The sequence below is a fragment of the Aptenodytes forsteri genome, unplaced genomic scaffold (assembly GCF_000699145.1).
Source record: "Aptenodytes forsteri isolate BGI_AS27 unplaced genomic scaffold, ASM69914v1 Scaffold172, whole genome shotgun sequence".
NCBI lineage: Eukaryota > Metazoa > Chordata > Aves > Sphenisciformes > Spheniscidae > Aptenodytes > Aptenodytes forsteri.
The window spans coordinates 13,840,126-13,908,868 of NW_008795018.1; the positions used below are offsets into that span (position 1 = coordinate 13,840,126).

Here is a 68,743-nt window from a genome sequence, read left to right on the forward strand (position 1 = left end):
AGCTGAATAGACTGTGGTAATTTTAAATCACTGACATTTTTTATTACAGCACTCTGGCATTAATTCATTGTCAAAGATGCTTTCTATATTGAAATTCTACACAAATTACATGCAAAATGTAGTTCTTTCATATGTCAATATGGTGCCTATGGCTGTAATTATAGCAATGTGCACACATCACATTAATAACATGGAGGAAATCTGCAGTACCACAGGATTCTCTTCTATTTGCCATAATTGCTGCGATTAGTAAAAGGGCAAAAACCACATTTGCTTAGTTTGTCAAACAAGTTATACAGTATTTAAGGAATAAAAGTTATATAGCTGCATTTCTCAGTAAGCTGTGAAGTTCAGCAGGGTTCTTGCTAAAATGATGCCTACATCCTCTCTCATTCTGCTGTACAAATAAAATTAAGCCATTTGTCAGGTTGGTAGAGCTCATAGGAATGTCCTTGTCATCTCAGAGCGAGTTCTCTAAAGAATTTTCCTATTCCTACATAATTTATTCACCGATCCTTTGAAAACCAGTAAATTGCAGAGTGCAGTTATTCATGGCATTTGTGAATGGGCAACTTGCTTTTGTTCTCGCAGCAGGTGCAGAGGTGGGAGAAACAACAAGATAAGCTGCAGTAAGTCTTACTGGTTCACTTAAAATTAAAACCAAGTAAATAAATAAAAATCCTGTAACCAAAGAGGGCTTGCTGCACGTGCTTATCATGTTCCGTGTCTGGTTATGCCAGACACAGAACACTGTTCACTCCTATTCACTAAGAATGGAAGTTAGGTTATTACTATATGAACTTTCTAGGTCATAAAAGATTGCATTTGAAATTTGAGAAAATTTGATATGCAAATTTTTTTTTCATATTCTATGATCATTAATCCAATCACGAAATGAAAATAAAAGTATTGAGAAGTTCCCATTTTTATCGCTCTTCTTTTTATCTTATTTCTACTTATTTTCCTGGGACATGTACCTATGCCTGTCAGCAATCAGTTACTCTCTTGCAAGTATCCCTCCATGGTAACTGTTCAAACTGATTAAAAATGATTGATTAGCTTGGCAAATTCTTGAGCTCAGATCCTTGCTTGATCATGCCAAGGTCCTTAACTAAGGAATAAAAAAAAAATTCATTTGCTTATTTAATCAGGAAGTTTATCATGCCTCTGGTTTTGCTATATACAGTCTGTCGTTATGTTAGAATGGTAAGTTACTTCAATTTGAGTTACCCCAGTTCTCCAATTCCTCTGAGGGCTCTTTCTTCCATGCATATTATCATTCTACAGTAAGCAGAGAGTCACTGGATTACGACCATTGTGCATGGGCATTTTTTCCCCTTTATCAAAAGACATACAATCAAATTTGAGCCAAATTGGCAGAGACTTGTAACACATGAGAGAACAATAATAGTGATAGGTGCTTCGAGAAGTTTTAAGACATTAAACTGTACCAGTGATTTCTTTCTGTCTGTGTATCTCAGCAAACTTCTAATAGGCATCTAACTACACAGCTCTCTTATTATCACTGTCCCATTTTATCGGTTGGCACAGCATCAGGATGGGTAGGTAGTAGGGGAATCATGCTACTGCAGAAGGGTTTGACAAAAGGACTTAGCAATTGATGCTAGCAATTACTTCAAAAGTAGTAACCCAAGTGCTGTGTAGACAGAAAAATTCTTTGATGACAGCAGCATGACTGAAAGCACAGGTAGTGCTCCGGTGGCAGGGGTAAAAGCAGAGGTTGAGGCTTGAGTCCCCATCAGTGATTTTGCCACCGAGAAACTCATTTACAAGCCAGAGAAGGTTTGCAACACTTAGTCTTAAGAAGGGAAGTGAATTCTCCTTTGAAATCAGCTGTAGTACCTTGTACCAATTATTATCTGTTGCTTGTTAATACACTGAATGTTTCCTTTTGTTGCCATCACTCTGTAATATAAACGTTAATGTAAGATATAGCCAGTAGTATGTAAATCTCTCAGCAGCTTTCAATAGTTATAAATCATCAAATGTGTTTTTAAATGTTAGCTTCTCTCAACAATTTGAAACAATTCACCCTCTGTTTGTACACATTAATTGGATAGAATGAATTCTTAGTTTCAATTTGTAATTATATACAAAACACCAAATTATATACAGATAAACCTATTCTGTGTTTGGAGATTGAGCAATCCCCAGAATTAAGTGCTGGAAGCTATTCCCTCATTATCTGAGGAATTATTTTTATTAGTGGAACAAATCTGGACGTAGTTAGCTTTGTTTCACAGAGCAAATTATATAAAAGCTAGAGGAGATGTGTATTATCATGTGTTTCTGCTTTTCAGTCATAAATATAAAAATAAATTTTTGAGATGAAAATTCCTGTAATTCTTGTTTGCTTAAAGTTGCGTATTTGGCAATGTTAGTTTGATAAATATCTTTTGTAATTTATGAAGTAAAATAAAAGGTATTTTGGTACAAATCTGAGGGGGGGGTTTTGTACTTGAGTATCTAATAATAGGACTGATTTTTAAAATGCTCAGCCTTGATCACACAAGAGTTTGTACATACTTCCATGTACTTGTACTTTGTATTTTTGAGAACATTTGTTTACATTTTGCACTTCACTCAAGCTGGTGTAGTCAGTTTAAATTTTTTTTATATTCAGTATCAGTTGCCAGTTCTCAGCCTTACTAAGGCAAGGCTGTTCCCTTTGAGCTCACCACCTTGTAGGAAACATTACCGGCATTTTAGAACCCAGGATTTTGTCAATCTAGCTTTAAAGAGAATTATGACGTTTCTATTACTACAGGCTTACTGCTTCACAGGATTTGTTGAGCCAACTGAGATGCTAATTCTTCATTACCACGCTGAAGGTTTGGGAGGTGGGAGAATGATATGACTGGTGTACCTGTCGCTGTGGAAATCTGTCAGTCATGACTGTTTTCACTAACTTCCAGTGCAATAATATTGTAATAGCATGGTGACGTAAATGTCGACTTTGTAACAGCATCCCTCTGGAAAATCTGAGTAGAAGAAATTTTTTTCACCGCAGTCTGCGCTATCCCAGCTTTTTTAATTGATGCGAATGCGGCACAGAGTAAGTGGGGATGAAAGAGCCTGTTCTCTATGGACAGTGTTTCCCAAAGAAAAATACCATTTTTCTATGGAGGTGCTTGAAAAGATTTTGATTTCTATTCTGTTCTCATATTTGCAAAAAGAAGTAATGTTTCAATGAAAAAAAGAAATTCAGGTTTGTTGTAAAATTGCTCAGAAAATGTAGTAATGTAGAGAACAGTTAGAGTGCTTGCATGTATTATCCATTGTAATTAAATACATTCTTTAGTAGATTTTATACATCTTGCACTGCTAAAATGGAGACTGTTTACATAAAACTACTAAAATATGTGAAATACATTCAATAACGTGATGCTTAGAACTTGCCAAGAAGAACGTGTACTAATTCCTATCCACCTCCATTGTTACCTTAAGAGCAGCTCTCTCCATAGCAACTGAAAACTTTGCAAGGCAGCAATAAACTAATCCTCTCCAGCTTCCAGAGCACCATCAAGGAATTTTAAAAACATTGGACTTCCAGCAGCTAAATACTTCTGAGGATTCAGAAGGCCACAAAGCTAGATACACAAACATTCTTTTTCTCTTCAGAAGGTAAGAAAATAATGTTTAGAAGTAAGTGCATCCTCGTAACAATGATACATATTCCTAACTGCTAACAGTAAAATATATCTAAACACCAAAAGATTTCCTAACATCTAAAACCATATTAACATTTATCTGAGTGAATGCCAATTTGAATTCAGCAGTTCTTTTTTCATTTTTAGTACTTTGTTAGCAGACTTTCCTTTAAAATAAGACACACACGTATCATATTGCAGTTAAAAGAAGCTGAACTTATGTATGGCTGATTAACACATGTGCATTATCATCTGAAAATGTATGTCACTGCAGCATCTGCCCACCAATAAAATGAAAAACTCTTTGTGGAAAACAGAAGTGAAACTCTTTTATGTTTCTTGTGCTTTGATATTGAGATAGATTATTGTTAAAGCAGAGGCGATGGTATATTAGGAAGTATAGTGACAAGGCAGATTTACAGTACAAAATGTCTTTTGTATCTAGAGTTAACAAGTTAAACTTGTTGCTTCTGGTGTTTGTCTTGTTTATTCACGGAGTTCTAGGAATGAAATTATGACCTTAGTTTTGTAACTCTTTCGAATGATCCTAAAGTATCACTAATGTTTAAGTACATCCTGTTCATTCTTGTTTTGTGTTGTATAGCTGGAGTTTGGTAATGTTGATAAAGTGTTTTGAAAATAAAACCTGCTCTATATCATTGCCATGTAACATAATTACTGCACATTCATATCAGAATTAGACTAGTAATCTTTATTTACAACTATTTTTGCTACTAAAAACCTGTTTCATAATGGAATGAAAGTGAAAGCTATGGTATTTTCCTGTTCTTACTGAAGAGGATTATTAGTGAATGCAATAACATAACACTGAAATGAAAACCATACACTTTATTTTTATGAGGAGGGAAGGGCACTTTGCGTCAACCTCTTGTTGGTAATTCTACAGAAGTTTTAAGGCCATGGTTGTCTTAGTTTCCTGCTGTTCTGGGCTGTAAAGCCGTTACAGGCTCCCTGTTGTTCTAAAACAGCTTGTCACTGCAAATCAGCTTAGCCGAGCAATTAATAAATCCTTTCAAACATATTGCATTCACACTAATTAAAGGGTTGGGGTTTTTTTCCCCTTTACCATTCAGATTCCTCAGGTTTCGAGTTCAGGCTGTGAAGTGCAAACAACAATCCAACATTCAGTGCAGATCACGCACTGCAGGAAGAGGAGATGTGTTTTCTGACCAAGCATCCAGCTCTTGGGGTGGTATGTTCTGCTTTCATATTCAGCGTGCTCATTGCTGAAGGACAGCCTGGGGAAGAGCATGGGCAGGATGGCAGCTATGCTCCCAGCCGAGGCTATCTGATGGAAGTTTTACGCGTTCTTGCAGCTGACAACACTGAGCTCCACATGAACCACTCACGAGAACTGGTCAAAATGTTACTGGAGAGAGCTGAGTGCCCACAGCGGATTTATGGCATGCAAGAGGATTGTAATCTGGTTAGTGCTTCAATTAATGAGGGATATCTTTACAGGATCGTCAGTGAGTCATAAAATTATTTATTAGAGAGATACTCTCCTGAATACAAAACCTAAACATGTAAAGGGCTTGTTGTTGCAGCAAAAATTTGTCCCTGCTTGAATCGTTTCATTCTGAATTATTAATATTTATTGTTTGAGCTCATAAAGAGATATTCCAAACATGAAAGGCATTCCATTTATTGTTGAGCTCATGAAGAGATATTCCAAACATGAAAGGCATTCCTTAAAAACTCCATGCTTCAGTCGCATAACACTAATAATTTTCCTTTAAAAGCTGTCAAGTATTTATTTTCCAACAGAGATTTTTCTACTTTACCCTGATCTAACTATAAAAGCATGAGCTTGAATTTGGGACACAGGGGATTTCCACTGTGGAAAGACAGGTAAAAATTGGGCACCGGTTCTGCCATTTTTTTTTTGTTCTGGATTTTAGTTCATAAAAATAAAACCCAGACAGGATTGTCTCAGATTTATGTGCCACTTCACTGAAATATTCAAGATTTAGGGGAGGGTTTTGGTAAGCAGTTCAGGTCAAGGAAAATCAAAGGCAGAACAATGAATCTACAAATCCAAATTGAAACTGGAAATAGTCCAGGGTACAGCTTCACAGAAGGTTTGGTTGTCTAGCTGAGTGCAGAATATTTTCAGAAATTATTCCCAATTTGACAAAGGAACGAGTGTAGTAAGATCGTAGGTTCTGGTAGGATGGAGACAGTGGTAAGCAAGCAACTTAGCTGAAAGGGACTACAAAGGGCTTGGTCAGTCTTGGTTTTGATTAACGTTGCTCTAGCTCTGGCATTGTTCAGTGACCTCCATACAACAGAGTGTCACTTTATATCAGAATTACAAAGATGATCATAAAGGTGAATGCTTTCAGAATATACTATTCTTGGCAATCTGCCAAGCCAATGAAATGGAGATCTTTCTCTCCCATGCAGTAGACAACTGCTCACTTAATTGGCCCATTCTGCAAATGCTCCCATTTTTCATATGAGCCACAATGTGAAATTTCATACATAAATAATGTAGGTGCCTGTTACTCCCTAAATAGGTAATTTTTATGAAGAAGATTGTGCAGTTTTTCTCTTTGCACATATGGGCAATGGATATGTACCAGATATGGACCCAGATCAAAAGCTCAGAATGTATTAAACAGTAATGGGTATAGAGTCCTCCTAAGCTTCACAAAACAGGGGTCTAGGCCTTCTTGTTCTCCCTCTTTGTTTTGCTTCTCTGGATTGCCATATTTTTTCTTGTATTTGTGATGTATTTGTGGAGAGCATGCCCACTGTGTCCCTGGGTGGAAGAAATCTAAGTGAAACTTAGCTAGGGCTTACTTTGGTCAGGACTTCCACTCTGTTTAGGCTTCATCTTGGAAATTTTCTGTGGGAAGAATTTGAGGACTTTCACCATTTCCAGTAATTCTCAGTGTTGGCTGTGTCACACTTTGTGTAACACTGCACACATCCTGTACTGCCAGTGCCACATGAACATAGTTCCCTGTGGAAAATCCATGAGAGAGAGATGGCGTCTTCAGTCACACGCAGGCCACGTGGCACTGTGCTGAAATCTTCCAAGATGATTTAACAAGATTTGGTAAACCAAGGTAGCAAAAACTGTGCAAGAAGCACTATCCTTCAAGATCATCAAAATTTGAAACAGAATGCCCCACCTTAGCTTGGCATTTTCTTTCCCATACTTGTTGGGAATAACTAATTGATTTCAGACTCAACTTTCCCTTCTAAATCCAGGATTCCAGTCATACCACATGACTTTGTTTTCAGATTTTTTTTTTTTTCATTTTTAATGATGTCTCCAATGGATATTTAAAAGCAGTGAAGTTTAACACTTTTTTAGACCCTTTTTTGGTTTGTTGTTACGTATTGGCCCCAAGACTCTTTGGGCAGGGGCTGGCAGCTATTGAATGGCATCTGACACTTCTTTATCTTCTAAGCACGCAAAAGTCATATATTTCTTGCAGTGGTAAGAGAATTTTTTTAATTTCTTGTCTCTTAAACAAAAGAAACTCAGAGTTCAGTGCCCAGGTTCAAAGTTGGCCTCTTTTTTATAGCAAATAAGCATTTCTAAACGAAGGCCATGCAGATGGTTATGCCTGTAAAATATTAGTAACAGCAAAAAAAACAGTGATTAACCAGTTTATATCCTCTTGATATCTCCTCAAAGGTCACTGTCTAGGGGCTACCCATATACTATGGAGTAGCTGCATCTTTTACAATGCACCTGCTTCCTTCCACTTAGCAATTTCCTTTTCAGTCATCTTCCTTGCAAGAGCAAACAACAGCCTCACTGATTACAATTTATCCTCACTGGGTTTTGAAATGTTATAGAAGTCTTTGAAAATCTTCCACTACATGCAGTATGTTTATTGTATTACTATTGAGTGTTTGAAAAGGCTGGTTGACTAACTTGAGGTCTTTTGGGACAGAAAACAGAATATCTATATTCCTCCTAGCCCAAATACTAATGCTCAGAGACATGCATTAGAAAAAGTTAGAATTATAGATCTTGATAGACAATGTAAGCAGAGCATAGTGGATCATACTGTCATCTAGTTTATTTACGAGTATAAATATTTATTTTGGCAATTACCATCCACAGTTCTTTTTTTTATTTTGGCAATTACCATCCACAGTTCTCTTTATTTTAGATTGAGTATTTGTGAGAATTTTCATTAGAATTATTTCTATTAAAAAGTAGCAGCTCTCTCAATTCCTTCAAGGAATATTGGCTTCTGAACACAACAATGTGTGTTTGATTCTACTCAGCTTCTGTGTAGGAAAATGAACTAACATACAAGGTGATCCACACCGACCAACACATCATGCTTGTAGCCACAAACAATTTAGTCTGACAAACTAGGTTCTGTCTGGATTCACGAAGTTATTAGAGTGCAGTTTTGATCCTCCCATGGTACCTTCATGTGTTGCAGTTTCTTTTCTGAAATGTACAGTCTGGCTGCTCCACCATAATAGTTGAGATTAGCTGACACACCTATAACATGCTTGGAAAGGAGCCAGTTGGAAAAAAACAGCTACACAATGAATGACAATAATTACAGGATCTCTTCAAGAAAGATTCTTTATTCTGGAATTCAGTATCTTATTTCCTATAGCCTGACACAGAACTCTATTAGTCTTCTGGTCTAATTTTAAAGACTAACTTCTGCTTGATCTGGCAAAAGTTTCTGGAAAGTGTCTTTGTATCAAGAAAAATGGAGGGGTGTTTATATATATATATATATGCATGTATGTATGTATTAAAAAATCTGTTATTAGATAGAAAGCCTGCACAGGGTGAGTATATAATTTCAGTCCCTCTTGAAATGCATTTTGAGGACTAAATGGTCTTGAGACCTTGTGCTGGCTCTCTGCACTGAATTGTTCCAGTTAACAGAATTCATTGAGAAAAAATAAAAATAGCTGTATGATTGCAGGGTCAGTTAAGTCTCTTAACAGTGCATTGAATATGATATAACTTCTGTTTACATACCCTGAATTAACTACAGTCCAGATACGGTCTTTGTCTTACAATATAAACATATACAGAATGCACAGGTGAAAATATGAATAGCCCTAGCTCTTATCTAATATATTTATAACCAGAAATATAATCTGTTGAAGAACTGACTTTCAATTCTCGACCTTGGATACTTAAAACCGGAAGGGGCTCTGGAAAAAACCACGGTGTGATCTTGCAGCCATAGAACTGCAATGAATTACCTGCACCCTCCTCCTGCCATTCTATCAGCCTGCATCTATGTAGGCTTACGTTCGATCCCTTAAATATGAGTTGAATTCTCCTGTTCTCCTTTCTAATTGTAGTTGCAGATGACTGGCAATGTGTTACTTGAGTTGAATTTCCGTTTATTTTTGTTTTTTCACAGTGCCTTGAACCAGATGCTTTGTTACTAGTAGCTGGTGGAGATTTAGACGACCATCTCAGTGAAGAAGTATTTGAGAGAATTTCTCTTATTCTTCTCTACTACATTCTTCATCACAGAGATGTGTGTTCTTCAGAACTCAGCTTGAATAATAAGGATTATAAATTTTACCTACAGAGTATGCTTAGTTTAAGACATGATGAAGACTGTTATTATTTTTCACGGAATGAAACTGAAGATATTTTGGCTGCAGTAAGGCAACATTTTAAAACTTCTGAAACCCAGGTAAAGAAAACATAAGTAAAAATAAATTCATATTTTTTACTAATATAATGCCTTTAAAGCTAGTTCAGACATTGTGTCAGTATCATGGTCCTCCAGAAAACTGGTAAATAACAGTGTGAGAGCACAGGCTGAACGTTGGTCTTTTGTTGTACATGCTGTTTAATACTAGCCTTCTCCTTCACTTGCTTTTGGCATGTGCTACCTAGCACTTCCACAGAGTCCACTGAGACATGGTTGGGGAGATATTGCATATTAGGGACCATTACCAATAGGTAATTTAGATGCAGTTGCCCTGCTTAGGGCAGATGGAAAAGAGCATAGCTGTGTAGATGCAAAATCTTGCACTTGGCTTCAAGGACAGAAAATACTTTCTCATCTCTTGTATTTATTAGTATAGATATACTAGCAGTGATTGTATTTAAATGGTATAAAGCAGAACAGCTCCAAAACTGATCTGGCTGTATAGCAGAAATGATGAATCATTTTGCTGTGATGAGATCCTTGCCAGGCCCTGCACTCCCATGTCCATCCAAAGCAGGGTGGAATAAGGAATCTGTCCAAAGATATGATGGTTTCCTTCAGTTGGGACACATACATTTGTGACTAATTATCTACCAGCACGAATATGCCTTGTAGAAAGAGTGATACAGATAAGCTTAAATTTAAAGTTAAAAAAAAAAAGCATATTAAGTATATTCAGCTAAAAACATCCTTTTCAAGTCAGAAAACATGCAGCAAGTTTTCTCACCACTGTTTATTATTCCTTATCTCAAGTAAGGTCTATAAAATAATAGAATAATATGCTAGAGTTCACAATCTAAAGAAAAACTGCTTTCCTTGTAATGGGCAATAAAATAAGTTTTTGCCAGATTAAATAACTCCTAAAGTACAGGTTGACCTGCTGTGAGAAGCCCCTAGATCTGTTCATAATATACAATTAAATTTGGTTTATTGCAAAGTTTGAATTTGCCCTTTTTCATTTCATTAGATTTTAATTTACACCATACTGTAGTAGAATTTTGTACGCAAACAGAAGATGGCTAGGAGTCCTTGCTGTGCAGCAGAATGCTGAGGGCCTCCAGTTCCTCTTTCTGTGTTCTTTGTGTAATTGTTTCCCATCATAAATTATTCATTGACCAGCACTTTTGGTTCTGAGTCTTGGTGAACGTGCCGATTTCCAAGAACTCCAATGGTATCTGGGCAACTGTAAAGAGACATCGGTGGGTATTTGGCATGTCAAGATAGAATAACAATCCATAAAGTGCTTTACTGTCTGGTCTGTTTGTTTATGCTGGCAGTATAATCAGTCGTCGAGCCTGTTCAGTAACTGAGACTTCACCACTCACTGACACGAGGGAAAACAGGTTTTTTTTATGAAAAGTACTAAAAACATTATAGACTATCTAATGCTTAGAATCACAACACTTGTGTAATGGAAAAGGGCCAATGATGCAGGGTAGTAATAGAAGAATAGCATTTTTAGTGGCTTTTTATATGTTTAAATATCCTCTTCTAAGTCATAGTATCTAATATATTATTTTAAATGAGAGATGAAATTTCGGGGTGTGGAAATATAAATGTGTAATGGATGGATGGGCAAAGAAATGCCAGCCTCCTCTCTGCAGTGTTTAAGGCATATACATAGAGTGATGAGTATGTGTAAAATAAAATATTACTGTACTTGCTCATCTAGTTGACTTTTCAATTTAGTTAATATGGGTTAGAGACAAATGAACTTAAATAATTTTCGCCAATTTTTCTTGTTTCTCTCAAACCCCAACTGTTTGCAGTGAAAATAACCAAGAAAGGCAGAAATGGAAGAAAACAGGGATAAGTTTCCAGGTAACTGAGAGAGCTGTACCCTGCTCCCTCACTTCAGACCTGCACACATCCACACACATGGATGTACACGATGGTCTACTGCTCCTGTTTTGTCACCCAGCAAGGAAGTCACCCTTTATCTGCAGAATTATATCTTTCCATATTGTCCCCAGATAACTGCCCCATAACAAATTATTGATTCCACTTAATAGATAGGGAACTAAAAACATTGAGAGAACTCTTTCTGAAGTTTGAGATAAAGAGTTAAAGTCTGTATTATTTGAGTCAATTTCTTGTGCCTTAACAAAAATTCCTCCCTTTTCTGCCACTTTCTGGAAGTAGATGTAGATGCAATTGAGGAGGACACAGGGATAATAGAAACAGCATGAAAATAACACTAAGCAAAAATAACCTGAATGAAGGACTATACTTCTTCCCCATCAGACACTGAATAAAATGTCAGGCTTTTTTATTCTATACCTGTTCTCCTGAAAATGTCCTCTCTTTCACATTTGCTGTCCTGCTGTCAATTATAGCTTTAATCTTAGTATTTTTTCTACCCTGGGTGTCTGTGACAGTGTTCTCTCCAGTTTCTCCTCCTGTCACTCTGATTATTTAAATGGAGGTGACCAGGGCTGTCTTCATGCTGTTTTCTCCTGATTTCAGTGTGTTGATGTGAGTACTCTGGAGAAAAATGCTGAAATAATGGACAGAGATGGTGCTGATGAAAACACTCTTCCACGCCTGGCTGCTTTAATCATTACTCTAGCTCTCCAAGGAGTCTGTATGGGGAAAGCAAGTTTGCCCTCCCCAGAATTCTTTATAAAATATATTTTCAATTCTCTAAACAGTACCACTGAGCTCCAAGTGACAGGTAAGCTATTTAACCGTCTCCAGTTGCCTTTTGCAACACGTTTGATGTAAACTATCTTTAAATGCCTAAAGGACTTTTTACACTTCATTTTAGATTTAAATGCCATCTCATTTTAAAGCTGTTAAGTAGTCTCTTCTAAATTGAAAAACAAGGTTGAAAAATAAACTTATTTTGATAATTCTCTGAGAGGTATAAAACAAATTGTTACTGTGATTATTAAATGTGTACCATCACATTAATTTATGACTTAATTGCTCAGCACAGTCTGAACTACCCAAGAGAGCTCTGAGAGTGGCAATCTAGCTGTGAAGGCAGAGTTCACTGGGGCCTTGCTTACATTGCTTCTTTATGCAGATCTTGATACATTGCAAGACTCATTTAGGGGTAGATGGGATAATTCATGTACGGTAGCCAGATTAGACACCTTAGTCACTCACACCTCAGTGTAGATGTACCCCCAGAAAAGATGAAATAGACACAGACCACTCTGTTTTGACCAAATGCTCTCTGATATCTGCCTACTGTACCTGAAAACTTCTTTAAGGTTTATACTTCCCTACCCACCTTCTGATCTTAGTACCCAGTCAGTGAGTCTGGAATATGCAAAGTTCATTTTGTTCAGGAGCTCTGTTGCTAGATGTATCAGAAATGCTACTTGACCATAAATAAATAGAAGTATAGGAGAGTTCAAAGTGGTCCAAAAATGAAAAAAAAATAGAAAACATAAGTGTTGAGCTCTCAGCAGCTGCTGTTAAGTTCTGTAAAAGATTCTGCACGCTTAGCCATTTAAGAAGCTAAACCATCAACTTGGGCCTAGTATGGATTTAGAAGGTTATTATAACACATCTACTTTTCCTTGTTTGTGGTAACTGCTAATAGCAACACTTGACAAACTTTTCAAAGCACTTTTTAAAAGTTACATTAAGTATGGGTTAAAACAGCTTAAAAAGTTGAATTAAGCATAAGTAAAAACATTTTTACCACTCTTGGGTTACACAGAGGTACATTGAATCACAGAAGTAAATAATAAAAAAAGAACAAAATCCTCAGCCCTAAACTTGGAATCCTAGATTGTACTTGCATAAATAGGTTTTGCAGCAAAATCCTTCCTTTAAAATTGCCAAGCCAAATCTTCTAGAATAATTGTCTCACAAGAATGGATGGAGCCATCTGGGCACAGTGCTACTAAATAGCTATATATGGCGAAATCCAGGCCCCAGTGAAGACAATAGCAAGACTTTATGGTTGGTGGAGTTCAGGTGTCGTTAAGAGAAAGAAAAAAATATTCTTAACCAGTTTGTTACAGTTTAAGTATATTTTAAGCCTAAGCTAATTAAATTGTCCCTTTAAATTTATTTAAATTCTTAATAGTAACTGCAGGAAAGAGCAAGGAACTGGCAGCATGGAAAAAAAGAAAATTAAAGTTGACTACATTTAGAAAAAAAATCTAGCTTCAGCTCCGTTCAGATCTGTTTGCTCAAGACAAAGAAAGCAGATAAACATCTTATCACAAGCCTTTTTGTAAGATTTACCGTTAAGATTATACCATTTGCTTTTTCTGAATAACAACATTAAAAAATAAAGGATTATCATGTGGAAACATTCTTAATCTCATTGATCTAAATTCTTTTGAAATTAATTTGTGGACTGCCTTTGTTTCCGATGGACAAACTCAGGTTTACAGATACTATCACTATGGCTTCATCTTGAAAATGCAGGGGTGAAGGAAGGTGATAAGTAAGATAGGATAGAGCATGCCCCCTCATATAACCAAGCATTTCATCAGCAGGCACACCCATTGCACTCAGGCTATGTCATGGGATACATCCCTGCATTGTCTCAGGTTTGGATTAGGGATCCTGGCTCCCTCCTTCCTACTTCAGCACTGTAAACAGGCACGCTTCCAGATTAACCAGAGAGAGAAAATCCGCTGCCCCGTGTTCCACTTCTGAAGTGCGAAGGGCAGCAGAGCATCCTGAAGATTCCTTTCAGGACATCCTATAAAGGATCTGTCTTCCTGGTCTTTCTGGACTATCCAAATACCTGGCTATGGCGTCTTAGCATGGTGTTCCATTTACATGGGAAAATTTGAAGAACGGTGAAGCTATTTAGCAGTAATTTGTAGATGACTTTGGCAGAGATTGATGATTAAATGGAAGATGAATTGCCTTTCAGTCACATCTGTTTTCCTCTGAGATAGTCATAGGCAAAACATCTGAGTGTGGTACTGTAAAGAAGGAAAGGCTGAGTATATAGGTGTCTTGAACTTCTAGAGGTGTTAAACAGAAACTACCTACAGTACCAAACTGAGGAGAGAAAAAAGTATTAAAACTAGGAGTTGAAATAATGTTAAAACTAACAAAATTTTAACAATTACTTTTGGTTTTATATTTTTAAATGTGTATTTTCCCATGGTAACATATCTGCTTTCTAATGAATTACTAGAACTAGAACAACTACTAAATGTGCTTACAGCCAAAAAGACCTGCACTGTAAATGGACAATTCCACAGTCACAAAAGAAGACGTTATAGTATGGCAATCAGAGATATTGGAACCAGAAATATTCCAGTCAAAGGAAACCATACAAAAGGAGACTATCTGAAAGGTTATTTTGAAGATCGTGAAGAGAACACAGATTGGGACCAGGTTAATTTATTTTTATGTTATTATATTATTGGTCACAGAATTTCAGTGATAAAAGTCCAAATTGGTTTGCAAACACTACATTATTTCTGAGGTAAAATTTATTAGTTTCAAAAAGTCATGTAGATACTGATAAAATACATTTTTATATAGTTATATTTGTTTAAATATTAATTTGGGGAAGAACTTTGTGGATGTTGAATGTGTGATTAAAGTAGCTGGGAGGGGCTAACAGAATAGTTAGTGTTAGGTGGAATCAGGTGTTTCTTCAAGACACAGAGGACTGTAGTACCATGGCTTCAACGTTTTCACACATTTATTAGAGATTTCTTGTGCTTTTATGTCGCAGAGCTTCTAGGGCCCCTTAAGTGAACTTGTAGAAAGAAGGGTTGTTCTGTACTAAGGAAAAAAAGTAAATTAAGGTTTCTGTGTAAGTTGTTTTTAAAAGGCTTCTGTAAACTGAAGATTGGGTATTTCCAAATGCTTTTAATAGCCATCTATGGAGTCCAGAAGCCTCCTTTAGAAAGTATAGAGTCTGTAAGACAGAACTTTAGCTAATACCCAGTATCCTCTTTGAGGGCTTTGAAGGACAGTGGCTCATTGCAGGTGATTTTATCCTTATCCTAAATATTTGAAAATACATAAATTTTGTTTATAACAGTGATTAAGATGGTAACTGACTTCCATCCTTTAGACTGGAAGACATTCCTTAGACAAAAAAGGAGACTTCGAAGTATATACTTTGTATATATTTTGACGTATACATTTCAAATATATACTTCAAAGAATATGTTTATATTGTTTTCAGTTCTTTACAATTTAAGATAACTCAAAGACAATGTTTCTTCTCCATTTAGGAGAATAAGCGATGTGCAATCGACTTTTGCTGTGTGGTCATTTTATGATGTGGAACTGAGACAAATGGCATCTGGTTAAATACCATTCTGATAGATATTTATCTGTGTAATTTTATTGCATTTGGAATACATACTCTGTCAATACGTTTATTTCTTTTCAGCTGACCACAAAAGAGAATCATGCTGAACAGCATGATGAGACATTTAATGGGGTCTCAATTTTAAATGGTCATTTTAAATGTGTTTTGTATTAATTTTAAATTATAAAGGACAGAAATCACTAGTGATACTATCTGTACAGGAAGTAAAATTGTTCTCCAGCAATAAACCACAGTTTTTAATTTCTTGAACTTCTGAGACTGACTGTAACTCAGAAGATAAGTGTGCAGGGGAGTTATCTGAGGCTTGGGAGTCAAACTGAGAGCCAACTATTCTGTATAGATGAAAAAAATCACAAAGAAACATCTGGAGAGAAGAGAATTTCTCATCTGTATTAATTCCTAGTTTCTTGTTTTTATTCCATTCCTCTTCTTTCTAGCTATGTCTATTTTCTTTGACATATCATTCCATTAGAAGGTTTTGTGTTTCAGTGTTGCGTTGCTAATTTTGTCTCCTGCTTTCTGCACATATCTACAATAGCCATTGTGCTCCATTAGTAACAGATGCTGCTACATATGAAGCATTGACTCATTTATGGATTGTGTTTGCTAACTACATTAAGATCTGTAATTTGATTTTTAGATAGGAATTGTATTTTGAAACATTATCACAGAAAAAAGGTCTCTGCTTTCTTTTTAAGTCATCATTGTCTCTACTGATTTAAAAAATGCATATAAAACAAGTAAGCAGATGATCTAATAAGAGCAATAATACTAAGTTCCATTAAACTATGTCGCAATATCTATGTATTCATTTATTATGCATCATTAAAGAAACACTGGTTTTGGAAACCAAAATCATCCATCCATCCATCCATCCATCCATCCATCCATCCATCCATCCAGTTTTTCGTATGAGAATATGCAAATTTGATGTACTTGTTTCTTCAGTATCATCCTCCAGGAGTACACACATAGTTGCTTTACTAATGGAGACTTAGTACTCTGCCTCCCTATGTTAAAAAGCTTAAAAGGCTAGGGCTTGCAACTGGAAAAGATGCAGGTCCTCATGCCTCAAGTCTTACAAGAACATTTTACTAAAAAAGCACTAAGAATTTTTTTTTTTTATGTGTGGGTGGACAGTTTATTTTCCAGATAAGATCTTGCTTTTTCATTTAAAATTCCTGATAATAAAATCATATTAAAATTTAGGTTCATAGTAATCCTGGACCTCATCTTGTCTATCCTACTTCTCAAAACAAGGCCAACATCAAAGTCAGATCAAGTTTCACAAGGCCGTGTCCAGTTGGATTCTGAATGTCTCCAAAGATGGAGGTTCCACAGTCTTTCTGGGAAACCTGTACCAGTGCTTTACTGCCCTCATTTTGATGGTTTTTTTTTTATTATAGCAAATTGGAATTTTCCCTGCTGCAACTAATACCTATTGCCTCTCATCCTTTTGCTGTACACATCTAAGAAGAGTCTGGCTCTATTTTCCCTATAACCCCCATTAGATAGTTGAATACTTAAGATAACCCCCAACCCTTCTCTTCTCCAAACTGAACAAACCCAGATCCCTCAGCCTCTCCCTGCACATCATGTGCTGTGGTTCCCTAGCCATCTTGGTGGCCCTCCATTGGACTTCCCCCAATTTGCCAATGTCTTTCTTGTACTGCTGGTTATTAAACTGGACATAGTCCAGATGTGGACTCATATGTCCTGAGTGGAGGGCAATAATCTTTTTCCACCACCTGTTGGCTACACTCTTGCTAATGCAGCCCAGTATGCAGTTAGCCTTCATTGCCACAAGGGCACACTGGTGACTCATCTTCAAGTTGTCTGTCAGGACCCCAAAGGCTTTTTCTGTAAAGCTACCTTCCAGTCAGTTTTTCCCAGCCTTTATTGGTGCATGGGGTTATTCCATTTGAAGCACAATAAATTTGTCTTCGCTGACCTTCATTAAGGTCTTGTCAGCCCATTTCTTTTGCTTGTCAAGATCTCTCTAAATAGCAGCCATGCCCGTCAGCATATTGACTACTTGTCCCAGTTGGATTTCATCCGTGAATGCGATATGGTGCACTCCGTTCCATCACTCAGGTCATTGGTGAAGGCATTGAATAATATCAGTCCCTGTACTGACCAGTGAGGAATGCTGCTCATAACCAGCCACGAGCTAGACTTCCAACCTGATACCACTTGTTGGTGTTCCCTACTTCTAGAGTCAAAACCACTGCCTAGAACCGGCAAACTGAAGATCTTTTCCAATATGGTAGCTCCTGAATTGTCTTCATGCTCTCCTTCTGCTTGGAGGCAGAACAGACTAGATCCAGGTGGCAAGATCACCTGTTATCCTCCAGACTTGAATGTGGTATTCAGAATAACTGTATCAGTGCTCAAGTCATTCAGTTTCTTAGTGAGCTACAAGACATATTTTACTTTACTAATGGATGAACAAAGATAGGAAGGTGTTGGGTTTTAATTGGGTTATTTAAAAGTAATGATAATTACAAGTTTTTTATTTAAATAGTAATTTTCTTTCAAAAGAAACCTAAGCTTCAGTGATGAGAAAAAGAATATTTAGGAATCCCTTGATTCTCAGATGCAGACTAATTTAAATTAAAGAAGCAAATATTTATTTCTGAATTGAGTCACAACTAATCAGGTGAGATTAAGAAATGAAGATTATTCCTTTTCCAACCTTAATGATTCTATGATTCTGTGATTCTAAGTAAGATAGCATATTTCATCTGGACTTCTTCTTTTTAAAAGTTCTTACAGAAATTGCCACTAGAACTGTTCTAATGCTAACTGCTCACGTTTTTACTAGAAGTTTCATCCTGGAGATGAAAAAACAATTCTTATGAAAATTTTTCAAAATACAAATGTTCTCAAGGAAAGTGCCTTTTTTTGACAAAGAGACGTTTCTATAAAGAACAAAAATTAGTTGTAATTCTTAAGTACCTCTGATAATACAACTATTAAGTAATCTTTAGACCAAATTTAGACTATGTAACATCTAGTTTGCTGACCTTAAAGTGACATGTCATTGTTAAAAGAATTTAAAAAAACAACTTAGTTCCATATCTTACTAAAGACAGAGCACAAGGACAAATTTCAGTACTGCCTTGATACAGGCAGTATCTTACATCAATAGCAATATTAAGGCTATTAATGCAGTCTTACATTAATAGCTAAGAATATGATTTGTGTTAGCATTAAATTATTTTTGTTAGCACATATGGCTTTAAAATATTTAGAGATATTATTGTCAGATCCTCATGATATTAACAGGCTTCAATAGAAATTGTGCTACTTCATCCCAAAGATTCTGGTCTTTCTGAAATATATAGCAGTATCAAGTTTTAATTGGAAAAACAAAAAATAATTAGAAGTCATTGAAGCAATTAAAGTAATTTAACCAGAAAAGAGTATATGGAAAACAAGTTTTTTTCTAGGCTGTATAACCCCGTGTTCTTCTAAGATTCCATATTTAACCTCAGCATTAAATGCAGGTATATGCAACATATTCAGTAACTGTATATACTTTTCTACATAGGTTTGCTTCTCTGCCAGTGAACTTGTGACTATATTTTTTAAAAATAGTTCTTCCTCCATTTCTAAGGACCACTTCAAGCAAATCAGTCCAGCTATCGTTCAGCAACTATTAAGTTGTTCATGTCAGCTTCCTGACTCCAGGCAGACAAAGCTTCCACCAACAACTTTGGAAAGTGAGTTATGTTGTTATCAGTAAAGTATTGTGAAAATTCAAATAAAGGGGTGCAGGGGCTTAACTTCTGGAGACGTTTCATTCGTTAATAAACTTAAACCAAAACATGATGAAATTTATACACTCTGTCATTTATGCACTCTATAATTTCATAGCATACATGTCAGATAATAGTTCTATATTGAAAAGTGAGGGGATTCAATGGTCTCAATTTTATATTAGACAGAATTCTATTTCAATGTGAAAGGTTTTAGGCTTTATTTTCTTCATTTCTTAGAGGACTGCTTGATGTAGGCAGCAGGTGAGCCATGACAGGTCCTTATCAGTGGGTTGCTGGGCAGTAATGACCTATTTTGTGAAATTTCCACTAGGTTTATACTGGAATCATTACGTTGCTCTTACATATAGCCTCAAGGCTATGTTAGCTGCATTTTATACCATGATGTGGCAAATACTTGACATAGATAAGTTCTGTGTGAATGTTGCTGGTTTTTCATGTTGTGGTATTTTACAGCAGAGAAGCTTTGGGGATACTACTGTGGGAAGAAAAACAACCAGAAAACCAGTCACATGGGCAGCAGGACTTGTGTGATAGAGCTGGAACAAGAACTGAGTTAGAGTATAATCAGATTGTTTCCAGTTGCAGTCGTAGCCCTCACATGCCACTGCTTACAGGGATTTCTGCCCTATCTGTTCTGCTGATTCAACTTCTCCTGTAACCAATCCCTAGTCCACCCTATCAAAAAAAAATCTGAATCTGATCTGACCTAAGGGCTTCTTAATGTATTTCCTGGTTTTGTTTTTACTTTAAACCAGTGATATCTGGGAAGTGGTTACAAACCTAGGTGTGCTGGGGCGGGGGCGTTAATTTCTGGTGGGGAATTTGGGAGCTGGGAATGAGCAAAAAGCAATGGGCATCTAACCGTAATCACCTGCATCAGGAGCAACACTTTTAGGCTACAAATCAATGCCTTCAATACCTTTATCCTAGTATCTACATGGCCAGCTCTAGATGACTAGATCTTTTAGGAGCTAGTAAGCTTTCCCTATATCCTGCTGGCCAACGATCCTTATGGAACAGCACTTTCCATCTCTAAATTCTATCTGTACTTTCAGCTTCATACATTAAGCAGCTTGTGGGAATGAGCTGAGCTATCATTCCATGGTGTACAGATTAATTGAACTATGAGTGTGAATTAAAAAAAACATTTTAGATAAGGGCATGGAAGGACACTTGTGGATATCCCAAGAATGGTTATAGGAGAAAGAAACATACAGAATAGGAAGAAAGATTATAGCTCCTCAGAAGGCAGCAGTCCTTCTTTCTTATGTTCTCTCTCTTCTCATTACCTGAACACATTGCAGTCTTTACTGCTTTTATCTTTTCCATGCTACACTGATATGCCCATTTTTCAGATGGGGAATCAAGGGACAAAGAAAGAAAGGAACTTACCCAGGTCGTAAACAAGGTTCATGGCAAATTCACAGTTGAGTGAGATTCTCCCAAGTCCAAGGCCATCAGCCCAGTCAATGACTTTTTAGTGATCTCATAAAGGAGAGAGATCTGTGTAGGGCTTTTATCTTTTCCATGCTACACGGATATGCCCATTTTTCAGATGGGGAATCAAGGGACAAAGAAAGAAAGGAACTTACCCAGGTCGTAGACAAGGTTCATGGCAAATTCACAGTTGAGTGAGATTCTCCCAAGTCCAAGGCCATCAGCCCAGTCAATGACTTTTTAGTGATCTCATAAAGGAGAGAGATCTGTGTAGGTGAGAAAAGCTGAACTATTCAAACACAGAACGGAATTAATAAGAGCCCTTTCTGCAGCCCTTTCCCTGTGCTTTTTGGCAAAGGAACGTTTCCATGACCACAGGGACCCTTCTGCTGGTTTGAGACAGACAAAGGACTTCATGTTTGACCTATGTGTGACCTAGTGACCTGACCATAGGCTTATTAATTTTATTCTCAGTTCTATTTTACTGACAGGCTGTGCTGTTTTGGCTAAGTCATCAAGGCCTGACCTTCCATAAATATCTACTATACCCTTGTATTTGGATGTGCGGTCTGTGAAATTTACTGCCTGATTTTATGAGGTGCTGAGCACTTGCAGTGCTATTAAAGTGTGAAACATTAAGTGACACTTTTGAATATTTTGGCATTAGTTCCTTTATGTCTGTTTCTCATCAGTGTTTTACCTCCACCATAAGACTTTCATACAGATTAATCAGGATTCATGTTGTGCAAAGGGTTGGAAATGTAAGCAGCGTGTAACTCTGAAGAATTATAAGAGTAACCTTCCAAAAATGCCAGTAACCTGGGAAAAATAGGTTGGTGGTCCTGATGTAGTAACTAAAGGAGTGTATGTCCACAGCACATATGTAAACATAATTTGGACCAAAAAGTTTATGCTTAGAACCTAAATTAGATGCCTACATTCATCTGAGGTTTTAAGCCTTGATTTGTTTACTGAATATGATTTGGTTAATAATATGGTGTTGACTGTAAAGATACACAGGTGTGGCATGTGAGAACATACAATAACAAGCATAAATCTGTTAAGAGAGGAAATAAATGCAGACTAGCATTCACTGTGCTGCTCTGAGTGTCTCTAATTTGCACAGTCACGGTCTATTTAGCTCTTTAAGGTCTGAAACTTGGAAGCATTAGACTGTGTTACCTGTAAAGCCTGAAAAAATGAATGCTTTTTAGGCTTCCAATTCTGTCACCTGTATCACACATGACTAGAAAAATGTATGTGGGACAATGAATCACTTCTCTCTGTGCTCGTACACAGAGGTGGCAAAACATAGTCTCAAAACCAAATACAAACACAAAACAAATAGTCAAACATAAATACAAATACTGAATGATTAAAGGTGCCCTTGTTTTGTTTCATTTGTTTTTCCCTACAGAATATGGTTACAGCACTGTTGCTGTTTTACTTATTACTATTGGATCTATGTTTGGTACAACCCTCATTTTATTTAACTCCTGTCAAGAAATCTATACACTCATTTTACAGCTGTTTGTCGGTTTGGCTGTTGGGACCCTTTCCGGAGATGCATTGCTACACCTTATTCCGCAGGTAGGTAATACACACTTTTGTGTTTTTAAAATGTTGACACATACGCACGTGCGCACACACACACACACACAGAGAAAAGTTTCATTTAAAGCTGGCTAATGCTCATCTGTTTAAAAAGCAAGCTTTCCATGAAATCTGTGAACCAACTACCCAGCATTCCAATTACATCTACACTTTGTAGTTCAGAGAGAGATTCCAAGTAGTAAGAAGCAGAAATCAATGAGCGATGAATTCAGAGAAAATAAAGTTCCTATTTTCACAAAAACTTTTCAGAAAACCCACAAGTCCTGTGCAAGCCAGGTTTCTAGATGTGTAACGCATTTTAGGAGAAATTGTTCAAAGGTTGTACGAGGCATCCACAGTCCCCTCCACACATTGTTCCAGAGAACCAGGGGCTATCAGCCTAATTAATCCTGCTGCCTAGAACTGTAATAAAATGGATGCTATGATTTTTTCCTAAATTATTAAAATAAATTTTAAGAATGGGATAGCATGTAAAACAGAACCAAATTTCCCATTGTGTATTCATTTATTTTTGTCTGAGTCTCCTCTGATATGACACAACTGTTATGAGTAGGCTTCAACTGGTCATTGAAAGAGAGCTTCACACCTTCACTTGAGATTCTGGTAAAAATGTTCTTTGTACTCAATACATCATCTCTGGAAGCAGAACTGGGAGAGTGGTTTAAGGAAGGCAATTCTCAGTGAATGTCAGACAAATGAATTTCTTTAAGAAACACTTTTTGAGTGTCAAAGTACTCTCCTTCACCAGTTTTGAGTGACGTATCCAGTAGCCTTTAAAGTGCCCACTTTCAGAGCAAAGGAGGGCTACCATGCTGTGCCACTGGGGAAAAAAATAGAAGCACACCCACCAGCAGAAAGCTTTATGGATTATTTTCAATATGAAGTTTACATCTGAAGATTGTGCAAGTCACTTTTTAGACTTTAAATATCAATATACTCCAAACAAAATATACCAAAAATATATATATAAAGGGCAATTTCATAAAACTGTCTCTAAAAATACTAATGTTACTTTCACCTTTGAGAGGTGATGAAGTGTAGCAGAGGCTCCTAATAGTTCATTTCATTCATCTACTATTCAGGTGATTAGCTCAAAAGACAATTTAAATTTAAAAGAGGGGGCAAAAGAAAATGTTGATAATAAATTGAATTAACACATTATGGATTACTCCAGCAAAAATTAAAACATTGCCATTTTAAATTTTTTTTTACTTTATCTCTTTTTTTTAGACTCTTGGTTTACATAAACATGAAGCACAGGAGGTAGAACATTTCTATGAGGGGAAAGATTATATTTGGAAACTTTTGGGAATAATTGGAGGAATTCATGGATTTTGTCTGATAGAAAAGTGTTTCTTTCTTTTGGTAACACCACGTGACCAGGTAAAGCTTTGTACAATTTATCCTTTAAAAAACCTCTTTTATTTTGAGATTTTACAGTGCACAAAATGTTAAAATGATTGTGGAAAATAATTATCATTAGTATGAGTTAAATGAGGCATTAAAAATTGCTTTCCAAAGTGCTCCTACCAGATTGACCTTCAACTTCTATTTTGCTATGGATTTTGTATGCTTCATGAATGTGTTCCATATATTTAGAACTCAAGACGGAAACAGTTAATTGAATGTGTTCTATAAGCATACTTTCATGACTAGCACTGGAGCAGGTGAAGAGTATGTATCCATATGAAAAAACAATGACAGTTGTTTACTCTAGGCTCTGTTTGAAGAGGAGGAAGACATAGATGTAAGCACAAGACATTTTCAAGAACGATATCTTAAGATTTGCAAATTGTTTTTGACCCCTATCCCAATAGATTTGAAAATCTAATATGTATTTTGCGGTCAGTAGAACCCAGTCTTATATTAATAATATCCCCTTGCTCACTGCCATGCTCATAGTAATTCTATTACTTTATTCAGTGTGGCTGGTGCCTGAAAATATGATTATGCACAAGGATATAATGTAACACAAAGTGTGATGGCTCATTAAGTTTCTCAGCATGGGAGGCTATCTTAATGTCACTGCAGAAGGCTAAGCCTTTGCTTGTTCTGTTTTACAGAGAGTGTTTAATGACTGGCCTGATTTAGATGCGTAGCAATGAGTCCCTATTCCCGCTATCTTTGAGTCAGCCATAAGAATATTATGTGAGATTAATAGAAGGAGAATATTTTGATGATGGTGATATTTTGTTTGGTTGTTAAAAAATAGTCCTTTTTGTTACTTATTTGGAGAGAAGGGCTTTATCATTATCCCACAAATTTTTAAACTTGTTCTACTGAGAACTAGATGAATTCTCAAAGTTAATTTTTATATCCATCTCAGCTTTGAATTATAATCTTCAGTTCTAAAACAAAATAAGTTTTATCAAACCATTATGGTTGTCACTGATTTATCTGATTCACTTTTCAGTGGTTTTTTAACCAAATAAGCATTAGGAAATGTTGATGCCAGCCAACAATCTTTTTCAATGGGTTTTGTTTTGAAAAAATAATTCTTATAAATGCAAAACTTTCACAAAAGGCTGAGAAAGATTGCACCTGTGTTCATTTGGTTTCAGAACTAATTGCAAAGCATCTTCATTCAGCAGGGCCTTTCTTTAGTTAATGGGCACTGGGGACATTCCCATGATCTTCCAGTGGAATCTGAATTAAATGAACATTCAGGCAGAGGCAAATCTACTTCAACCATACAGTTGGTAGGTTACCAATATGACGAACTTCCCTGATTTTATATCCTTCTTTCTCTGTTCCTCAAAAGAATGAACAAAATTAATGTAATAAATCAGTATTATTTTTTAGTCTTTATTGATTTGTCCTTTATTACATGACATGATTGTCAGGAATCTCTAGATTTTGAAGTTTATAATGAGCCTTTACAGAGATTTCAAACACAGATTTTTACAATAACTTTTCTTAAGTGTGTATCAGATTGATATAACAATACACTTCCTGTACTACCTTTTGTTGATAAAATTTTTGAAGATTTTCCTCCTCCCTTCTTTTTAAGAATTTATCATATGTAAGGACAGACTCTCCCATGGGAAAAACTTCAGGGTTTTCTGTAGTGAGAGTTAAGTGCGTAATTAGTGAACAGATGAAATCTTGGACCGTTCTTGGGCATTTTTCCAGAGATTTGAAGAGTAACATAAACAAGCTGGATGGTGCTTACCTATAAGAAGTTACATAATTTTCTATTGGTCTGTGGAGAGTATCCAGACAGATATATCTTTGCAAAGTAAATGGACTCATACCTTTTAACCTGTTTTCTCTTTTTCCAACAAATCTCTTCAGTTTGTATGTAGTATCTAGATACATAGGTTCCTGGTTATTTAAATCAGAATCTCCAGAGATCTTCTATAATTGAACTCCATTTTACTAAAGCAGTTGTGGTGGGTAAGAGCCTCATGAGCCACTGCTAATCTGTCAAACACAGTTGGGAAACTCAACTGAATGCAGAGCAAACAGATGAGTGAAGAATGTTTACTAATTTGTGAGCCACGTCATAGCTTCCTGTTTATGATAATGAACGACCTTGTCATTCCTCTCAGCTGCAAGATTGCCCTAAAGTTATGTATAGCTCACATGAACTAGCCTGCCTTAGCTAGTTTGTACGAGAACGGCCAATTTTTCAGAATCATGTGAGTAATAGTAAGACAAACACTGGTTGACTAAGAAAAGCTTATAAATCCTTCAGGTCAGTGATTAGTCCTGCAGTTTTGACTCAGAGTTCAAAGAAATGGCATGTGAATAAATATTGTAAGAGAAGTGGAACAATTACTGGAATTCATATGACTGGCTGCAATCATGGGAATTAGAGACTTTTATTTTTCCTTTAAAATGTAGAATTTAAAAACCAAATCTTTTCCTTTCCCTCCTCATGCTTCTACAGCACATATCCCACATCACAACCAAACTAATACCAGCCAAGAAACATATCCTGTTTTGCAGCCAGTACACATCTCTGCTATAGTTGTTGGAGTGGTGGCTGCTGTCCCTAACAAAACACTCTTTCGTGCTGCTCTTGACTCTTCACTAGCTGCCATAATAGCTTTAATATGCTTTTTTGGCCAAAAAAAAGAAAAGACAGTGATTATAAATTCAGTTTTTCTAGTTTCAAGCAAACAAGTTTTTTGGCTTATCTCACCCTCGCACAAATTTCTAATAATTTCTCTAGTCAGAAAGAAAAGCCCCAGGGAGGTAGAAGGGAAGAGAGATTCCTCATGTTCTCCCTTCTCTCCCCACAGTTGCAGTTTCTGTTAATTAAACATTAGGGCTGATGCATCAAATTAACTCTCTAGGATGAGGACAAAGATACTGTCTCTTTCTTCACTTGAAATAAAGGTAGATTTCACTCATTGCAGTGGAGTGTACTCATGTGCTGCTACGCCCAGCCGGTGATGCCTAATGCCAAGACAAAGCCCTAACTAAAGGCCAAAAGGCAAGGCACTGGAGACTGTACGACCCTGAAGAAAAAAACCTTGTATTTTAAAAGGGTGTGAAACCTACCTATGATCATCTTTTTGAGTCTTGTGTTTTCACAGAGTAACTGTGAAGAACATGAACTCCAAAGAGACTCTGGTGTGTAGCCATTTTTCTTTGGAAATCCTATACGCACCCTATCCAGCAAGAAACGACAATCATCCGGTCATCACAAAATCAAAAGATACAATTTGAATTATAATGTCCTTTTTAGTTCTGCATTTGGCTCAGATTTTTGTGTATTCAAGCAGAAACATGATTTTCTTGGGTTACAACAGTGCTTAGGGATGTCTTTCTTCCTACCTGAATTAGACTGTAATCTTTTCTGGGCAAGGGAGATGTCTTTTTTATGTGTTTCTGCAGTACCAATCACACTACCAGTGCTCAATAAATAATTCTAATTATATCAATGCAAATAACAGACTATCTTTAATTCCAAAAGCTTGAACTTATTTGATATTTTCCTGTATTTATAGCAGCAGCTGGAAGAGCCCCTTAACACTGATCCATTTTCTTTGCTTTTAAATAGAGAAGCCCAGAAGATTCTGAGTCTGCTGAAGTTCCTCCAGAGAGTAAGGCGATCAGCAAAAAAAGTTAGTATCAATAAAAAGACTAGACAAGTACCAGGAAAAGCCATCAGACCTAAGATGGAATTAAAAGTGTGAAGCTGGCTTAGCTCTGCGTTTGCTATGTGCTACATCACCACATCTGATGGTGCTTGGCTACATAATTTAATCTCTGCTTAAAGACCTTTTCAGCTGCCAACCCTGTAATTGTGAAGTTCATTAACCCTACACTGTCCATGCTTTACTATTTATTTACTCACTGTTACAAACCATTTTTCTAAAGCATTTGATTAAAGGGAAATATTCAAAATTTAATACAAACCAGATTTTTATAATTGTAAACTTTGCTTCGGCTTTTATTTCTGAAGGTAGTGAAACAATTGTTTTGTTGGCTCACTATACTAATATAGTTCTGCTTCCTTCCTCTCTTACACAGTAAAGCAATAGTCTCTTTAAACCAGTAATGATTTATTACATGTATGGAATTATGGGCTCACGATGGCTCTCAGTTTTAGCACAATCTGGTTTCTTCAGTGAGCTTCAAAGTAATTCCTATCTTCTCTGTTTTGTTGCTGCTTAGTCCAAAAACCGGGGAAATAGAGCATAAACCAAACTCTGCCTTTGACTGTGCTTGTGTGACCTTGGTGAATTTAGTAGAGTTGCAGCCATTCAACTGAGGGAATAACATTTTAATTGAAATCAATTTATTTACTATATTCAACTCCCCTTTATTTTGTGATCTCAGATTTCACGTCATCAGTTTGATTTCTTTAACAATGTCATTATCTTCTTCCAGGTTTTTAATATTCTTCTCTGTTCTTGTGGACTTCATTTCCATTTCTGAGGCGTTTGAAATCTGGATTTCCATTTCTTCAGTCTCACAGTACACAATCCAGTGCCAGTTTCAGTGTGACTATGTAGTCCATCTCTAGATGTTTCCATTCTGTTCAATCATCACTACCTTCTAAGCACAAACAAATTTCTAGTGATCTCAATGTTATTTGTTCCAAATAACTAAATTTGGTGTATAACTAAATTAGGGATAGTTTTCAGTAATGTTCTTTGGTTCCATTTTTTCCTCATACCTCAGTTTTACCTCTATATTAGAAATCACTAAGTGAAACCATAGTAGGGAAGGGGGAGTGTTTTGTTTTAGGGTTTTTTTGAGAATACATATTTTCAAAAGTTTGTATTGTCACAGTTCTTATGAATAGCTAAATGCATAAACATGCCTGGGTACCTTGATACTGAGCTAAACTTTTAGGTGTTTTTTTCCCAAAATGGAATGGAATCTGCAGCTCTAAGACAGAAGCCTGACATCTCCAGAAATGCCAGACTTCACTGTAAACACATGTCAAGTAGGACTGTGAGAGGAGTCAGTCACCTTAGATAGCCAGTGAGTAACTCAGAAAGCAAGAAGCTACTGGAAGAAAAAGATGTCTCACTGGCCCTCTCCTCATTTATCCACGCTTGTTCTATCAATATCTGAAAAGATCAAACAGTAGTATATTTGATATACTTGGTGAGACTTTACATTAGCTAGAAATATTTTTGCTGTATGAGTAATGACAACACTGGAAAAAAGATCTATTTATGGATAAATGTTTGCTTTAAACTCTTATTCAAAGCCTAAAAAGCGTAATCTATCATGGGAGTCCTGCATCCATTAGCTTTATGAAAATTATGGAATAGAATTTTCTATGAGTTCCGATTCCCTATTTAAGCAGAGAAAATTATCAAAAATAAATGTAGGGTTGTTTAAGAAGAAGAGGCTTTGTAGAAATAGTTAGGGTAATAAGTTGATAGTTAATAGTTACTGTTGCAGCAATATAATGCGGTGAGATAATTGCTAGTAACCAAGTTGCTTTAAAATAGGCTGAAAGTAAATTAAGATAAACATTCAGATTTGTTTACATATGTATCTTCTTAACTTTCAGTCAAGTAAGTTCACAAAGCTTACATTTGCAATTGCTCCATAATGTTAACCTGATCCCTATGTTATATTATAGACAACACACTGGAGTGAGTCCAGTAACTATGGTATATCTTCTTCAACGATCAGATACTTGGATAAAACAGAGTAATAAGATCTCAGGGCAGGCCATGATTTCATCCTTGCCAGTGCTTATTGCAAATCACAAACTTAATGCAATGCAGCAATCTATTATTTCTATGTAATTCATGCTCTGCACTATTGATTATAAACTGCCCATAGTGTTTAGAAAGAACTGTGCAAACTGGGGACATCCACGTCTGGCTCCGTAAGCTGGCAGGAAAATCTAACAAGCCTGCCAAGTTTTCTGAACCCGCAGAGCTCCCAGGCAACTAGGGAGGATTTTCTGAATACAGTCGTTGGGCTTTTATGTGCTGTGTGTTTTTTTTATAATAGTCTGAAGACTTCAGTTCTAGCCAGTTTCTGTAAGAAAAACATCTCCCCCATCACTATAAAATGGTCATCTCTGGAAAAACATTACTGAAGTGAAACCTTGTAATAACTATATTCAGACAGTTCTGTGCAGCTCCACGTTAGCTCCTTAGACTGTCATACTATGTCTGTGTTGGGCCAACAAAAGTCAGGAAAATGCATGATGTTTAGGCCCCAAATCATGACCCTGCTTCTTCAGGCATAAAAGCAACCTTTTGCAAAGTGTTCTGTTCATACTGTGTAGAGGGAAGCTGGATGAGTTTCCTGAGAAGTATTAGAAGGTCATGATTGTAAGATTGTGGATAAAATGGATGAAACAAAGTACAGGATAGGGGAGCCAATTACATGTTGCTAAGCCTAGTCATTGAGCCTATGTATGGAGCCTCATTGCTACTTGAAGACATAAAATCCCTCCGCATTAATCCATTCAGCATGCTACATGGCTGTCCAGGTTACAGGCTGGACGGAGAGACTGTCCCTAATCCTCTAGCTTGATTTCAGTACTTTTATCACTAGTAGCACCTTTCCTCTCATGTCAGATACCTGATCATGAACATCCAATGTACTGTTCCACACTAAAGCAAGGTCACAGAACAATATGGGAAAGAAAAACAGCCATCTGCATCCATGAGTGATGCTGCAGACAGGAGCACTATGAGCATAACGGCCATTAATTGATTGGAACAAAAGTTGGAAATGAGCGTGCTGTAACACTGTGCTAATAGTGATACTCTGAGGCTTGTTGCCTTTCATCTCTATCTTTCACTGTAATATAATCTCATAAAAAACAGCCCTGAAAATATTACTCAGTAGTAACATGCTTTACAGTATTAAAATGATCAGCTGCATGAGACTAAATATTCATCTTCATTATAGCTGTGCAATTCCATGAGTGACAGTGGAAAAACGCCCACCTTTTAAGAAAAAAAAACATCTAGAATGCAAGAAAACTTGTGTGAATTTCAGCAACCAAGGAAAGATTAGTGGAAAACTTTAGGACATATCATGAGACTGGAGTCAAACCAAACTCTAAGTTTTTGTCTAATAGTTGACCAAGTAAAAATAAAGAAGCTACTTCCTGGTATTTGCATCTCTGAATTATTTTACAACCTACTTTTTCGTTACAAGTGTATTGAAAGAAGCATAACAGCAAGAACAAAACAGATAAACACTGTTGTCCTCTGATTATGATGACTTTTCATAATGTTGTATGTGAAAAACCCCAAATAATTTGTAACATAGCAAAAATGACAATATCTGTTTGTGTTAAAACTTCTGGGCTTTTTTGTTTGTTTGTTTGTTTGTTTGTTTTTTCCTAGGTAAGAAAATTAGCTTGTTAGCAATAATGGTTCTGGTGGGTGACAGTCTTCACAATTTTGCTGATGGCTTGGTAATAGGAGCAGCATTCTCGTCCTCAACAGAAACAGGTGTGACAACGACTATTGCTATTTTATGCCATGAAATTCCTCATGAAATGGGTAAGAAATATGTATATGTATTTTTCCTGATTGGCTTTGTAATTCCAGGTTTCCCAGAGAATTCTTTCCTGTATGACATTAGTGGAAATTCTTCTTGCTTATAGCATCATGAACTATAACATTAATGTGTGAGATGGATATATAATGAGGCTGTTTTCTTCTCTTTTCCCTTCACAAAAAGGAGGGGAGGCATCTGCCCTCATTATTGGATGCCATCCCATCTCACCTTCTCCAAATGTAAATGCCATCAGGTCAAGAGTGACCCGTTATTCTCATGTGTGCAGACACAAAAAATAGTGAGCAAGAGCCATGTGGGCATAATGGGCATGCCTGACACAAGGGGCTATCCAAGAGTTTTAATATGCAGCAGAGCCATTTAACAATGTATTCCTCATGCTACCCTCATTCCTGCTGCTAGTCAAGAATAACAAGATAATAAAAGAAGATATATGACCCATTTTACTAGCAGGCAGGACAGGAAGATTGTTCTATTGAACATTGCCCTCAATTATCTCCTTGTGGTAAATCTTTCAGTACAGCTGAAGTTGTTCCTGACAGTGTGTTGATAAACATATATAAGCTGGCAAGTTTGAGATGAGAACAGCAGATTCTCATTTCTATTCTTAAATGACTGAAGATTTCAACTGCTGTCTATGTAGAGAACTTCCCCCAACAAAAAGGTGGGATAGGGAATTGCTGTAAAACTGGTAACTCTTGTCTGCATAGCAAAGAAATTACCAAAATACTGAACAGTTAACTCCAAAGACAGACCTTCTTAATTCTGGGGCAGTAGTTCCCCAGTGTCAAAGTGGCATTTCTACACTCACAGAGAAGAATTTTTAAAATCTTTTACTGTGGACCTGTTATGAAATAATTTATTTTAGAAGAAAAATCTGTGATGGGATTCTGATGTACAATTTACCAAAGTTAATTATGTCTGAAATCAGTGGAATTGAACTGAAACTGGAATCAGACTGGCATATGTTCTTCTGACTTGCAGCACCTGTAAAACACTCAAGGACCATGCTGCAAATACACGCACATGATTTGAACTGGCAAGTTCCCAGTCGAGAAAGATTTAGAAACTCTGGGAAAGCATGTGACTTCACTTTTGCATGTATCCAAGTTGGAAATGTCACAGAACATCGAGAACTAACAGAAAGCCGCTCCTCTATACTGTATGCTATCTTTAGGAACAGCTAAACAAATACAAGTCAATATGAGTTTTTTGGTTTTGTTTTTTTCACACAGGATGAGTTTATAACTAATTCTACAGAAATCTAAGGGCAGTCCTCCATCATTCTCTATCTTTGTGCATATCTTAATTATTTTCCTTCATGTTTTATTACCAAGAGCCTTACAAATACATTTACCAGCTAAATAATAAATTTTCTGTCTTTTTCTCTATGCAGGAGATTTTGCTGTGCTGCTAAGTACAGGGCTCCCCACGAAGATTGCAATTTTGATGAATTTCATAAGTGCGTTAACAGCATTCTTAGGACTTTATATTGGCCTTTCTGTATCAACTGACCCATGCATTCAAAACTGGATTTTTACTGTTACAGCTGGAATGTTCTTGTATTTATCTTTAGCAGAAATGGTGAGAACTTCAGTCTATTGTTATATTTCCCTTTTAACATAGCCACATGACAGATGAGTGCCAGACAAATGCAGGTGGATGAACTTGGAGGAAAAAGAGTTCATAGGCTTCTTGGGAGGAGCATGTTGTCTGCCCTGTGTGTGTACAGTGCTTAGAACAATAGTCTGGTTTTGTTTCGTGTCACTGCCATGCTAGGTGTAATTAGTAATAAAAAGGTCAAATAAAGACCATTAAGAGGGTAATATATGAGAAGGCATGAAGAACTTTTAAAGGGGGAAAGATAAACAATATATTTTTCAGGCCTGATAGAGTTAATACAACATAAAGAAACATTTGAACCTGCAGGGTTTTTTAAAATCTTGAAGAAGTTGTTTACTTTTTTTCTTTTTACTGCCCTTTTCTTTATATAGTTTTCATCCATTGTTTTAACATGAATTTGCTGTTTCTGAACTAAAATGCAAGATGCTTATCCTGTGCTCTTCCTGGCCAGCCTTTCTATCTCAGGGAGGTTTGGATGAGCCCTTAAGCAATTAAAAACCCATCAGATTGCCTCAACTTCTTCATATTTGCCCAACATTTTTCATACTCCCAGTTCAACAGCAATGATCTGACTATAAAAAAATAAAGTGTGAAGATATACAGTAGGAGGAAGGTCTAAGGACTGTGGAAGAATGTGGTGAAATCATAACTCATGCAAATGCCTCAGGCCACATCATTTATTGAAGAGATGGCTAACTGTTACACTTGTAACACTGCAGAACTTAATTACCTTGCCAGCTTTGTCACACGGCTCTTTAACCAACGCATGTTAATGTAAAGTTGCTTGCAAGCTTCTGAACAAAGACGGAATATTTTGAGTGATTAGATCAAGAGGGAAAAAAAAAGAGGTCTGCCTCTTCATAAATTATTACTGTGTTTTTCCCAAGCCTGGCTGCCTCTGTTGTGTTCACTACCACCCCCCACCTCATGCCTGAGATATCATTTACCAGGTTCAAGCATAATGCTTTAAACCTGATATGCCATGCCAGTATTATAACCTATTTAAAAATCTACTTGTAATAATTGACCTTAGACCTTGGGTGTATTTTAGTCTATTTTTGCTACTGTAACAAAAGCAAAGTGAACATAAAGTGCTCCTAAGAGCTGATGAGAGAACTGCCTTAGGATTGTGGATGTGTCAACAGTCCTGACTGAGGTGGTAAATAACAGACAAGAACACTGTGTACCAAGTTGCATCTTGTTCTGACACAAAGAAATTTGGAAGTGAGGCTGCCTACCTACTCAATAGGCATGGTTTTATTAATGTGGCTAAGAATGATTTAGGCATATTTTTCCTGTAGTGTAGGATCAGCATCCATCAGGGATTCACAAGCTCCTAGAACAACACCTGTTTTTCCCTGAGTCTTCAAAGCAATGTGCCAGCTGTAAATCCCAAGAGATGACACCGTTCCAGGCAGAGACAGGGACATGTTTTCCCCTGTTCTCAGCTTGTCACCATAATCTTGTTCTTGAGGTGAAGAGGAGAAAGAAGGGACAGAGAGGGGAGGATCTTATTTCTCTCACCTCCCTTTTACGAATAGGATTCCAATTAGCCTTTCTCTGCATTTTGTCAAAAGAACTGCCGTTGGGTTGCTCACCTGTGTTTGTCAGAAGTGCAAGTGTTGAATATCACAGGGATTATTTTATTTAAAAAAATGCAGGAATCTATAGATCTGAAAAGTTTCATATGTTTGCATAGTACATCTCAAAAGAAGATCAGCCATGCTTTACGTATTTTTTAACTTTCTGCACAGAAATAACTTCTATTCTCTGCTGCATTCTCATCTACAAATAGCAATCATCAGTGTTCCTGCCAATGGTGTACAAATACTTAATGGTGTACAAAGCTTAACTGTAACTTTCAGTATTCGTTTTATGGGCTTTCACATATTCATGTGCTTGTCAGAGCAGGAGTTCAGAGAGCAGCAGTTAAATAAAACTGAACAGCCTCGCTGGTGTCCGCATTGAGGAACATTGAGGGGTATGAAGTGGAGGTTCATTGACAGGACAGCACTGTGAGACGGCCACCTCAGTCAAGGTTGCACGAAACTACTTCTGTGGTTAATTAAAGTTTTTTCATTTCTACAAATGGCATTCTAGCTCCATTAACAAGCAGGGTAGACTAATCATTTTAGAAATCTAAGGAAAAGGACGAAAGATAAAATTATTTATATCCTTCATCATTTTTCACCAAGGAATTCTGCAAAACTTCATCTTCCCGGTAGTTGGGGAAAGTGAAGGGAGGAGTACTTTGTCTTGCAAATGTGTATGCACAGGTGTAATATTGCAACGTAAATTGTTTGTTGCTTCAAGATATGCATGTGAGTAAACACCTGTAATATTGTGGGTTTAGTTGTTGTTTAACCAAAATTAAATCCCCTGAAAAACAGCTTTTTATGAGCAGTACAGTGAGATTTTTTGTACTTGATATCTGTTTAGAGGTCATGAGTACAATCATAACTTTGCACTATTTCCAAAGATCTTTTAATTAATAACATACCTTTTCTTTAACATACCTTTAATCTGAATTGAAACTTGAGACACCAATATATGGAATAGAACAGACCAACTCACTCCTAATGAATTGTTTCTTTGACAAAACATGTCCCCTTTTCCTCTTGGGAAACAAACTTTAAAATCCTGTATCAGCCTCTTAAATGAGTATCTATGAAGTAATCATTATGGATAAGTATTTATGAAATCACATGCATTGTATTAAACCCCAAGGACTGGGACATCATTTCTGATTGTACAGATCCTATTGGTTTATATAGTTCCCGACCAGAAAGACTTACTGTCTAATTTGAAAGGAGGGAGATAGAAGCAAGAAAGACAATAGGGATAAGACAAGAAATAGGAGCTAGCCAACCACTCCTTGAGGCAACTAACTGACGTTTCCTCTGACTAACCTTAAAAATCTTTCTGATTTTGGAGATAAAGGAGTATTTTTAAAGTGATTTATCAGACTGTAGCAGTGCAGCAGTCGTGCCATATATGTCCCGGGTTGGTAGAAGTCTTGTTTAGCCAGCACATGGCTGAGAGCCCCTCATGCCTTCTTTCAGCATGCTGCTTCCTAATTCTTTATATCTTTTGTGTGCTCATGATGAAAACATGAGCTGGAGTGGGAATAGAGTAGTCCCTTGATTAACAGTAACTCTTTTACCTCCAACAGACTTCAAGCATTAGTAAGTGTGATGGCATCCAACAGCTTGGGTGCGGTGCTATCTTCCCTTAATTTGTGAAGTGCTTTGCATCTGCCAGTTGAATAGGCTTACGCTTCCCAAACAACAAGCATTTCTCTGCTGTACCACACACATTTGTGTATAGGCGAGTTCAGAGAGAGTTGGGGAACAATGGCTGATACTGTGTCAGCAATCAGCTTTTATTTTCAAAGAGAAGCAGGGATGTCACACTAGGTAAGGCTATAGAAATGGTCTGTGCGCTTGATAACATGCACATAGGCTAGGTGGAGGGAGCAGAGATGTGCATGGGACATAGGAAGGGTACTACCTGCTGAGAATTCCTTTTTAAAACTTTCTTAGGAACCTACTGTCCGTGTGTGTAACTCATAAATTGGCACTGACAGCTATAAGAGCAAATACTAGCTTTTGCAGTGGGAGGGGAAAAAGTTTCCTATTTAGAGAACTTGTTCACTCATGCGCTGGGGAAGAAGACAAAATAGACTGATTATAAGGATAAATTAGAAAGAACAAAGGTCTAGACTGGAACCTTGGATTCAGGCCTAGGTCTTAATTAACAGTTTTTACTTATATACAAAACAAAACCCACGTGCTCCGAACACTTACAAGCTGTCAGTTCAGATTTTGATTTACATCAGAACTTTGAGGTGTTTACATTGGCTTTAGATTAAATGTTTCTGATGATCCTTAAATACAAATTAAATGTAACTACATGGGTTTCTAAGACACAAATTTGTACCATAATTTAAACCACTGTCTAGTTGTTGCAAAGATCAAGGACCTTTGGGTTTGCCTGTTATTTTTATGCAAAACTTTAAAGTGGAGGCAGATTTTTCACTATAGTTTTCTTTTGGGCCCATGCCAACTTCCAGAGAAAGAAGAGTGCAGGAGAAGCAGACCCAGAGACCCCCCTCTGACAGAGGGAAGGACGAGCATAGCAAATAGATGTAAACATACCCTGTTAGCTTCCTTGGTCAGCACCACTCCACTGTCTCCCAGTGGCTGATGCAGTTACAGCTCCTGTGAGGAGGCTCTAAAGAGCAGAGGAAACGAGTAGCTTCATTCAAGCACAGGCTGTGAGTGGAGCAGGAAGGCAACGTGATGGGAGAGTGCCAGGACCACTCGCTCTTGTTTTGAAGTTCACAACAAATAGACAAAAAAACCCCAACCAAAACCAAAGGTCAGTACCAGGCCATTGCTCTGTATTTATTTCCAAAGTTGACGTGAAATGATCAGCAGTCATTAGTGTCTCCCCTGGTGTCTATAATACATAACGCATAAATACTGAGAGAGTCTGAGCCTGAGGCATCATTTTCACAGGCTCTGTTGAGACATACATTTTATTTAAAACTGTGATAAAAGAGACCATATAGGGTGGAAGGTCAATCTAAGTAGCTTTTAACTTGATTTAAAACTCACAGAGAAAAATATTAAACATAATTTTTTCAAGCATGTTTAAAAAATCCTGTTTTCTATTTGTATGTTTACTAAAGCCCAAGTAAATAGGAGTGTTGCCAGTAATTTCAGTAAGAGCAGAATTGACCCTATATATAGTACTGAAACAAAAAATCTCAAACTAGTTTATTCCCGCAAAAGGGAATCACTAATTTTACTAAATAAGCATTTCCTTACAGACAGCTGTATAAAATTACTAAAAACTATCGAGAAGTTAACAGATATTGGAATCTCATTTATAATTCTTGTCGGTGCTAGTAAAAGAACCAAAATGGGTAGAGTTTGATTAATTTAAATATTTCACTGTCAAGATCAGTGTTGTTACGATGTACAGAACATGCTGCAGATTAATAGCTATATTCAGAAACTCAGCATTTTGAAAGTTTTTTTAAATGAAGTTTGCCTTGTTTTCCCATAAGACTTTTTTTCCCAGAAATGAATATATCTGGCTCTCATTCTGGTGTCTTATTCTTTTTTTACCTTCCTGAAATGACTCACATTCAGACACGGCGACCCTGGTTGATGTTTCTCCTACAGAACCTTGGATTACTATTAGGCTGGCTTTGCCTCTTACTTTTGGCTATATATGAACAGAAAATTAAAATATAAGTTTTCTGTTGGAAATCTTGAAGTACCACTTATGACAGTGGTTTTGGCTATATGAACAGAAAATTAAAATATAAGTTTTCTGTTGGAAATCTTGAAGTACCACTTATGACAGTGGATAGCATTATTCACAATTTTGTCATGTCTGCTATAGTGTTATATAAATTAAGTTGCTGGGATTTTTATATCTGAACAGTAGATAACTATTTCCCTTTATTAACTTATTGTTCAGACTTTGTAATTTTTTTTGTAAACATGAATGTTTAGAATTATGTTTTATTTGTTACTGAGTTTACCAGATCCCATGCTCAGACTCACAGGAGCTTTTGATTAGTTTTTATTGAGGCTGTTCTAGTTGAATGCTCTAAGTGATCTCTCTCAGTCTGATTGAAGAAAAGAATAAAACACTTTTATATGCAATAATTAAAGTGGACTAACCATAGTTGAATAATTTGAAGCAGAAAAGTTTGTTGCCTCTTAGTACAAAGAATAAATGTATTTCTATAAAACTAAAAAGTATAGCAAAACTAAACTGTTAAATGGCATACAGCAATCTGATTGTAGTATCTGCATTATCTACTTTGTCAACATAAAGACCCTCGGTAGACATATCTTAATGGTCCACTGTGGCAGGTAAAAAATGACAGGTGTAAATGTTGAAGTTTATGATCTAGAAATCTGAGACTGTCCTTTTCTAACTGTAATATAGTTTCTCATACATGTGGTGGAATCTGTGACAGTCAAGCATTGGACTATAGTAACTGTCAGAGTAACCGCTTTCTGCTTTATGCCACCTCTGATGGTTGCTCATAGCAAATGCTTATGAGTGATTATAAGAAATACGTTTAAATTATTTTTCCCTGATATCCCTTCCAGGCTCCTCAAATCAAGGGATTCCTTGAGCCAGATGTTGCTTCTGAGCCATCATGTTTAATAAACACCAACAGTGCCTTCCAGTCAGCAATTAGCTTATTCATACAAATGTGACGTGCATTGTGGAAAGAGCTTTTTCAATTGTCTAAAAGTGCATGCAGTTGTGCTCTCTTAGCGCCTCACTGCAACTCCTCTGTCTTGAGTGATTTTTGTGTAATTAGTCCTCTTGATTTCAAGGGTTTTCTGCATAAGTTAAAGATGACTCATTTAATTTAGTATTACAGAGTCAAGCCTGAAACAAATATACAAATTCTGCCCTGATTCTGAGGTGCTGAGCAACTTCCAGGAGGTACTGAACAACACTCAACTGTGCGATTTCTGCTACTTACATGCTATCAATTTTTGGCATAAGGACTCCTCTCTACCTAATTTATATTTTTATATGAGAATTGAGATGCATTCTTTCTCCCTCCTCTGATGAACTGTGGAAATAGAGAGAACAAGTTACCGAACAAATATATATTCTTTATGCAGCAAGTGGATATTTTCTTTTCCTTGTCTTAACTCAAGCTTGAAATATGGCTACATTACGACACGATATGACTGTCTCACAATGTGTCCTGTGTTTATTTGACAGCTCCTAGTGAAGGTACAGCTGTTCTCATATTACAGAGGGGAACAGAGTCTACTCTCCTAGAGCACTATCAGTTCTCAAAGGCTTCATGAGCACCATATTACCTTATCACCAACATTTAAAGTGAAAATAATTCTGAATTTCATCATTTATAATAGCCCAGATTCATGGGCTTGTGGACCCCTAGTCATCCACAGACTACCCTTGGGAAAACACTTAAAGATAATTTTAAAGGTAGATATGCACTCATTTTCAGCGCCTGTTATGAGAATCTGTAGCAAATACCCCAATGCACATCTAAATGTACATGTAGGCATTTACATACTTCAGAAACCTTGTCCCAAACAAATTATCCAAGGTCGCACAGGAAGTCTCTATCTGACTAGGGAAATGAACTGAGCTGTTTTAAGTCCCAAAGTAAAATCCTAGCTTGTTTTATTTAGGTGTGCAAATATTACGACTGCTTTTTGTGTTGATTTAACTTTGAAAGATGAGCTGAGAAGCCATGACTGATGCTTCTCTTTTCAAAGTTTACATTTTTCAGGAGTTTGAGCTTGCTTTTAGTAAGGTAAGATTTTTTAAAAGTGGTTTCCCAGTATTTCATCTGTTTGTATTGGCACCGAGTCACTCCATGACCTTCAGCTATGACAGTCAATTCAAGCAATAGCAGGACACCACTGGATGTAAGCAAAATCTATTCTTGTATCGGATGGTGCAAATTACTATTGGAAACATTTGTTATTTCAAAGAGCAGAGCTACCATAGTTTGAATGTTTATGTATGCATAATGTTCGCTACCACAGAAAACAAGATTACCAGTATGATCATGTTTTAGCAATGTTATTGTATACTGAAATATTTTTCTACTATTTATTAATGCGTCTGAAAGAGGGCAAGTAATTTCTGGCAGTGTGTACTTTAAAGTTGCATACGAGCATAGGTTCACATCCTGACATGATCTGTGAACATATGTTTGAAATCTGTATGAATAAACTGTACAGAATTTAAAACAAACAAAAAGAGAATGCATCATAAGAATACTTGTGCACCGCCTTCTCTTTTGTAAGGACGCAAAACCATGTTCTATCCGCATAGATAGATGCATCCGCATCTGTTCAGAAAATGCCATCTTTTGGTTATATATATTTATCAGGTTTCTTGATCACATTTAACAACCAAGTATATTTATACAGCTTCCACCACAGGCACAAATATGTTGATCAGAATGCCAGTTAGTCCTTATTTCTGCCACAAAGCTCAGATGCTTTCGTGGTATTTGTCAGTAAGTGAGCAGTTCAGTCACCATTTTGCCCTGGTGTCAAGTCTGAACACCTGAAGTCTCGTTAGCGTATGGAAGATTGAATTTCTATGGCACCTGTGAGAGAACTTATCTCACTACTTAAAGTTGCTGCCTCTGCTGTAAGTCTCTTGACATTAGTATCTTTAAAAAGATACTGAAGTTGGAGCATTACCACACGTAAAACAAGACTAGACTGTATATTAGGAACAATGCATCATACAGAGGGCTGGAAACTATTCCTATAGGTCACTGAATTAGAAAACTAAATCAGCTTAAACCCAAAGAGATCCACCTGCAGGATTCATCTGTTTTGTCAGTGTTCTCTGAAAAGCCCAAGAAAAAGGATAGAACATGGTTTTGCGTCCTTACAAAAGAGAAGGCGGTGCACAAGTATTCTTATGATGCATTCTCTTTTTGTTTGTTTTAAATTCTGTACAGTTTATTCATACAGATTTCAAACAAGGCTCTATTTAAAGCCAGGTATTTCTTTCTGTTCCTCCAAACCTAACAGACAGCAGAATATGCCAATGTTTTCATTGAGTCAAATTCTGAGTAAGGACTGCAGAACTTCATCACTTGCAGCCTTTAAGTTATGACTGGGTATCTCTCTACGAGGTATGCAATTACTCAAACAGATGTTATATGCTTGATGGAGAGATTACTTGGAGAGGTTTTACAGCCTGTCAGGCAGTTCTGACTAGATAATCATAATGTTCCTTTGAAACCCTAAAATATATGAATCTATAGATACAGGAATTTTTCTGGAAGAAGCTGGTTAGTATTTTTCTCTTTCATCTATTCTTAGTTTTCAGGCACTCTCAAGATTTAAAAAAAAAGAAAATATCTTGCTTTCTACACAGAAAATGAGAGAGAAAAGGAAAGGTTGAAATAATTTGTTTTCTACGGTATTTTTTCCTAGAAGTTAAATGGCAGAGAACCTCATAAAAAATACTTCCAATTCCAAACTACCAGGGCTCCTAAGCGTAAGAGAGCTGACCTTGTACCTCTCTTTTCTGTATATGTTACACATTACCCAGTGATTCCTAAGATAAATAGTACCTTCTTTGCAGCCAGCTATGCTAATGCCCTTAGAAGTTTCTGGAGCTCATCTGCATGTTTTAAATACGGCCATCTATTCCTTCACTGTATTTTATGCTTTAGGCATGAATGTGGCATTTCTCCAGAGACAAAAAATGCCTTTTTAACATAAGAAAACATGGTTAGTTTTGATATGTATATTTGGATTGCTTTTCTTTCACCTTGCCATTGTATTTGAGAAAGCATATTATCACTGCAACAATTTTTAGCCTGCAGCTGGAAACCAAAACCAGATTTATATCAAAGTAAGGATTAGGGCTGATAATTTTATAGTAAGGGCATACTTTATCAACGTTGTTAGCTTTTCTTGCTTTACTGTAACCTTTTGTCAATTCTTCCTCTCACCTTAAAAATAAGCTGCCTTCTATTGTGAGTGTAGCCTTTTGAATGTGACTACAGAAAATACAAGCGGTAGTTACACAAAGGCTTTAATCAAAACAAAAAGTCCTGCAATTTATTTTACTAGACCCACCTTCATTCCCTTCTCCCCAAAAGAACAAAAAATCCACACGCGGAGCTGTTGCTCTGGGTCACGTAGGAGAATGTAAGAAGTGCCTTCTTCCTTTTATGTCTCTCATAACAGGACCGAGCACAATGGGAGACCCTGCGTAGACGTCTGGTTGCATTGAAGTCACTGCCAAGCTCCCATCGGCGGCAGTGCAGAGCAACATCCTGGTGCAGGGGGGTGCAGGGATCACAGAGGGCTGGTGCCGCTTCCTTTTGCAGAGACGACAGGAGACAGAGCAGGCAGGGGGACTCCAGAGGGGCATACTTCAGTGCAGCACTTCACCAGTTGTAGCAGAAGGATCAAAGAAAGGTTTTATAGCTCTCTCTGTATCGTCCTGCAGGAGCTCACTTCGGGGCAAATTCTCAGACAGTTCATGTTGTCTTGGCTTTGGTCGCGAAGGATACCGTGAAAGCGATCTGGCCGATAACCCTGTGAGTGCAGGCTCCCACAGTGCAATCCACAGGACGCCAGCAGTCAGGGTGACCCAAGGGAATGCTGCTTCTCTACAGATGAACCTCCCCCGATACTCCCATAAATAAAGGACAAGGCCTGTAGTCATGTCTAGGGTGGTCCACCTCCACATTACAGCTGCAAGGCACCCAAATGGAGCACGATGCGGCAGTTCCTCCTCCCCAGGGTGTCAGCTCTGACACTGCCAGAGACCATTAAACACCAGAAGGATCAAAGGTTTTATAGCTCTCTCTGTATCGTCCTGCAGGAGCTCACTTCGGGGCAAATTCTCAGACAGTTCATGTTGTCTTGGCTTTGGTCGCGAAGGATACCGTGAAAGCGATCTGGCCGATAACCCTGTGAGTGCAGGCTCCCACAGTGCAATCCACAGGACGCCAGCAGTCAGGGTGACCCAAGGGAATGCTGCTTCTCTACAGATGAACCTCCCCCGATACTCCCATAAATAAAGGACAAGGCCTGTAGTCATGTCTAGGGTGGTCCACCTCCACATTACAGCTGCAAGGCACCCAAATGGAGCACGATGCGGCAGTTCCTCCTCCCCAGGGTGTCAGCTCTGACACTGCCAGAGACCATTAAACACAGGATTACCTGGCAACCTAAATCTGCCTAGCAACCGTTTACATATTGGCCGAAGATAATGCCAACCAACCACTAATCCAGTGCTATAGACATGTCTATATGTGACATCATTTTGTCCTACTGCAGCTGGCTGGGGAACCCTCCCTCATCCTTTTCCCAGGGGCCAGCAGAAACTAACTTGACCTATCCCAGACAGATGACAAGAGATATGCATAGGGGAATAGACTAGACAATTATTATGACGCATTCCAGTCTTAAGACCACGCCAAATTCTGCTGTCTCTCCATGGAATCTCATACTGCAGGGAAGGCACCGGGATAAAGTCTGCACTGGTCTGTTGGGTAGCTGCCCAGGCTGTCCTTGCCAGGGTACATGGTGGGCAAACAGCAGCCATATCACAGGCCTGACAATTGTTTCAGAGTATCCCAGGTGCCCCTGTCATTGCATACCAGATATGGCATCCACCAGCACACCACTTCACACAAAAACTCTTTTTGGCTTTTCTGGCAAGGACTTTCTAGCATTTGTCCTGCCAGCTGCTTGTCTGCACTATGCAAATACCATAACCCATATGGTATGGGCTCTTACCTGTTTTCCTCCACCATCCATACTGATGGTTTTGGAGCAATGTGTTGCAACTGTTTGTGACTTCTGATGTTCAGAAAGGGCAACAGAGCATTGGAAATTTCACTGAGAACCACACAGAAGGAGATACTATTATCTACACCGTGGTACCAGCAATTTGACTCTTGTTATTTAAGAGACACTGCTATGAGTACTGAACACAAACACAAATCATTCTTTTGTATTCCACGCTGAAGTGTGTTGGTGTTGTCTTGGTGGTCTTGCGTGGTTTTATCAACAGCAACTGGTAGTGTGTCCTATTTCAGGACTTCAAAGGCCATCTACATATTCCTGTGCAAAGGTTTAGTATGAGCTCTGGAGCAAGAGTACACCTACTTTATGGCCACCATCCCAATCCAGAAGTGGGTGGGTATTGCACTTCTTAAGTGTACAAACAGAAGTCAGAGAATAAGGCCTCTTCGGTAATTTGGTAAAGAAATGAATACAAGTGGCAACACATTCTAAATTGCATAGTGATTCATCATCCTGAACAAATGCAAAGCATCTCCCTTTTCACTTCGAGACAAACAGGGAAAAACAGACACATAACAGCAAAGCCAGAACAAGGAAGTATCCAGGAGAAAGTTCTTGTAGATGACTGTGTAAATGCCAAAACCAACAACAAATATGTAAAGAATATTACGCCCTCCTCATTGTAGTTCATTCTCATTGGTAAACACAAACCCCACACAATTCTCTGCGAATGTTGCTGGAAAATATCATGTCTAAGAAGTCGAGCTTTAACACTGGAAATAGTTTGAATATTGCAAAACAGATGACTTTTAATAACTCTTAAACTTGAGACATGCATTGAAAATACAATCCATATGTTCATAGCCATATATTTTGGAAAATACATATTCATAGTTGACGAAATCAGTAAAATTTTGTGTGCAGAATTTCAATTCCATCTCAAGTAATAAGAAGGAAAAAAGCTTATGAGAGCATAGTCCATTTTCTATCATTTCCTACTGCCATAAATCCTACTTTTTAATTTGGCTTTTTGTACTTGCAATTAGCAAGAATATGCCATTTGTCTAGACAACAGAGTAGCTGACTGTCTGGCATAGTGTTTCTGGCATTATTAGGGTGGACTAAGAAAGCACATGACTATTTGTTGTAAATTCTTTTCTAGCATGTAATATTTTAAAATGCCATCAAAATTCTTAGGTTGGATTGCACTTAATTAACCCTCCATTCTCGACCTTGATTCTCCTTCACAGAGCTGTGTTTTTTAGAAGTAATTATAATGTACTTCACTTGAGTGAAGTGAGGGGTTTTTTGTTTCTTTCCCTTCCTCTCATTTCATTTCTCCCCCCAATATAATTTCTGTTATGTGTTAAGTTTCAGTATTGGTGGAGAAAAACTAATTTGTCAGAAGATCTTTTTCCAGACATTTCATAATTATAGCGTATGTTGGATCACGGGCAAGAGGGACCTCAGAAAGGATGGTCTGAATTCGAAGGAAGCATAACTAGAGCAAGAGCAGTTCCCACCCACTTTTTGTTGGTATCAGAAGGCATACTCCAGCTTTAAAGGGAAAAACCCCCAAACAGCAAAAGATTTAAATGGCACGGTGCAAATACCAACACTGGTATTCACCAGTCAGTTTACACCAGACTGCAAGTGATCAGGTCTCCTGCACTTCTTCAGTCACTCTTTTTCAAAGTTATTTCTTCCCAGCTGAGACATATTAGCTGACACTGGGCACGTGCCTAATCTTTTGCAAATTCTCAGTAAAACAATTGCTAACCACTTTCACTTTTACAGCCTACTAGTATTACATATGAAGACACAGAAAAACACTTTCTAATAATGGATAGTTATTTGATTTAGGCAATATAAACTGAAAATTCCTGATGACTTGAAGTAGATACTAATGAACTTGCAATATGCTCTTGCAGTTAACGTTTCTGGTACGAATGTAAATCATAGCCTTAACAAGAGTCACTTTTGATTCTCTTCTATCTGTGTCATGTACGAGATATTTCATACCTTTCCCTGTTCCTCCAGAATTCACAACACATAAGGTATCCCAGATTCAAGACAGTAAGAACAAACCTACAGGTCCCTAGCTTTCTCAAGAATTACATTTTTGTATGTTCAAAATGGCTATTTGAGTAGTAAAAAGGCCCTTTCCTCTCTTCTGCACTTTTGTCCTACTTATTTCAGAAATGGCCACCTTTGACAAAGAATTGTCAAGCTTGTTCCCCAGCGACGCTGGTGGTTCATGTGGTAACAAACAGACAGTCTTGGAAGAAGAGACATTCATGTTCACTATATTCATGTTTACAAAATAGCGTCAGATGTCAGATTGACTTTGCTCTCTAATGCTCTTACAATCAGTGAGACTTACTTGGTAGCATGTAAATGCATAAACCACTTCTGAATTCTCGGGTTAGTTTTACAGCAGTGAAATTTTACGAAAAGCAATAATTCCTGCTTTATACTATTTTAAACAAAAGAAAACACGGTAACAAAAAACCCAAGTCTGCACAGTGCCTCTGTTGCTGAGATCTATGTGATAAGGAGATCATCTGAAATACAGCCGGCAACCAGCACTGTTTCTCAAGTACTGAAAGTTCCTAGGCAGTGTTTGATGAAAAACACATTGCGTGTTCATTTATCCCCTATGTCTATTTAAAATCTGAGATATAAACATCTCTTCTACAAACATACTCAACAAACCTATATCTGGTTTACATCCCTCAGTCACAGCAATGACATTTTGTTAGTAATCCATTGTGGAACTGATTTTTAGCAAAATAGAAGCAAATTCAATTTGTTAAGTTTAACCTGATCATGTAATACCATTCCAGTAAGTCTACCACTATGGTTCTGGCTGCCTTATGTTATTGTTTTCTGGTGACAGATAGGCTGCTGCAAATACTTCTACCATAATTAATCTGCTCCAAGGGGGGGGGGAAGAGTTGAAAGTAAACTTCTAAATGACATGGTACTGCACCTGATGGTGTAAATGGGTCCTTGCAATTTTAAGCTCTATGATGAGAAGACAAATAAGACAGAACAAAACCCCATGCAGTGATGGAGAAGAAGCAGTGTTTGATACCTCTGTGACTGCTAGATAATAATCAACAATGACAACGTAACAGTTCTGGCACTAGGTTGCTTCTCCTCAACTCTGCCTGTTGGCTACACACTCATCTACTGTTTTCACTCTAATGATAGTGTTTCCTATTACCTACTTAAATGAGAAAATAATTGATCAAGCTCTCTCGGGGAAAATCTAATGAAGAAGAAAGTTCCTTCCCAAATGAGGTTTCTTAATGCCTCGTCTATCACATTATCCCGTAAGTTGAGCTCTGCAGAAAGGTAGGAAAATGGAAGGACTTCTACAAGAGTTCAATGGAAAATTCAAAACCCAGGGATTTTCCAACAGTTTTAAGCAGCTTCTGTGGTTCCTTCAAGTAACCCCTAAGGCTTAGTAAATTTGTCAATTTGTCTATCAGTAGTTAGATACAACAAAAGACATTTCCTTAGGTGTATGATCTTATCTTTACACTAGACTTTGGAAGAGAGCACGAGGACAGTAGAACAGAGTAGAATTGTCAGTAAAAAGCCCCAAATATCCTGTACAGACACCAGCCATTTCTAGGGATGGCTAATGCAAAAGGTAGCAAAATATCTTAATCCAGCCTTTCTCTTTACAGAGATTGCAGGGATAATCCTTTAATCAGTCTGGATCTAGCAAACTGGATCTAATCCTCTCCTGAGAACACACACCTTATCTTTCAAAGATCTGAACACAGTCACTCTTCTCTTTTAGAGATTGTCTGAAGGAGGCTGTTCTGCCAAATTTTATAAAACAGCATGGCAAATCAGAATACTCAAGAGCTAGTCTGAAACTAGCTAGTCCCAATTCCAGAGACTGCTTATGCATTTTCTCCAGGGCCTATGAAATGTAAATACAGAAACAGTCCTTGGAGCAAAGACTAGAGGCCACAAATGATAAACTGGTCACCAGGCTGGAGAGTAACAGAATCACAGAAGAGCTGAGGTGGGAAGACACCTCTGGAGATTGTCTAGTCCAACCACCCTTGCTCAGAGCAGGCTCAGCTAGAGAAGGTGGCCCACAGCCATGTCCACCTGGGTTTTGAGAATCTCCCAGGATGGAGACTGCACAGCCTCTCTGGGCAACCTGTGCCAGTGCTCAGTTACCCTCACAGTACAAAAAAAAATTCCCTTATGTTTAAGTAGAATTTCTTGTATTTCAATTTGTGCACATCACATCTTGTCCTATCACTAGATACCACTGAGAAGAGTCTGGCTCCATCTTCTTTACTCTTTTGCTTCAGGTATCCATACTCATGGATGAGATCGCCCCCAAGCCTTCTTTTCTCTAGGCTGAACAGTCCCAGCTCTCTCAGCTTCTCCTCTTGCAGCAAATGCTCCAAGCCTTTAACCATCTTTGTGGATCTTCGCTGACCTTGTATGTCCACGTCTCTCTTGTCCTGGGGAGCCCAGCACTCCAGATGTGTCTCACCAGGGCTGAGTAGAGGGGAAGGGACACCTCCCTCAGCTTGCTGGCAATGCCCTGCCTAATACAGCCCAGGAGGCTTTTGACCTTCTTTGCTGCAAGGACATATTGCTGGGTCACGTCCAGCTTGTCCACCAGCATCACCAGAGCCTTTTCTGCAAAGCTGCTTTCCAGCTGGTCCCCAGCCTGTACTGGTGCATGGGGTTATTCGTCCCTGGGGGCAGGACTTGACATTTACATTTGTTGAACCTCATGAGATTCCCATTTGCCCATTTCTCCAGCCTGTCAAGCTCCCTCTGAATGGCAGCACAGCCCCCAGGTGTGTCAGCCACTCCTCCTAGTTTTGTATGACCTGCAAGTCATATTCCTTCTTTGCTTTCTCTCTGACCTACTACCTTAAATTAATTCTTATAGAGTGCTAATGGGAATAGAGGCGTGCCACTCCTTAGAATGGCCAATAAGTGTGATGTAAGCATAGTCCTTTGGGGAGTAGGAGACAAGGATTTCAATCCCCTCCTGATGAAAGCAACAAGCCAATATCCCCAGTAAAGTTCTAGACACATTAGATAGTTTGCATAAGGAGAGGGATCTGTGTTTCTCTCACAATCATCTCTGGAAAGGCAGTGACTATTCTTACTTTTTTCAGAGGCCAGTTCACACATTAAGAAATTTTGAAGCATGTCTTGACCGGGCTCTAGAAAATGCCTAGTTTCTAGATGCTGAATCCTTGAGAGATATATTCTGATCTGTTCAGACTGTGACAGAAACTGAATTTCAGGGAGCTTACAGGTCAAATGGGAGTTACTCAGTGTGCTTATGTACCTCTAAAAATTATGCATCAAATGAGTGGATGCTACAGAATTGCAATTTTTAAACTAGGTGCTTGGGTTCTGCTTAACTCATGCTCCAAACACCTTAATAGTCTACGGGCTCTAGAGTTACAGAGGGAAAGCAAATGTCACAAGCTTTTGGTCTGAGGATATGACATATAGCAACTTTACCCTGACTTTGTCCTTTCCATCCAGCCTTACAGCCCCCACAGTGTGCAATACTCGCTGTCAAACTACTGTTACAGACTCTGGAGAAGGCAGGAGAATGAGAGATGGGACAGGTATTGCATCATTATTTCATCCTGTCTAACACTCACAGCCAGTCCACATCTCTGAAAATTAGTTCAGTTTATGCTGTGGAAGGAGTATTAGAGCTACAGATTTTTATGTTTAAACAAGTAAGCATTTTTGAAAAGTAAAAATAAAAATTGCAAACTCTACTTATTACCTATCATCTCCAGTCATCTCCATTTCTGCCAAAGCCAAGTGAATATGTCAAGTAACCAAACATCGGTGCATTAATAAGCTTGTTTGGAAATCTGAAATTCAAAGAATAACCTTCTTTTCATAAGTTAACAGTTTAATTGCTATTATCAATAAACTTCAGTTTCCTGCACTACACAGTTCTGACTGTACTATGAGCTTTCCATGCTTTTGTTAATCCCAAAATGTGCCCATCAGATAAAATTTTCTATTTGGATAGCACTTCTTGTCTTTCCAAACTTGTTCATAACTCTGGAACATAAGCTTTAAAATGCCAAGTTACTAAGACATCTCTTTATCTGAGTGAGTGCATCCTCAGTTAAAGCAATAGTCCCTTACATTTCAGAGATTGCCTTGAGAGAAACCAGGAAGAAATTAAAGATAAACACGAGTAGTGAACTACAATAATGAATGAAATGTATCTCAAAGGTGATCTCAATGCATTTTAATGAGAATCATAGAATCATAGAATAGTTTGGGTTGGAATGGACCTCTAAAGGTCATCTAGTCCAACCCCCCTGCTGTGGGCAGGGACATCTTCAACTAGACCAGGTTGCTCAGAGCCCCGTCCAACCTGACCTGGAATGAACAGGCCCTGCTAAAAAGTTTGCCCCCATCATTTTATAAGCCCCCTTTAAGTACTGATAGGCTGCAGTAAGGTGTCCCCGAAGCCTTCTCTTCTCTAGGATGAACAACCCCAGCTCTCTCTCAGCCTTTCTTCATAGGAGAGCTGTTCCATCCCCCTGATCATTTTTGTGACCCTCTTCTGGACCCGCTCCTACAGGTCCGTGTCTTTCTTGTGCTGAGGGCTCCAGAGCTGGACGCAGTACTCCAGGTGGGGTCTCCCCAGAGCAGAGTAGAGGGGCAGAATCACCTCCCTTGACCTGCTGGCCACGCTTCTTTTGAAATTGTACAATTTAATTTAATACAAATTTTATAAATCACAGACCCTTTGATTAGAATAGTTTTCAGAGCTCCTGCTTCATTTCTATAGCAGTTTCAGGCCTGACTCCTGTGTGAAGTCATTGAAATTCATCTACACAAAACAATTCTGTACCCCTACAGGGACTCAAAGGGGTGATTTTAACAGAAATACCATCTGACAGACTTCAGGGCTCCTCTGGTGTCCTCGAGGGTCCAAGTATAAGAAAAATCTGTATCCATCTAGGAGAATTGGTGTAGTACAAATGGATAACGTGTAGAACTGTGATTCCTTCAGAAGACCCACAGATATTTGTGGGTAGAATGAAAGCAGGATTTTTGCCTTGTTTAGTATTTCATCAGAATAGAGGATAAACAGTAATCAGGTAAAATATGCGACACGAGAAGACTAGGAAGGTGTTAAACAAGGCAGACTGTACATAAGAAAATTATTGTCCCACAAGCAACAGCTTCGTCTCCTGAATACACGATGACTCTCTTACCTCCACAAACTGAGAGAGAAAACTGTCATCAGGTTTTGGCCCACTGGCTTCTTCAGCCCATGTTGTAACAGTTGAGTTTGGCCTGCTTTTCGCTGTGAAGGCAGTCATTGGGGTAGTTCTCCTCTATCTAGTCTAGTCTTTTCATAAGAGGTGTTACAACTTAGTTATCTCTAACTCTGGAAAATTTAGTTGAGAGAGGAAGCAGGGGACAGACTGATTAATAGGTCATTTGATCATACAGCTTCTACATGCTTTGAAAAGTAAGCTAAAAGAATCACTGTAGGATGTAGTTCACCCTGATGTTCAAAGCTTTAACAGCAGTTTTGAGTTTCAACAAGCAACTCGAAGCTACTATCTTCTTACTCAGGAAAGTTTGTTTAAAGGCAAATCAAGCTTCTACAACACTATTCGAACATGACAATATCCAAACCAACACTCCAATTCTCAAAATTCAAATTCAAAAGTCAAATAAAAATTGAATCAAATTGGGCACATCTAGGCTGGCAAAAGCCTAAAGGGAACATGCTATCTAAAATATGGTAGCAAGATCAAGTTATTGCTGAACCTCTGGTGAAGATTTGTGCCGTATTGTTGCTGTAAGAGATTGTATTTTGTAGACTGAGGAGTAAACACTAAGCAAGTTTAGATTGCTTTTGCTTTATGAACTGCTGTTAGTCTCCCATCTTTGCAGCTGAGTTGTATGTCTCTAGTTAACTTCATAATTATACAGGCAGGAAAAGAAAAAAATGTTTTGCTTTGGTCTAGAAAATTATGAGACTAATGAAATGGTAAGATAATTTTAAAAGATAAAGAGAAAATGTTGCCTCTTTCTAAGTGTAGCAGTCAGTTCATATACTTATTTTTCTGCAACAAAAATTGAATTGCTTATTTCTTGCTATCAAAAATTTATCCGCATTTATAGTTGTAAATGTAGTTACCTGCCCAACATTTCCTCCGTAAAAAAACCCAAAATTAAATTATTTCTTTAACAGTGAAGTGAGTTCTTTGGAAGTTCACAAACATACACTTTTGTGCTCTTTCAAGTACTTTTAGTACTTTGATCACATGCTTTCTCAAAGGTTTATCAGATGACTACAACTAGTTAGCACTTCACAAAGCTGCTACAAGATAAAGTGGAGGATATGCAGTGGGTTTATTGGATCAATATTTGCTCCTGTTGACTTTTTTCCAAAATGTTCAGCATTCAGTTACTCCAGGAAAAGCTCTTTTATTCGCCTTAAGACTCATAATTTACTGTGGTAAAATGAAAGACAATCTCTTTCTTGTGCTGTAAACAGCTATGGAATTGAAAACAACTCCAATTCACCCAAGGAATGCTATGTTTCAATAATATTTAATCCCAAATAAACATATCAAGGGATTTATTTAATGTGAAATCTTTAAAATGGTATTTCCTTAAGAAGTATAACTCCTATCCTTTCCATGACACAGGTTAGTGGGTTTAGCATAAAATCCATTATAATCTCATTGGTTTGTAATCCAGTCCGATTTCACCATGGAATTTTTTAGGTATTATTTCTTGACAGCTTTTAGTTATAAACAATATAAAAGAGAAGTTGATGATACAGTTTCTCTAGAGAAACTAGTCTCTATTTTCTAAATGCTGTCTTTTTTTCTGGGTCAGGTACATATTGCTCATAAAATCATAGCCAATAACAGTTGATATCATAAATCATATGAAAATACTAACATTTTTAGTGAAGTGACCCCTACCTGTATATTGCATGTTTGCCCTCAGAACACATTTCTGGTCTGAAGAAAATCTGCAGATAATGAAAGTGGTAGTAAATGCATTCTTAGGAATACTGTACACTTCATACTAACCACTTATTTATGGTATGGGCCAGATCCAAGATAGTAGAAAAGAAAATTAATAGCTATTTTCTGACAAAAGAATTTATTCCATTATTATACACTGGATATCACAACAAAGGGCTGCTTCTATTTGGGCTCTCCCAGTGAATTGACAAGACATTTGGCTGTCTTCCTTAAAATTTTTGGATATACAAAACCAGGCTTTGCAATAAATATTTACATTTGTTGTTTTATATAAAGCACTGTGCCAAGACCAAATGAAAAAAAGGCTTTAAACCTTCAAAAATGTTGAAGTAATATTTAGCTTTTCTCATTTTAAAGCCTTCCTTTCTTTTAACTGTATTTAGTTATTCTTGTCATTTGGGAATTCCTAGCAAGATCAAATTGTCTGAGGCTTTTAACATAATGGAAGAGAAAATTTGGAAGCTGCTGTGGAAAACAGGTTATTATCCTGTGAATTTGTTTTCTACCCAAGATTTTACAGAGGTTCAGAAGCTTAGGTGGATATTTCAGGACTCTTCAGTGGGGATATTTTGTAAGGAAATAATAATATCTATCTGAATAGAGCTCATTTGAAGGGTTTGGGTATTTTAAACAGTGGCTGGTACAAAATCTTGAAGTGAGTTTTCTATTTATTTATTTACTTATTTATTAAAGAGGATCACAACCAAAGTAAGCTAAGTTACATTCACATGAAGTTACTAATGAGAAATGGAAAAGATGGCAGTAGATGTAGCTATAGAGTTTCCTGCCTTTTTCATCAGCCTGTCAGGTAAGAGAGTATCAGGGCGAGAGCAGCGGACTTGCCTGGAGTGCCAGCTCAGAGCTACGTAGTGCACTGCTACATTACTTCCCCAGATTTCAAATTTCCACCAGTTGTGACTGTACAGGGGAGTTGTGTCAGGGTGGGAATTAGATAAATGTGTCACTCAGGTTTGTTGATTATGAGCCAAATTTTGATTCTTTAGTATTACAGTGTGACATTATTGCATCCATATAGGGAAGAGAAGTACACTCGATATTGCAACCCGTTTTTCAGGCTACGATGCAAAAAGGTCTATCTAATAGCTGTCAGTGTTATAAATTCTCTGAAGAACAATATTTCTAGCAAATTTAGAGAACTGCAGTAAACCAGCTTCATGTTATGGCAGTTTTAATACTTGATAGAAGCCCAAAGCACTGGAACATTCAAACTAGAAAAATCTGATCTCCTCTCTGGAGTGACTTATCTGGCAATGCTTGGAGAACCTGACCTAATTTCAGCAACCCTTCTTGCACTCATGCTAATATGAAATGTGACAAGAGCACTTAAAAACCATTCCTGATAAAATCTCAGGGGCAAAGGGCGTCTTGTGTCTGTATCCTATCTCATTACCCCAGCAGGCAGCTATAGAAACTGAGCTGTCTTAGCTGGAATCCAAGTGACTCATCAGTTTAAAGACAATTATGATGCTAGCATAGATTTAAAGCATGCATTCTATAGTAGCATGAAACATTTCCTATGGCCTGTAAAGGAGATGACTGTTTATAAATAAGAGTGCATATTCATATTGTTGATGTTTTCCTTTTCTCTTAAAGATTTATGATAATTATTCTAAAATAGTTCATCCATATAAAATATATAAGAAGAGTTTTGTTAAGAATAATTTATTGTTTTAAATGATTACTAAAATTGCTAGAGCTTGCATGGTCTCTGCCTCAATTCAGAGCTCTCCTATAGGAGTTTATCAGTCAAAATAGCATATAAGTCACCCCAACTGGATGTTATTCAGCTGGCCTGCTGGTAAAGGTGTAGTCATTGTAGGACAGCTGATGTCATAGAGAGTTTTTATTATTGTTGTTGTTGTTGTTGTTGTTATTTTTATTATTTTTGGACTAGCCTGCTTGATAAGCTATCCTTTATTAGACGATTTACATTTATGGAGCTGAAATAAAAATACTGCCTTTTTAAAAAGTTACAGCTAGACCTGGTGCAGCATGCTGTGATTGTCTGTCACACCACTGGTAACATGGGTATGATGTTTACAAGTCTCTCAGGAGAGTTTTGTTGCTCACAGGTAACACTGGTGAAATGTTATTTTTGGAAATGTTATCGTACGTAGCGTTTTTACTAGTGGCATTCTCACGCATGAGACTAGTGCTGTTAGGAGGGTGTTCACAGCATCATTGTTAATCTGAGAAGCTTCCATGACAGCTACAACCCATATATGCTTAAAATAACCAGGATGCAAGTTCTGTAAGGCTCTAGTAATAAAATCCCCGGGTAGAAGTGCATTGATAACACAAATTAAAATCAGAATAAATACCAGAACACACGAGCATGGAACAACATGGAACAACATGGAGCAATAGAGCAACTGCTGCTTTGATGAAAAGGTAGGGGCCACCAGAGAGCAGACTGCTGAATTTTAGCCTCAAGAAAGTGATCAGATTGATTAGGAAACAAATTATATTTTCATTCTGTATGATGGCTTCAATGACTATTGGATCAAACAGTGTTTCAAAACCACAGATATTTGATTGGTTGGTACTCAATATGCCAACCTGGTAGGTATGTATAAGCAGCCGTCACATACATTTCAAATTCTGAAATGGAGAATCATACTTAATCCGTGTCAATGAACCTTGTTTTTTGATTCTGCTCCCCTTATAGCTAAAACTTTCTCCATGGTACCTATCAGCACAGTGTAGTTTTTTGACATTTTGACCTTTTTCTAAGTGGAATGTACAACTCTAAACATGTTTTTCTTTTAAACTTCATGAGAAGCAACTGAGGAGCTGTAGAAGCAAAGGTCTCTTGGTGTATACATACTTACTAGATTGAAAGGGAATTTGTTATATAAGCCAACATTTTAAAATCCTTCCAAACTAAGATTAATTACCAGATGTTCCAGGAACTTATCAGTCCAGTCAGTCCTGACGTCCTTGCTTTGTGGTATATGTGGTAGTTGCCTTTTTGGCACTGTATATTATTTCCTGGAGGGCTTCAAGTGCTGCAGTTACATGGCTTTTTGCATGAACTGATTTTACTGCACACATTTTTAGGCTACAGGAAATATGAGAAGCCTCTATGGTTTCTCTTGATTATAGCGCAATCTGGAAAGTACCACCACAGGCCTCTAATCTGTCTTTGCTCTAAATGCATGGGGATTAGTGCTAACAGACTTTTGCATGTAAAACTCACTCACAGTATCCAGAGAGTAGCCAAGCATCACTTCCCATTCATGAAACCCTGCTGTGTTTATCTTAGGGCATTTTGGCCTCATAGTTTCCATGTATGTAGTCATAGCCACATGAAGCAATCTTCAGTTAAACCATCTTCCCTCCAAAACAATAAGGAAAATAAACACCAGAAACGTTGGAAGTGCTCTGAGAGCCCTGTGCTTCGCTTACCTGTGAGTTTCAGCATGTGTCCCCTATAGCCAAGGATCACACAGGCTGCAACCATAAATCAGAGCTAGTTTTACAATAGCTGGCCAGCACAGAAGTGTACTTGCAGGAGGACAAAGTGCAGTATGTGCCAGCTACCTGACTACCAGTTTGCTCAGGCTGTATTTACAGCCCTCGCTGAACCCCGCTGCTTTCCTGTTATCTGTGCCGGCTCACTTCGGCCATTTGCCATACAGACTTCTGGCTGCTTGGGGACACGCCGTGAGACACCTTTACGCACTTCGCTAAACCATGTTGTCACAGACCAGTTGCTGTTCCACAGCAGGCTTTCATTTACCCTTGGCTTCATAAATCTTTGTGGATCAGCAGTGGTGTTTCAAAATCATTTTGAAGCAGGGGAGAAGGTGATGAAATAATTTGGATTTCCAATTTGCAGCAATTCGCTCTCAGCAAAGCCACTGACTGACAAATATTTAACAATTCACATGGGGTTTTTTGCTAGAAATGCGAAGATGCAATCTATCTGCAGATGTAATTTATTCATAATATTAATAACACCTTGGGGTATTTTTACAGAGAGCAATGTAAGTTGACGTAGAGATTATGAAAATGTCTCTTGACAAGACTGATACTTGTTAATCATAGGTCCCATGGAGAGGTGTAATTTCTTACTGACGAAGATACGAAGATGTTTCAAAGATCATGTGGTCCTTGTCCGAAACATCTAACAAACAAAGAATGGTGCTGACTGTACTTCTGCGGCAGCACAGCCTCAGGGCTTCACACTTTCAGAAGACTTATAGTACTGCTCCAACACCAGCAAAATGAGACGACTTGGTAGACTCCACAGCCTGTCAGACTGGGTTTGGTTCACATGTTAATGATGTGGTTTTCCTATTGCTAGCCTGGTTGGCTAAGTAAAGACTAAAACTGTTTGGAAAAGATTTTATATTCTATAGAAAACAACAGCTTTTCATCAAATAACACTTCTGTCTGTGCTTTCACTTTTCAAGTCTTGCAGGCCTTTATTATTTTTACTCTACCAGCAATTTTTTTTTTCTTTTTTTTCCTTTTTTTTCACCAAACTTGGCCTTGGATCACAGACAGCTCAACCTAGGCTAAGGGTTACAAGTGGGGTTTACTATATGTTTCTGTCAATAAAGTTGGCCAGTCAAATCTAGTCCTCCTTTTTTGTACAAATGATAAACACAGTTATCAAGTACTTGCATCTAATTACTCTAAAGATGTTTGATTCCAGTTGTTTGGGTGATGACAGTGTTTAGGCAGCAAACAATTTTAAGATGTTAAACCTTGAAAGACTGGATTTTGGTTGGGGGGTGGATTTTTGTTTGTTTGTTTTTGCAATAAACTGATCCTATACACTTGTTGCATATGGCTCCCAATCTGATCATCAACTTTGAATGTAATGCAATGCTACTTCTACCTCTCCGAGCTCTGAAAATCTAATCAAACCACCCTTTCATAATATTCTATCTGTTACCTAGGTTTATTCTCAAGTACTTTCCTTACTGAAGCATATCCTTAGTAAGGAAGATGTGGAAATGTTAGTGAACGCTGCGTGTTCCTTTGCACTTATGGGTTGCAATACATCGTTTTACCTCCTAGACAAAGAATTTTTTTTTAAGAATTGTTTTTGAAAAAGGAATTATTTTTCAAACATTTTGCCTTTATAGTTTTTTGTGTTTGTATGTTACATTTACAAGCAATCTATCTTTTTAGTATTTGTGGTGTTCATAAGTATGTCTATGTATGTGCATAGACAAACTGGACATATATTAACTGTGCTGAAAGAGTTTTCATTTGTGTTTTTAAGGATATGTTGGTTTCTAATCTAATATCTATTTTATTACCCAAAACCCACAAAGGGACATTTTTAGACATGTAATATCAGCTTTGTTTACCACTTGTGTTTTCAATACTTTTTGTCACATTTTTCTGTTTTGAGTTGGATTTTTTTTGTTTGATTTGACAATCAGATTGGATTTTCTCTAAAGGATGTTGTGTAGTATCTCTGAAATTTAAGCTACTTCTAAAATACAAAGTCTGATCTAAAAATGGGATTACTCTCATAAAATGTGATCTGAATTGAGGTTCCACAGTAGTAAAGAGCAAACCTGAAAAGCCCTGCTGGGGTGCCAAGTGATCTCAGAGGTACTCAACTCAATGGACAGCATATTTCTTTTTAGAGTTGCACCTGTGAGCAAAGACTAGGTAACTTTTTTCCCTAAGAAACACGTATAAGGATGCTTAGATCCACGTTATTTATCTGTCAGGAGGTTCCTGTAACCATCGCACACGGTCTGTTCTGAAAACAAGGTTCCTTGGGACTAGGAATGAAAAGAGTAAATACTAGTTTTTAATCTAATGGATGAATATTCCAAGAAGATGGGAAAATCCTGAGATTTGATTCCTGTTCTTAAAGGACATTTTAATTTATCCAATGCCTATTTTGGTTAAAAAGCCATAATAGTCTCACCTTGGAAACATTTAACGCTTCTGTACTTCTGTTTCCTGATCAGTAAGTTATAATTTCACTGGCTGATTAAACTATTATTTCTAATCAACATTGGAGATTGTGGATGGTTTCTTTCTGTGCAAGAAACCATAAATAAAAATTTTTGAGAAGATTGCGTTTCAATTATACAGTGCAAGAGAATTAGAAAGATTACTCATTCTATCAGACATTCCGAATAATGAAAGCATTAAATGTACTGGAACACATACTTGTTGTGCATGAAAGACACCTATCTTGAAATTTGTTTTCCCTTTCTAGTTGAAACATGGTAGCAAATTTAGAAACTGGTGAATTTTCTTGCAACATACAGAATTTCGCTATGCAAATGAAGAGATTATATATAAACACTATACTAGATTGTGGTAAATAAACTTTTATTGCAGTTGCAAACAGCCACATGAATGCTAATTAAATAGAGTTTATAGACTGTTATTGCACAACAGCATATGTGCAATCCAAGAAAAACAGAGCAGAGACTCAGCTATGTAGTGAACTGAGGGTGCAGTGTGGAGTAGCATGCGTTTTGCCAGCAGCACTTTATGAGGAGCACTTATGAGCAGCACCTAATCTGTTTTTGAAGTCTCAGAGCAAGAAGGGTATAAGAAGTTTCTTTCTTCTACATGATCTTCATGTTCTGCCTAGTGCTTTGATGTGCACTCCGTTTGCATTGCTAATTGGTAAGAAAGGCATGTAAAAGCCCTTATTACAACTTTAACCTTGTTTATTTGGTGGGGGGGGGGGAAGAAAAGAAAAAAAGAAAAGAAGAAACCCCCCCCCCGGCTCAGTTTCTGAGGAATGACGTGGGAAAAGAAAGAAAGATTATGTGGTATACTTACACTGGCAAAAGTTCCTGGTAAAAGCCCTTTTAGTTTACACTAGTGTCTGAACAAACACTGCAGTCAAACTAATGCTTCTTCCAGAAGGAGCTACACAGCAAATGAAGTTGGAATTGCTGAATGCGTGACCACCCTCAGCTGGCCACTATGCCGCTTTAGGACATTGCTGCCTCAGCAAAAAGGATGGCCACATGGCTATTTTACTGGTTGGAGAGCTATTGCACTCAACATATGAGTGAGAACAAAGAATTAATCTTGTTTTAAATTAGCATACTGGATTTGAAACAGCAGGAGTTCAGGAGTTGATTCATGAACAATAGTTTGGCTGCAAACAGCTAAAATTTCGGTCCTGACTATCTCACTGTGTTTACTGTCATTGTTTCCTTTATGCTGGGTGACATATATAGCAAAACTGAATAAAACTGTATTGTTTTTGGTAAAAGCATGCAATAGAGATTTTTCACAAAGAAAACAACCTCACAGTGGACCAAACTGCAAATCCCTGAGCAGTTAATCATGAGATTCACACCGATAAGTAATTCTTATGACATTGGCCATATTATTTATGCAAGTAGCCATTCACCAATGTATTATTCTGTTGTTAGGAGACTTACTCTAATACAGAGTGTTGGCTTTTTTCATGTGTGTTTGATCTATTCTAAATGTTTTGTGTTAGCCTGTAGAAACGAAAACATGTTTTTTGCTATGTGTTGAATAGTAGATGAGCATTTGGAAGATATGAAAATATTTACTGCAGTAAATATTGAATTAGTTTGTATAAAGTGCTTTGGAATACTTGCATGAAGTAAGGATTGTGTTAGTGTTTATAAGCCATACTGAAATATGTCCAATGAAAAAGAAAACTTATTGTTTGGGATACTGGCATCCAGTTAAAAACTAGTGTAGAGCACTTCGTAACTCATGAAAGGTTCTATGAAGCTAATGAAGCTCCTTACATGAGTGATTTACAGGACTCCTTTTTGGTGTCTTTATATACAGCTCATTCACAAATCTAGGAAAACTAGGGCTTAAGTAATAGAGAGCATGAATTGTTCTCTTTTTTGATGCTTCTGTCTTCAAGTGGGAATGAAAAATTGCACTGCAGTCAGTAGGACTAATAGCGAGGGCTGGGCTTCAGGGCTGCATCCAAATTTGCTTTTCTTAGCCACTAGAACATGACTAAATTTTTCCCCCATTTCTCCAGTCAAATCTGGATGTCAGCAAATGAACAGGTGATCCTGCTGAGAGATGGCTCAGCTAGGAAGCCAATAAGATTAAAGATAATTTGGAAAATACTATATGACTTCCGCAACCTTCACATATGTCTTTATGTAACTCTAAAACTAAGTTAATTTAACATAATATCAATGTCAAGCATCACTTAAGCAAGCTATGCTTTCAAATTGTCTCTGACTCGTTATTTTGGGGGTCTGAAATATATCCATCTCACTACAACCACTTTCTCAGAAGAAAATAAGAGACTTTGATGATGAAGTTTCTCTGCTTTTGTGAGCTCTACACTGATTCAGTCATGGGGAAACATAGATTAATGTATATTACTGGGAAAGCTGCAACAACGGATTTAGAAGACATTTATTTTTGTGGGAGGGTAATCTGAGTATCAACTTTAAAAAATGAAGATGTATCTTATTTTACAGATTCTTTTTTTATGTTGGCATTGGTTAATATGACACTCAAAAATAATTTTCCTGTCCTCATTGGCTCCTTATACAGGAACAGTCCATGGGCACGAGTCTAGCAATAAATGGCTTCAATAGTCTTGTTCTTATAGTAACTCCTGGTTCAGAACTTCATGAGCTGTGAGTGAATAAGCAGACGCACGCTGACTGTATTTAAAAAAAAGAAAAGAAACAAAACAACTGGGTGAAATTGATTTGAATATTGCCCAAACAAAGACTGTAAAATCTCAGCCTGAATTTATTTTGCTCTCAGGAAAAATCATTTAATGTACAGAAAAATGACTAATTACCAAAGACAATGATCTACTTCCATTCTTGAGGAGGAAATTTTTTAAGGCTTTGCTCATTATCACTATCCAAAATGTATTTTTCTTCCTGTTGTGCTAGAATGAAAGCAAAAATGCTCCATCTTTCTTTGTAGAATTTGGGCTCTGGCTAACAGGCTGTTTCTTTAGTATTTGTTTCCATGGAGCTGCCCCTGCCTATTGAATTCACCTGGGCGGACTTTGGATGGCACACTGAAGTTGATTCAGTCTGTCACTAACACGTCTTCAGTGACCACAGAATTTCATAAAGGCCATAAGCAAAAGCAAGTCCTGCTCAGATTTCCTATTAAGGGATTGTTTTAAGTAAAATTAAAGGTTCATTTTTTCATCGGCTGCTTTGTGAGGTCATTGATGGCCTGACATTCCCCCCTTGGAAGAGCAATGCTTCGTCATTATCGTTCTTTGCTGCCTTTTTCAGAAATATCCATTCAGGAAACTAATCCAAGAGCGGATGTGGATGTGTCTCACCATGGCTTTCACCAGGAGCAGCAGCTCCTGCGCTACCCAGCAGGGGTAGTACGGCATTGTTTGATTTTTAATGTCCTGGGTGTCACAGGCTTGGACACCAATACATTAGCTGTTGTTTTCTAATAGAGACATCATTTTAAAAGTTGATCCTTTCCTATTATTTTTATCAGTGTAATTCTATCATGCAAAAAAGGGTATTATGTCTATTTTAAGCTATTTTTCCTACAAAATAGACCAAGGCAAGATTGAAGGGATATATGTTTTCTTAGCATCTAATGATATAAAGAAACCATCTGGATTTGAGAAACATGTCATAGAAAGTACTTGAGAGTGTATTTTAAAATACATGGTTTCAAAATGATATTAAAGTACATATTTAGCTACAAAATGTAGAGTAAATCTGATTGATGATTGCCACAGCTTTCTTCTTTGCACATGACTAGGAACAAAATGTTGCTATTAGGCTTCTGGCATTTTTTTCTACAGAAGTCATATGGGATACCATTGCAATGTTACAATAAAAAAGTATAATCTCAGCACAAACTTGGTTCTTAGGTTTTCAAAGGACACTTCAAGGACAGTTAACTTAAAATGTAGGGCAGCACAGAATCAGAGGGGAAGATGGTGAAGTCTTATGCACTGTTTCAGGTTTCAGGTTTTAGGTGGACAAATGTTTCTCTCAAAATTTTACTCTGGAAATAGATAAGATGGTTTTGATGGCAATTAATTGATTGTGGCTAATGCAGAATTTACATCATGGTATTAATGTGGCTGCTGATATCTTATTTTTCAGAATAATTTTTCTTACGAAACTTGAAGTCTGCTAAAGCTTTATTGAAAATTGCTTTCTTACATAATGACAACTTCAATTTTGGTAAAGATTGGGGGGCAGCTGAGTAAAAGAGGCTTAGCAGTAAGGGAGAAAAAGGAGGAACAAACAAAATCTTGAAGACTTGTCTTTCCTCACCCTCCTTTTGCTGCATAAACTCAAAGTACTTACCAAAAATTACTTTTCAGAAGCCAAACCAACGTTATTCTGCAGTAATGTTTTCAAAACTGACCGTGGTTGCAGTTTGATGTTTATAGCTAAGCTGCTCGAAGGGCTGGTGTGCTGCCAGGAAGGAATTCCTGCAACCCTGCTCTAAGCTACGTATTCCTGCTGCCCCCCCATTCCCCTTTCACCCTGGCAGTTGCACTTATCGGTCTTCATGGTAAGGTGGCTCATGGAGATAAAGCAGCGAAGAATTAACCCTATGGAAAGGTAATTAATTTTCTGCTACATTTTGCTTTTAATTCTTGAATGGAGTCCCTCGTGCTCAGCGAAGCACAAGTGGTGTGCAATGGAGGATCAAGTTAGCGCAGCCAAGGCGAGGAGGGAGGGAAATGACTTCTGGCAAATGCTTGCTGTTAAAATCGACTTGATGGTAACGTGAAGCCGTGCCATCAGCGATCTGCGCTTCAGATCTGTGCACGTATAAATTGGCAAAGAATTCGTAAACCCTTAGGCATATTAACTCTGCCAACAACCTTGGTAATGATGAGTTAACTGTCAACCATGTTGATGGTTTTGCAATCATCATACAGATTAGAGGTTGTCATTGTCTTTTCTTACACCATTTATCGTGAATGAAGTTTTGCTTCGGTGCCACAAATAAGTGATTGTTGGGTGGAAAAAAATACGTCTTCCCTAAAGCAGAAAAGCTCAAGCTGAGCACAGGACTAAATGAAGGGTAGAGGAAAGGCCAACCTCAAGGAGCTGAGAAGAGCTCAGATGCTGTCCTTGGACACAGGCCGCACGGTCTATTAAAAGCTGTCTCTCATGTCAGTAACTCACATGGGCTGAGCATATTTGTGGGTGAGAGTGCTATAAAGCCTTTTTGTGCTCTTGTGATTCAAGTATTTAATAATAAGAGAGCAATAATGCTATAAATAGGAACACCATAGTTGGTAAGGACTGGGGATACAAAAGGAGATATGTGGTCTCAGTTATGACAGGAGGGCAAAGAAAAAGGAAAGAAAATATCAACTGAAACCAGCAACTTCTGCAGAAGCGCTTAATCAAACATGAACTTTGTATACAACCCATCGACAACAAAATTGCCTCTCGCAAAGCGAACAGCTTGCAAGCCGGAGCGTGCCTTTTTTGGTCACGTTTTGCAAAGGGCTGAAAATATGTGCTTAGTAGGTGTTGTGGCTTTTGCAAGTATTGTGAGCCTTCCTGTGCATTAGGAGCATTTTTGCCAGTGTTTGTATCTTGCTCATATCTTCCATCATGTAGAAACCTTGCTCCTTCCAATCCTGTCCCCCCCGAATATATCGTAACAATATCAATCAAGGTTTTGCTGCACGGCGCCTATATCCTACAGAATAAAGCATAATAAACATGAGCTAGAAGAATGGATCAGTTCATTAAATCCAGCCAGGCAGTGTTGTGCCCTGATACAGACTGATAATAGATTCATAAGTGAGCCTGTCTGGAGTGGTTTTGTTCAGACTTGTCGTGTGAAAGATAAAGTACAAAAATAAGAGGAATCTCTTTAGTTTGCACTTGTGACAGCCAGCTTCCAGTTTATCACTGGAGAAGAAGATGAACTATGTCTGATCCGAGATATTAAATCCAGGTAACGGAGTGAATTCCTGTTTTCACAATATTGAACTTCTAGCTACAATGTATTTTAAGCAGGAGGTGGTACAGGGTAATAGATGGCCAGCACTTCTTTTTAACTGATATTCCTAAAGAAATTTGCTGTATCAGGGCTTTAAACATATGCTCAATTAGAAGCATTTTAGTAGTTTCATGAGTCATTGTAAGCTGACCGGCCTGTATTTATGCAAGTTTTTAATGATTTCCCTTGGGGTTGTTATTAGCTTTTAGCTGCATTTACACAAATACCAGCTAACCATCCTAAGCGTATTTTTGCACGTTCGGGTGACCATTATAGACTAAATCAATCCTGTACTCACCGTACATGTGTGCAAAGGTTAGGAGATGGTGCTGACACCACATTCTTATATTGGTGGTAAAGGACAATTAAACATGCAAAGTAATACAGTGCTCCTTGCTCTAAAAGAACACCTAATCTCTCATACAACAAAAAAAGCTACTTTTTTGGCACCCAAATCAGGTTATCTTCTTTGTCAGCCTAAGGTTTTGGGGTTGTTTTTTTAAAAAAGAAAAACAAAACAGCGTATCTTTTCTTCCGGTCTTCTAACATTTACATGTTTAGAAAAATCCAAATAAGCATGCACAACACCTCTCCATTGCAGATAAAAGCGTAAAAAAATGCAGCAGAGTGGTTATCTGCTGAGAAGTGGTTAGGCATAGCAGGTTGTTTTCCCCTTGAGAAAGAACGAGCAATTTGGAATCTCTGCATATTGTTTTTACACATTGACCCTTATCCTGGAGCAGATGTGGCCAAAAACAGCATGCAGAGGGATGACAGCATGCAGAGGGATGACTGCATGCGTATGTGTTCAGCTGAAGGATTTTCACTGCACATTTCAAGGTTAAAGAACTCTGTTGAACTGCTAAACAAAAGGAGTGAAACAGAGAAGACACAATTATTTTTCTAGGCTAATCTTCTAGCCACTCATTACATCAAGGCAACGAACAATAATTGCTACTAAAGAACAGTTAGGTAGAGTATTTTTTCTCAGGAAGAAAAATGAAATAAACTTCCTAAAATTTGGGAGGGGGGGGGGTGTTGTGGGGGTTTTTTAGAGAAAACTGTACAACACAACTACTTATATTTAACTATTGTTTTTAAAGTCAGTGAGTTCCCTTTTGTTTATTTGTGCCTTAAATACTTCTTTCCTGAGTCCCTGCTTTCTACAGACCTTGTATGTGTGTATATAAACAAGAAAAATAATTACCATTATTTTTTTATAAAGGAAAGAAAAGAAGACAAAGTAATCAGAAAATATATATATTTAGCAAACAAAAAATGAACTTCATTTGATATATTCAAGCTCTAATTTATGCGGGAGTAGAAATACCCTTTCAACACAGTTACACAATTTATGGTTTTAGCAACTGTAATGCTTCCAAAATGATCTCTACTACTCTTAAAGAAGAATGGTATACTTAAAAAAAAAAAGCGATGCTATTTATATACTCCTTACAAAGTGAAAAATTCAGAGGGCAATATGAAGGACCACTGTTACATGATTAAATAACTTCCACTACCTTCTCTGTGTGAGAGAGAATAGGCAATCTCTAACGGATGCCTGAAAATTTACCAAGTAAATGTACTGAATCATGGTGGATCAAGTGCCTTTCATAGAGAACGTTTTGAAACAGAAGGATAAATGGTTCCCAAGCTATAAAGGTGTTAGAAGTCAAAGCTGACACCTTTCGACAACAACACTCCACTTAGCAATCATTAACAGGAATATTGTGTTTAGGTTATTTTGTAAATCTTTATTTATGTATTATCCTTCCTTAATTATTATGATGGTCACAAAAAGTAATTCCATTGAAACAATCTAATTTGGAAGTGATGAAGAAATAACTACTTCAAGGCCTATATTAGAAGGTGAAGTATGCATTCTTCCCACCAAATGTGTAAAGAGAAAATATCTTCTTGGTTATAGCCACTAAGAGAATATCTGGAAGCAGCCCAGGCCCTAGCATCTTTTTAGTTTTGAGATTATTCAGCATCTCTATTGAACAGTTTGAATGAAATGTAAGCACGTAAACGACATTCTTTTCACTTAAAATTAAGGTTCTGTTTTGCCATAGACAACAACTTGGACAAAATTCTAGAAATTATTTTTGAAGACTACTATGACAACTTTTCAAAATGAAATGTGAAACTCTTTGGACAAGTGAAAGTTCTCAAGCTCCTTTAAACCTCGGAGCGCTTCCATTTGCAGGGAAAGCCAACTCCTTCACAAAAAATGGGTAGTTCCTGCAGGATTTTTTCACTATTCACATGAGAAAGTCTGTAGGGGTAAAAGCTAATTCAGAGAGGAAATTTATTAGCTGTTATGAAAAATGAGATAAATCAACCACACAACTGGGAGAAAGCCTGAAAGTACTTCTTGAAGTTGAACTGGCTTTTGTGCTGGTTTTGGTTCGCTGGCTTCTTTTCCTGTGTGTGACTATTATAAATGTTCTTAGTAATGGTTGTAATTTTACATATATGATGTTAGGCCACTCAGAGTTTCTGTACTGATTTTTCGCTGTTTACAATCAACTGATAAGAGATTTCACAAACAATCACACAAGTTTCCCTCTCGTGCTGCGTGGAGCGCAGCTAGGTCCAATCCAAAGATGACAGCAAGAGGTAACGAGTCTTCCCCTACAAAATCTTCTCTGACTACAAGTATCAGCCCATGGTGTGCTTATTTGGTCAGAGGGTTTAGTTTCTGTTGTTTTTTTTTCCCAAGAAATGAACAGTAGAGCATCTCAGGGGTGGAGGGTGATTTTCCCGGGTCAAGTTTTGAACAGGTCTTTCAAAAGCCTCCTGTGGGGTACCTGATAACACGATTGAAATTGTGCTGCTATAGGTTATACAAAATTAGACAGCGGGCTTCATCTCACCTGCCAGCTAGGAATTACTCATCTCTTGTTGATATGTGCACGGGAATCTCCAAGAAGTACAGGAAGAAACCGTATCAACAAGACAGCCCTAGGGAACTTTCGCTTTGGAAAGTGCAGGTTTGTTCACTAAAACCAACCATACCCCATGATAAGCTTCGATAAGGGTCGAGTCATGCGGTGCCATGCGGTCAGGGACGAGCAGCACCGCAGGGCTCAGGGAGGGTGCACCCTGTCTCCCCCCGCTCTCCCGGGCGTACCTGGCTGGGCGGGGAGGGCTGGCTGAGGGGCAGCGGCGCGCCTCTCCCACCGCTCCTACCCAAACTGCGCCCGGGAATCGGCACTCCACAAGCTACGGAGTTGTCCGACCGGCGGGAAGCGTCGTTTGCAAATAACTTACTGACTGCAGGCGGGAGAGAGCCCCTCCCTCTCGGCCACGGCCACGGCCGCGCCGGG

At 37.7% G+C, this 68,743-nt stretch overlaps 1 protein-coding gene across 1 annotated transcript; it reads left to right on the top strand.

The window, feature by feature from the left end:
• The first annotated feature begins 3,555 nt into the window (after nucleotides 1–3,555).
• SLC39A12 (solute carrier family 39 member 12) lies at nucleotides 3,556–38,334 on the top strand. The gene is made up of 13 exons (XM_019471103.1): nucleotides 3,556–3,645; nucleotides 4,766–5,118; nucleotides 9,065–9,346; nucleotides 11,834–12,041; nucleotides 14,487–14,689; nucleotides 19,198–19,369; nucleotides 22,284–22,456; nucleotides 23,711–23,863; nucleotides 25,069–25,179; nucleotides 27,492–27,555; nucleotides 31,273–31,431; nucleotides 32,844–33,031; nucleotides 38,206–38,334. The coding sequence occupies exons 2-13, from the start codon at nucleotides 4,849–4,851 to the stop codon at nucleotides 38,332–38,334; spliced, it is 2,112 nt and encodes a 703-aa protein (XP_019326648.1). The 5' UTR covers nucleotides 3,556–3,645; nucleotides 4,766–4,848.
• Nucleotides 38,335–68,743: the final 30,409 nt, after the last annotated feature.

Bases quoted from the DNA above. Each gene is read 5' to 3' on its own strand.
- SLC39A12 (XM_019471103.1), top strand. From the start codon at position 4,849: ATGTGTTTTCTGACCAAGCATCCAGCTCTTGGGGTGGTATGTTCTGCT. The intron at 9,347-11,833 runs GTAAAGAAAACA...TCCTGATTTCAG, and splicing joins TTAAAACTTCTGAAACCCAG to TGTGTTGATGTGAGTACTCT. The intron at 33,032-38,205 runs GTGAGAACTTCA...TTCTTTTTTTAC, and splicing joins ATTTATCTTTAGCAGAAATG to CTTCCTGAAATGACTCACAT.